Below are 72,089 nucleotides of genomic sequence, written 5' to 3' on the forward strand. Positions count from 1 at the left end.
TTGGAGGTGTGTTTAGGGTCATTGTCCTGTTGTAGGATGAAATTGGCTCCAATCAAGCGCTGTCCACTGGGTATGGCATGGCGTTGCAAAATGGAGTGATAGCCTTCCTTATTCAGAATCCCTTTTACCCTGTACAAATCTCCCACCTTACCAGCACCAAAGCAACCCCAGACCATCACATTACCTCCACCATGCTTAACAGATGGCGTCAGGCATTCTTCCAGCATCTTTTCATTTGTTCTGCGTCTCACAAACGTTCTTCTTTGTGATCCAAACACCTCAAACTTGGATTCATCCGTCCACAACACTTTTTTCCAGTCTTCCTCTGTCCAATGTCTGTGTTCTTTTGCCCATCTTAATCTTTTTCTTTTATTGGTCAGTCTCAGATATGGCTTTTTCTTTGCCACTCTGCCCTGAAGCCCAGAATCCCGCAGCCGCCTCTTCACTGTAGATGTTGACACTGGTGTTTTGCGGGTACTATTTAATGAAGATGCCAGTTGGGGACCTGTGAGGCGTCTGTTTCTCAAACTAGAGACTCTAATGTACTTATCTTCTTGCTCAGTTGTGCAACGCGGCCTCCCACTTCTTTTTCTACTCTGGTTAGAGCCTGTTTGTGCTGTCCTCTGAAGGGAGTAGTACACACCGGTGTAGGAAATCTTCAATTTTTTAGCAATTTCTCGCATGGAATAGCCTTCATTTCTAAGAACAAGAATAGACTGTCGAGTTTCAGATGAAAGTTCTCTTTTTCTGGCCATTTTGAGCGTTTAATTGACCCCACAAATGTGATGCTCCAGAAACTCAATCTGCTCAAAGGAAGGTCAGTTTTGTAGCTTCTGTAACGAGCTAAACTGTTTTCGGATGTGTGAACATGATTGCACAAGGGTTTTCTAATCATCAATTAGCCTTCTGAGCCAATGAGCAAACACATTGTACCATTAGAACACTGGAGTGATAGTTGCTTGAAATGGGCCTCTATACACCTATGTAGATATTGCACCAAAAACCAGACATTTGCAGCTAGAATAGTCATTTACCACATTAGCAATGTATAGAGTGTATTTCTTTAAAGTTAAGACTAGTTTAAAGTTATCTTCATTGAACAGTACAGTGCTTTTCCTTCAAAAATATGGACATTTCAATGTGATCCCAAACTTTTGAACGGTAGTGTATATATATATATATATATAAAACATACAGTTTTATTAACAGAAATATTGTCTGTGTATTTGTGTGCATGCTTGTACATAAAACGGCAAGAGAGGTAGTTTGTTTTTTCCAGTTTGACATTTGGGGTTTATTTTCATTGGAGTCGTAACCGTCTCGGTAGGTAACGGTGCTGGCATTTGGACGGTCTGTCGGTGAGACACATGAGAAACATACATATGTGAATATACACACACATATATATTAATGTAGTCTCCCCTATCCGCCGAGCAGCCCTCCCTATGGGACACGGCTGGTAGCTGGTACCGGAACCAGCCCTCCGGTTCAAGCTCCAGACGTACACACCGACACACTCTCTCACGCGCGCACACAAACACGCGCGCGCGCAATCTTATATGCAAAACATACCTCATTAGCATAATTTGCGCCCTTTTTAATATGATGGCAGCCTTATTGCTTAAACGACAATGTGGCCGCTGTGTTGAGAACCGATTTGTCGTGCAGTAGAGGCTGTGCTCTGCCAACTGAACGCGACACACGTGTGTTCAACGTGGTCTGTTAAACGCTTTGTTAAATGTGTGAATTCGTATTAATTTTAAGCATAGGCTAGTTGATTGGTCTATTCACTGCCATAGAGTACCCTACATCGGAAGCTGCTTCCTAATTCCCTATCAAGCCATATTCAACACTTACAGGGGGCAATCTGAGGATGGGGGGGGCAGAAAGAACCAGACAACACATGGATCCTGACAACAACGTGGAGAAATATGAGTTGCAACAATTCACCAAATTGACCAACCCCACGCCTTCCTGTGTGATTAGAAACCAGTGACCGAGACACTCACATGTCGGTGATATTCTCCATCTCCAGTTCGTTTGGGAGGACGGGGAAAGCGATGATACCTCGGTCCTGGTCCACGCAGGAGATTCTGGTCCCGCTGCAGGAACAAGAGGAAGGGCAGGCGGCCCCGAACCTCCACGACCCACCCGAACCCGCCATCACCCCCATCAGCAGGACCCACCACCACCACCGCCGCCCCCCCGGCGGGGAGACAGCCCTGCTGCTACCTGGTCTCAAGGCGCTCATCTCGGGTGCCGTCTTCAGCTACAGCCCGCTGAACCCCCAGGCCCGGCCCAGGATGGCTCGGAACAGCCCCGATCAAACCAAAGCGAGCGGTCTCCGTGGGGGAAATTTTCTTTTTTTTTTAATTTAACGAAATGTGATAAAAATCCACCGCTGGGAAGGTTACGCAGCTAGATTACCATCGGCCCCGAAAACACTGCGCGACGGAAAACTGCAAAAAGGTGTGAAAATGGGAGAAGAGGGAAAACCCGTGTCCTCTCTCTCTTTCCCTCTCTCTCTCTCTCTCTCTCTCTCTCTCTCTCTCTCTCTCTCTCTCTCTCTCTCTCTCTCGCTCTCGCTCTCGCTCTCGCTCTCTCTCTCTCTCTCTCTCTCTCTCTCTCTCTCTCTCTCTCTCTCTCTCTCTCTCTCTCTCTCTCTCTGTCTCTGTCTCCTGCTTCTTTCCCCCACAGTCCGTGAGTCAGTCAACCAGTCAGTCATTCAGTCTACCAGTCAGTCAAAATCACACTGACACACTGACGGGTGTGTGCCAAGGAGGATACCTCTTTCTCTCTCTCTCTCTCTCTCTCTCTCTCTCTCTCTCTCTCTCTCTCTCTCTCTCTCTCTCTCTCTCTCTCTCTCTCTCTCTCTCTCTCTCTCTCTCTCTCTCTCTCTCTCTCTCTCTCTCTCTCTCTCTCCCCCCTCTCCCCCCCCCCCTCTCTCTCTCTCTCACACACACTCTCTCTCTCTCTCTCTCTCTCTCTCTCTCTCTCTCTCTCTCTCTCTCTCTCTCTCTCTCTCTCTCTCTCTCTCTCTCTCTCTCTCTCTCTCTCTCTCTCTCTCTCTCTCTCTCTCGCTCTCCCCCTCTTCGCGAAGCAGCTGACACACTACCGTGGGCTGGAAAGCTCGATGTAGTGTTTTGTGTCTGTGGACTAATCTCGACAGGGAGACGGGAAAGACGTCCGCCGAGGAGCAGAATAAATGACAGAGAGGATGGGGCTTGTTGCGTTGCTTTATTATCACTGTTAAGAGGAGGCAGTGATGGAGGGGGGCAAATAAAGGCAGAAAAAAAGAGAAGGTGGGACAGGAGAAGGAGATGTTATAAGTGTGTGAGGTGGATGGGTAGCAGCATCGAAGCGGATGCCCCACATGCCGTGGTTGGTATAGCCTGTATGTGAATAGGTCCGACAGGTTTAATCCGGAGAGTGCATCTGTTGTTGTGGTGTGTCAGTGACATTTGATAAGACTGGCCTTGCTGACTTGAATTGCAAGCGAGCTGTGTTTGTCCTTGTCTGACTAAACCGTAGACAGCGGATCTTCCTCTTCCAAGTGGCGCTGAGGAGGAGGTTCACAATGTATTTAGCTGACCTTGGGGGGAAAACTGGACACAGGCCTATTAATAAAGATGTACCCCTTAATTTTAATTGTCTAATCATCATCATTATTAGGGCAGTTATAACTGCCCATTGCAAAACTTATATCTACCATTACTGGCATTCATAAGCAACCCATAAGAGTTAAATTAAATTACGTGAATAGTGAGGTGGTATATAGCCTACTCTATATGTCCACAAAAAGATGAAAATATTTTTAATTTGGCTTCATGTGCCTCAGATGAGAAAGCGGGACTCTAACTTATGCTTGAAAGATGAGACAGTAGGAAGGAAAGGAAGGAAAGGGGAGCAAAAGAGATGGTGGGGCGCAGATTTCTGTCACTGATCATTATACAAGACAAAGCGTTGCCTTATTAAATCATTACACCATATTTCATAGCCATGTGGGGCTTTAAGCCAACCTGAATCCATAATTTCAGTTTAGGCTATACTGTTTTAGGGCCACATGCCAGTTATTCACTTGCTTGCAGCAGGTAGGAAAGATTGCCAGGGACACAACACACAATCTCAACGCCTGCTTCCAGATCCTCTGGCAGGACATGTGACGGTCCCTACGTCCTTCTACGACCCTACGACTACTAAATAAGCACAGACCCCATTGACCCCCCGCTTCCCCTATGCCCCAGAAGACCTGGACCTATTGCTCTAAAACTCCACTTACACCTCCACCCCCCACCCCACCCAGGACCGTCTTGTTCTCATCCTTGCTTTGGTTTTAACCCCAACTTCTTGGTGATGCCTGATGTTTTGCCTGCTGTACACTGTCTGACCTGAACAAAACACGTTTCTCTTGTGGATAAATAAAGACATCTTATCTTATCTTATCTTATCTTATATTATCTTATCTTATCTTAGGTCACCTACCCTTGGATTCATTTCAAACACAAGAATAAATCTTCATTTTTATGCTATACAGTCTCACAGTAACAGAGCCTCTTTTCCCCTCTATCGTTTGCCTTACGTGTAGGAGAGACAAAGAGAGGATGACATTGCATCTGCTTCTAAACAACGCCGGCTCCAACATATTCCTTTAGTGAGGTGTACCCTCCTCTCCTCTTCCTCTCATCTTCCTCTCCTCTCATCTTCTTCTCATCTTCCACTCCTCTCATCTTCCTCTCCTTTCACTCCTCTCCTTTCCTATCCTCTCCCCTCTTCATCTCGTCTCCTCTTCCTCTCCTTTCTCTCCTCTCATCCCCTCTTTATCTTCTTTCCTCTCCTCCCCTCTTTCTCTCTTCTTCTCTCCAATGCCCTCTCCCTCTGTGCGGCTCTGATATGACGTCCGTGGTGACGCACAGGCAGTGCTGCTGAATGGAAGAGTGTAATTATGGAGCTCTGTCTGTGTCTGAACAAATCCGATGGATCCTTCACCAGTCAAACCTTCAGGATGCACGGCCTACACAGAACATTGAGGGTGCACCAAATCGAAATACACTCTCAGAAATAGCGGGATCTCTTCTAAATACAATATCCATCTCTGTCAGCTTTGTCTGATAACATGGATCTGGACAGGGACGGTGGAGGTCAAGAATTGTCTGAGGTCTTTCCATTCACATTGGGAACAATGTGAGCGCGTGGTTTGTGCCCCAACCCATCGTACCATGAGGACAACCGCAGACAATGCATCAGTCTTAAAGCGATGTGTTGTTTTGACCACCTCTGTGAGTGTGAAGAAACTTGTCCTAGGGTTCATTTTTGGGACAATTTAGAGTGGCAGTCTTGTAGATTCTCAAATAAATATCTGTTAAGTTACAATCTTCTGCCGAACGAGGTTGCACAATAACGATTCAGCCCACCGGCTACAAATGAAAGCTGTTGCATTTGCGGTAATAAGGAGAAATACAAATGTACGTCTGTGGCGACATTCGCGCCAAAAATCCCGAGTGTCGCGCAGGTAACCGGTGGTGGTTGGTCCCCCAGAGCGGATAGGCGGAACAAACGCTCTGTGTTCTGGCGAGAAAACTAGTTAACAGTTTCCAAATGACTCCTGGGAAGCGCATTGAAGAAAAAAAGAAGAAAAAGAACGCAAGTAGAATCTTTTTGATCTGTTTAAAGATGAAATCCGTGATAATCCCGATCGTCCCTTCCTTCCGGCGGCGAGAACTACAAACAAGGCGTTAGCAGCCATTATCACTTTTGGGCTGTCAGCTCAGCGGTAAACAGTTCCCATCCTTGTACAGATGGCATGCCCGGACCAAAGCTAACACATGCCATCTAATATCTAACAAATAACATCGGACTATGGGAGAAAACTGTTCTACTGTAACGCTGACCTGTCCAACAGCAGCGTCGCATCCTCATCGTATTTCAGTCCTCTTTCTTGTTCGAAGAGGAACGTGTTTGCTGCTGCACCACTGTTCGCCCTTGTCAGTCACTAAGTTAAGACTAAGCTTTGTTTGTTTTGGGGTTTTTGTTGTTGTTGTTGTTTTTAAAAAAAAAATTTGTCAGTCTGTGTTGATTTTATATACTTTTACATGGTGCCTTTTTTGGGGTCTTTTTTCACATCAAACTGGCCAAAAGGTGCGGATCAATAACTGTCACCTGTCATGTTAAGAGGCGCTGCTATTGAATCGGCCGTGTGTGTCCCTTGATGACTCAGACTGGTCAGTGTCTATCCACTGTATTGTAAAAAAGTCACACAGCTTAAATTAACTCTTCTGCCGTGGCTAAGTGAGCATATCAAAAGTTGACAAATCATAATCACCTTTAATAATCGTGATAACATGTTTATTTTATTAACCATAATCACTTGTTCATAGTAAACAGTTATTAATCAATTTTTTTCTTACCTGCCATGTTGGCACTGTATTGATTCAAAAGTAACAAGCAGGTATTTCTATAATCACCTTATAATTGTTGTCGCTTTCAGTTTAAAGAAGACAAACAATAGATATAAAGTTTTTTTCTATGGCCAAACATTTAGCAAATAAATTCAACATTCATGCATGGGAGGAAATAAAAGTAGATAGGGTCAAGACAAAGTTATAATACATGCTGGGGAGGAGAGAGACAGACAGGCAGAGATAGATCGACAGACAGACAGACAGACACAGAGATAGACAGAGAGACAGGCAGGCAGAGACAGATAGAGACACAGAGACAGACAGGCAGAGATAGACAGAGAGACAGGCAGGTAGATACACACAGAGACAGACAGGCAGAGATAGACAGACAGACAGATAGGCAGATTGACAGAGCGAAACAGACATAGAAACACAGACAGGCAGAGAAAGAGAGACAGAGACAGACAGGCAGAGACAGACAGAGAGACAGATATGCAGAGCTAGACAGGCAGACAGACATAGAAACTCAGATAGAGATAGACAGAGAGAGACAGACAGGCAGACAGGGAGGAGGGGGTGATAAAACAGAAAGCTAACTGTGAGAGCTTTTGGTTTGTGAACTACAGGGGAAAAAACTCCGAAACGACCGTTTTCTACCCTCTCATTTTCACACAGTTTCTTGAGCTCTCTGATGAATGATTCTAACATATGGGTCCAGACTACATTAAAGTGTCCTTACTGGGTCTTGAATGGAGGCTCATTAGTAAGTCTCTACTGTAGTAGAGACTGTAGTATCAGAAAGAATAGTTGGATTTCCAAACTTATGAATTTGATAACAACAGTTACATTTGGGCCTGCATTTGTTTAATTTGACATGTCCACAACATGTGTACGTAGTTTCATTAACTTTGAAGATCATGATCCTCTTTTACCGTATGATAATGTGTAAGTAGTATAAAACTTTGCATCAACTTACGAAACTTCTACCATAAACTTTTGCTCCAACCTGAAGAGAAGCGGGTCTGGAAAACCTTGAAGAATTAAATTGGGATCAATGCAGTACAGAATAACTTCTAACATGGTTAACACTATAGATAAGGATCATAATAAATGTTCAAGCCTTTCCCACTCGAACAAAATCTATTCATTTCTCTATATTTGTTTATGGTGGCACGGTGGTGCAGTGGTTAGCGCAGTCACCTCCCAGTAAGAAGGTCCTGGGTTCGAGCCCAGGGGGTTGGGTCATCCCGGGTCGTTCTCTGCTGTGTGGAGTTTGCATGTTGTCTGGGTTTCCTCCGGGGGGCTCCGGTTTTTGTCCAAAGACATGTAAGTCAGGTGAATCGGCCGTACTAAATTGTCCCTAGGTATGAATGTGTGTGTGTGTGTGTGTGTGTGTGGGCCCTGTGATGGCCTGTCCAGGGTGTCCCCCCCGCCTGCCGGCCAATGACTGCTGGAAATAGGCTCCAGCAACCCTGCGACCCTGAGAGCAAGATAAGTGGTTGAGATAATGGATGGATGGATGGATGGATGGATATTTGTTTATTCAATTGCTTGTTTATTTAGTCATTCATTTTCCATCTATTCATCGGTGTTATCTGTTATTATTATAAGTAGTGGTATTAGTAGAAACGGAGATCATTTCTATTATTGCTTTTGTTATTGTTGTTGTTACTGTTATTGTTGTTGTCGTTTTTTCCCCCAGGATGTTGAAATTTCCGGATCAGCAATTTAAATAAATCACACAATTATTTCTCAGTTCCCGGTAAAGTTTAATCTAAGATGTTTTATTTCTTTAAGTTTTACGCATTAAGTATTGTGATTGTTCTTTTTTTATTTGCCCCCATATGTGAATAGGAATTACATCCCACTGTGTCAGCTGATAAGAAAAAATTATGTTATACTGTCATGTAAGAAGGACAAACTCACTTTTATCTGTTACCCTCTCTTCCTTTGACGCCGTGCAGTCAAGTGACTCGTCTTTTTGTGAAATGATACTCGCACGCCCTCTACTGGCTGCTGTTGACATGTTGCACAACCCTCAACTCCGCTTCCTTGTCCTCATACTTGGCACACTAAAAAGGAAACTGAACACTGAGCAGTAACAATATAGAAAACTGCCAATTTTTCATTAAATGTGGAGCCTATATTGCAGCAAGACAATGCTTTAACACCATACCACCTTCAGTGCTATTAATAATAATCATCATCGTCATCAAAACACATAATAGAAAAAGACAAAGGAGCCAGGAATACAGCCAGGAATAATTTAAGGGTTTCAAGTACAAATGTAAAAAGCAATGAACTAACTGTTGAATAAAATGAACAATACACAATCTATCCACTATAATAACAGCACTAGAGGCATGTTATATTTTGTGAATCTGTACCAAATATATTTAGGTAAATACACAAATATACAAAATAACTGTATAATTACATAGTGTGCACAGCAGTAGAATCGTCTGAGATAGAACTAATTGATGTCATTCTAGGATACTGGGAAACTGGAACACTGAAACAATGGAACACTAGAACAATGCAACACTGGAACACAGAAACACTGGAACACTAGAACACTGAAACACTAGAACATTGGAACACGAGAACATTGGAACACTAGAACACTGGAACACTAGAACACTGAATCAATCACTGGAACACTAGAAAACTGAAAAACTAGAACACGAACACCGGAACACTAGAACACCGAAACACCAGAACAATGAAACACTTGAACATGGAAACACTAAAACACTGGAAAAATAGAACACTGGAACACTTGAATATTAGAACACTAGAACGCTAGAACACTGAAACACTAGAACACTGAATCAATCACCGGAACACTAGAACACTGAAAAGCTAGAACAGTGAAACACTCGAACATTGGAACACTAGAACACTGGAACACTAGAACAGCGTTTCTCAAACTTCTCCTGGCGGACCACTTGTCCTGCATGTTTTAGATCTCTCCCTGCTCCAACACAGCTGATTCAAATGATCTACTCGTTATGAGCTCCCGAAGCTGCCTAATAACAAACCTGATCATTTAAATCAGCTGTGTTGGAGCAGGGAGAGATCTAAAACATGTAGGACAAGTGGCCCGCCAGGAGAGGTTTGAGAAACGCTGCACTAGAACATGAACACTGGAACACTAGAACACTGAAATACTAGAACATGTTGCGCAGAATATGTTAAAGGGATAATATATGTAATATCATAGCTTTCCTGAAGCATAATGCAACCAGTAAATATCAGCAGGGGTTGCTGGGTAGTATGGATTGAAGCATAGTAAATGATTCATGGCTCCCCTCTCTCCAGATTTCTGCAATCAAAAACACAAGCTGGAAAAGCTGAACGCGAAGTAACAATTCTGAGATAAATCATTTCCAAGTGCACCCATCAGTTGTCCTATGTCATCTTACTTTAGGCCAGAGCACCATACTATTTTCCTTGCATGGCTGGTAGACTTCATTGCCTTTCAAGCCCCGAATTCCAGTGCCAGTGCCTACCTCCTCTGTACCAGGTATACTGATATCCTGCTATCTCTGGTTTCTTCCCTGCAGCTGGATTTCACCTGACTTGACTAACCTCTTACAGAATACTGGTCAAAGCAGGGCCTCTGAGGCAGCCCCCCTCCTGATGTATTACAACTTCCCCATCGTATTCCAAGTCCACAACAAGAGCAAAGTTGGAGCTTCCTCCCCTCCATATCTGAGTTCTTTGCTTCTAATGTAGCACTCTCTTTACCCAATGTCAATTTTTTCCAAGGTGTGAAACCATGGATCCTGCCTGTGAGTCTTCTACCACCCCTTCACCCACAGAGTCTAAGGGCATTCCTACTTCCTGTCCCTTCAAGAGCAGAATAAGATAGCGTAGACAGTATTCCAAATTATGGAACATTCCAGTAAAAATATTAAAGAGGTACTTTCATGCTGTTTCTGAGCACATTTTTAACACAGTTGGTTTGAATTACAACCGAAACGTAGGTGTGGTTTTATGATTTCATAGCTATTGGCTACTGAAATTCAGGGTGGTAGTGCGGGTGTGGCTGGCCGGGTGAGCTAAACACTGGGGCTAAACCGCTTGCCACTTGCCATAGAAAAACGAGAAATTCAATGGTGGCAGCTCCCTTCCTGCTCTGTCTTCACTTTAACAAAAAAAAAAGGCGAGCGACGAGACCACCGACAGCAGCTTTGAGGTTGAGGATGTGGAAGACCTCTTTCTCAGTGGAAGTTGACTACTCGCCTCACGAACATGCTACTCAGCCAATACAGTCGTATTCCTTCGAGCCAAAAGGGTGCGTCTCCGGTTTTATAGCGTCCCGCTACGGACACGCCCTCTATGCTAATATCATTCGTGACGCGGCAAGTTACCACATTTTCGCCAACCGGAAATCAGTTACTCGACCGCCGATATCTCTTGTCTGGCCATGAATGTGATTTAGGGCTACCGTTTCTCTCATCGATCACATCCACACACACTCCTTACACAGATTAACAACAGGAAAAGTCGGATTTGATGCAAGTATCTCTTTAAGGTAAATTAAAAAAAAACATACACAAATTGCCACATGCTGCAGTTTGTCAGTGCTGGATAGATAGATTTATTTTACTCAGAGTCCAGGCACGGCTCCAGGATTTCAGTTTTGGGTGGGCCAGGCCCATTATGGATGGGCCTGGAATTCCCTAGAGGGGAAGAAAAATTTTCAATATTGACAATTTAAATATATCAATTTGGTGCATTTTGAGACCAAAATCGAGCTAGATAGAATAACAAATGTAATCACAAAAAACCCTCATAATTCATGCAACATTAACAAAATGAGCCAAAATGTTAAAAATTACTCAGTGCGAAATATATATTGCTTGAACAGCAGCGGTACCATCACTTGCCAACGTTGAAAGCCAGTGAGTGACCATTTTGAACTCTAATTCTATCACTGACCGACCAATAGAGGGCGCAACAGGTCTGTGACCAAGCAACCACAGCCCAATCAAAGGCCCTGTCCCAATACCCACCCTACGCGCTACCTAGAGTGGTGCAGTTTGGTATTACAGCGTTGCGTAGGGCATGTAAAGTCCCCTTTGGGAAGGAGGTTTAAATGAATTGAATTGGGACGCCTGAGTAACGCGAGCAGAGCAGCGAGCCAGTATTCAGAACTCGCTCATAATGTTATCTGTCATGTAAAGACATGCTGCTAGAGTTCATTATCAATCACTATCAATCACAGTCTACAAATCTCTATGATCACAAGACAATGGGCTATGCTAGATGATTTCATTAACATCGGGTTTTTTTCGATTTCATAAAGGCACATAGAGAAGATGCATTAAACAATTTATTGTCGTCACAGATTAGCCATCCTGTAGTAATGAACATCGGCCTTTCTCTTTTACATGGCTCAGCCTCAGACCATCTAGCAACAAAGTCGGCTGCATTGCAAAGGCATTTCAAGGTATGGCAGTTGGAACTAGCCTAGCCTATCCCGCCGGCGTCGAACATCACATCACGTGTCTCATGAACTTGCTTACGCATGAACATCAACATATAAAATTATGTTTATAAAAACTACTTTTAGCACAAAATCATGCGATTATTGACTTATTATTGATTATTGATTTCGAATCATTTATGACTAAATGAAAATTTGTAAAAAATAACATATATTTTTTGGGTAGGAAAATTGTAGGGTGGGCCTGGTGAAAAGTGGGCGGGCCTAGGACCGTCAGGCCCACCCATAACGCCGTGCCTGACTCAGACACAAGTGCACGCATACGCGTTATATATTGTGATTCTACCTGGTCCGTTGCTGCCACGTATGGGCGGACCAGGGTATTGATATTACGGATGACTTGAGGAGCGTCATATGACAGCTGTTGTGAATAAAACTACCGGCTGTCATGACGGCGAATTTCGAATCCGACTCCCGACTGATTTATGTTGTAAACCTAGCAGTATAAGTTGGGCAATACTCAAAGGAAGATACAACAATACGGAGATTAAACACACACACACACACACACACACACACACACACACACACACACACACACACACACACACATTACATTACAGTCATTTAGCCGACACTTTCATCCAAAGCGACTTACAATAAGTGCATTTAACGTAGGAAATCTCAGGAGAACTACTAGTCATCAGAGGTCATAAGTGCATCTAAACAAGCATCTAAGAGCAAAACCAGTGCTAAAGTAAAAGTGCAAGAAAGAGATTTTTTTTTTAATGAGTGAATACAATAAGTGCTAAGAACAAGTAACAGGGTAGTAGTTCTTAAAGAGGTGAGTTTTCAATCTGCGCCGAAAGATGGGCAGCGACTCCGCTGTCCTGACATCAGTGGGGAGTTCATTCCACCACTGTGGGGCCAGGACAGAAAAGAGCCGTGACCAGGTCAATCGGCAGCAAGGGCCTCTGAGCAACGGGGCAACCAGGCATCCCGAGGCAGCAGAGCGAAGTGGTCGGGCGGGGGTGTAGGGCTTGACCATGACCTGGAGATAGGAAGGCGCTGTTCCTTTCACTGCCCTGTAGGCTAGCACCAGAGTCTTAAACTGGATGTGAGCAGCTACTGGGAGCCAGTATAGGGACATGAGAAGGGGAGTTGTGTGGGAGAACTTAGGGCAGTTGAACACCAGACGAGCTGCAGCTTTCTGAACAAGCTCCAGAGGTCTGATGGCCGATGCCGGGGCGCCAGTAAGGAGGAAGTTGCCGTAGTCCAGCCGGGAGATGATCAGAGCCTGGATGAGCACCTGTGCCATCTCGTCGGTGAGGAATGGGCGAATCCTCCTGATGTTATAGAGGAGAAATCTGCAGGAGCGAGCACCCGATGCAACGTTTTCAGCAAAGGACAGTTGGTCGTCCAGGATCACACCCAGATTCCTCAGTCTGATTTGGCATCACCACGGTGTTGTCAATGGTGATGGTCAGGTCTCGGTGTGGGCAACCTTTCCCTGGGAGGAACATCAGCTCTGTCTTGTCCAGATTGAGCTTCAGGTGGTGTGTCGCCATCCACTCCGAGATGTCAGTCAAGCACGCAGCAATGCGTGTCTCTACTTGTGTGTCAGAGCGAGGAAAGGACAAGATCAGCTGGGTGTCATCGGCATAACAATGGTAAGAGAAGTCATGCGAGCGAATAACAGAACCCAGGGATGTTGTGTACAGGGAGGAAAGGAGAGGACCCAGAACCAAACCCTGTGGAATACCTGTAGTCAGTCTGCGAGGCTCCGACACAGATCCCCTCCATGTCACCTGGTAGGAGCAACCCATCAGGTCACACACACACACACACACACACACACACACACACACACACACACACACACACACACACAACTTCAAATGTTGGCAGAGGATCAGAAATAATGATGGATGATATTAAGGTAGCGAGCTCATGTTACATTTAATTCTATTTGTAGTCATTTTCTAAATTTCACACTATAATTTGTAATTAGCAATTCTTAGCAAGCCAGACCAGTACATCTGTCATATTCAGGTGGATGCAACCTGCAATGAGTCCACAACTGAAAACATTAAAAAGTACTGTTTAAGAGTGTTGTTCCTTGCACACGAGTAGAATTTTTCTTCAAGAACATCAAAATTTGATGGGTGTGTGCATGCGCGGATGCCTGTGTGCATGCATGCATGCACATGTTTGTATGGTGTGTGTGTGTGTTTGTGTGTGTGTGTGTGTGTGTGTGTGTGTGTGTGTGTGTGTGTGTGTGTGTGATTTTGCATGGGTCTGGAAAAACCCATTAATGAACATTAACCATTTAACTTGGTGACAGATCAACCAGACTAAAGGCCAGACATCAGAGCAAGACAGGCTTTTTTCCTTTTTATGGTGTTTGTTAGCATGATTTTAAAGTGAAAGAAAAAAGAGGGGGAAAACAAGGCTGAATGGAGTAGAAAGAGATGGTGGTTTGTTTATCTCACACACACACACACACACACACACACACACACACACACACACACACACACACACACACACACACACACACACACACACACACAAACACACACACATTCCTTGGTCCTTGCAAAGATTACCTAGTGCTACAGAGAGCAAAGTAGTAGAAGGAGGAAGGGAGGGAGAGAAAGGGGATGAATTTGGCAGGTATGCCATAATAAGCCTCGGTGTTAACATACCTAGGCACTGGCAGAATGGAGCTCAGTGGAGCAGTCATGGAGGGCCAGAGAAAGGGAAAGGACAACCAGGTCTTTCAGACAGAGGTAGGATAAAAATGTGAACAAAGATGTACTTCCTCAAGCTATGCATTGGAAAAAAACATTTTCTTTAGTGTTTCGATTTGGACTCTGCCTGATATGAGTACTAGTTTCTTTTAGTGGAGCAAATTTGTTTTGACAGGATCACTTATTGTATAACCAGCGTCTCTATCTGCATGAAGTTTGTGCTAAGTAAACCACTTCTGGTAGATACAACAGCTTTACAGTCTCATCCTTTGGACAAAAAAGGTTTTAAGATATCCCTGTGTAAACACTGATGTTTGTCTCACTCAAAGGTGATGACAGTATAGAGCATGTACTCTCTGCTCTCAGCACTGGCACATATTTTCATTACAATCCTAATTTTGGTTTTCAAAACAGTTCAAATGGAGAATGGTCTTTTCTTTGTATTACAGTTTTGTCACAAAGTGATATGCCTTAATTTTGGATAACACCCCTACAGTTTGAATTAGAAACTCTGTGTTACATGAACATGCATTCCTTAAAGATGGTTTAATGGTGGTGACAGTCAAATCTCTATATTATGTTCTATACTGTATGTAAGACGGCATGGGTGGGCACCAGATTATTGTAACTAGGGACACAATCGCACAGCAAGCCACTTGGACAAACTACAATACTGTGGCTGTACACTTGGACAATTGGGTATTTTGCTACTTTTTCTTGGAGACACACATTCACATGTAGTCAAAATTCACTTGCAAGTCTACAGCGAGAAAAATCTCCTTCAAGTGCTTAGTTTACATTTGTTTACTTTTGGATTCTATGTAAACCTGTCATTGTGCAAATAGACTTGTGTTAACATGCCAGTTACTGGTTTTAAAACGGTGTGTGTGTGTGTGTGTGTGTGTGTGTGTGTGTGTGTGTGTGTGTGTGTGTGTGTGTGTGTGTGTGTGTGTGTGTGTGTGTGTTTCTGCTTGAGTTTCTATCTGTGTGGGTGAGTTTATGTATGTGTTTGTGTGTGTGCGTGTGCATGTGTGTGTGTGTGCATGCGTGCATGTGTGTCTGTGCACGAGCATGTTACAGGAGGATCAGGATCAGATATACATTGATTTAGACGTTGCAGAGGACACAAATGAAAAAGAAGCTGAACTGAAGCAATGGTCCGTGAAACCCGAACAAACACCATTAATTGCTGACACACATTCTGCCAGTGTTTTACAAGTCACGCCTTACGTGTTCTCCCTTTGGTCTGAGAGTAATGGCTGCCCTTTCCATGTTGTTCCATTTGTCTCTCTCTCTCTATCTGTCTCCTCCTAGGTATTTACAAAAGAAAATGGAAACGCTTAAAGAGTATCTGGCAGGACACAAAAAAGTGATCAAGTTGGTTACACACCTGGTTTTAGCAGGAGGTATCTAGTCTGTCTTCATTTGTTAAACTGAGGCTGGATAAAATGAGCTGCAAGCCTTTTTTTGACTCCCCCTCGACTGTAACAGGACCAGTATATCTATACATATAGGACCAGTATGTGTGTCTGTGTGTATGTATATATATATATGTGTGTGTGTGTGTGTATGGCGGTTTTTTCCCCCCAAAACCGTCAATGGCGGTGTTATAAGTGCTCAACTAATGAGGAGCAGAATATCAACACAGACACAGGAAAAAAAGTTTTACTGCATTGCAGTATAGGCCTGTTTCGTGCGTCGTGCACTCATCAGCTGCTAATGTGAAAATAACAAATAAGCCTACATCTATACATACACACACACACACACACACACACACACACACACACACACACACACACACACACACATATACAGCCTTGGTGCCAGTCTGATACTATGGATCCTGAAACTGGATTTCGTTTTTGTTTTATTGACACCTGTGGTGATAGTAGGTAGTTGATGTTCTAACGACCGAAATCCCAAATCCCACACAAATGAAAGAGGTGCCCGTGCTGTTGTGTCAGAAACCCTCCCAGCAATGAACAAAAGAGCTATGGTTTCAGCCATGGCATTGTATCATCTGTTGGTAAATGTCTTCTATGGACTCGTTCTGTCATATGTGTGTATTAGCCACAACTTTGATTCTTCTTCAAAATCACCGCTACTTTCCCATTTGTCTTTTACATTTGCTTAAATGTACACACACGCGCACATGCACGCACCGACACATACACACACATACATACACATTCACACACATGCACATTCACACTCATACACATACATACACATTCACACACATACACACGCATACACACACGCACGCACGCGCACACATACATACACACACACACGCATCCCTTTCTTTGACCTACATCTCTTTGACTTATGAAAGCTTTTGCTTGCTCACCATAATACTGAATTGTTTGTAACTTAACAAACCAAAAACGCTGTGATATAAACAGATGATATAACAGGCCATTACCATCAGTTATAATGCCTCGGGTTTTCAAGTTTGGATTTCAGCAATGGATTTTGTCTTTTTTTTTTTATCCTTGTCATAAGCTGATTGTTGGGGCTTACTGACAGGTCTTTTTTTCTTGCAATGAACCTGTTTGGTCTTCGTATTGCATTTAGCACGCGTTAGGTTTCATGGGAGTGGAAAGGCTTTTTTAATCCGCAAATTTATGTATAATATTTTAGGTACCATTTACTTCCAGTTTAGTTATTTTTCTGTACACGATTACTGAACCAAAAGCCTCATGCGTGTCTCAAAACATGACACGTGCCCTTTCTCAAAGATATGTAATCTATGCTTTTTGAAAACAAAGATATTCTTCTCAGGTTTTGTTGCTATGGTGATAGCAGCATGCATTTTGAACTTCCATCGAGCAATCGGGCTGCTGGTCATCACCTTGGTTACCGTGTTCTTTCTGGCCTGGGATTGGTTGATGGAGCGTTATGGCGACTGGGTATGGGAAGAACTTTATCCTATCAGGGACCTCCTCAACAAAAACGAGAAATGGATCAAATGGTGAGAAATGGAGCACTATGTCCAAATTGAGTTACTTACTATTACAATAAAGTGCCAGGCTCCATGATGATACCTGAAACACACACACACACACACACACACACACACACACACACACACACACACACACACACACACACACACACACACACACACACACACGCACATCGGTGTTAACTATAAATACTCAGTTAAAGACAGAAATGATGTGACTCACTGCATTGGTGAACTTTGCCATGCCGTCTACTAAAAGAGCCTACAGGTTAGAATCTACCTCATCAATTTGCTATGCATTTCCCAAACATACAGTTTTCTATCGCCTCGAAACACAGAATTAGATTACTACATCATTTTATGCCGTTTTTATGCCTGATTTATATGTGATTTAAATTTACATGCATTCATACTTCTTCGCACAAATATTTGTACTTCTAAATATGTACAGTATAATTACTGTCCATGATGTGTGTATTATACTTTCGAGTACACTGTATTTTTACTGTAATCCTGTTTTCTCTAGCTGCGTCCTGTATATAGAACAACAATGAGCCGATTTCACATAAGAGACGTGCCCTCCAGTGCAGGTCACATGTCGAGTCCTGGAAATGTTGACCTGTTATTTTGTAATTGTCAGTTTACTCTGTTTCTACTTTTTCCTCTCGGATTCTCCCTCAAGTCAGGTGGGTGACTAGTCTCCTCTCGATGGCGATTTCCTTCAAGTAGTCGTGAATGAATAGGGGAAAGTGGATGAAACACAGCAGAATTCCCTCTTGAAAACAAAAACAAACTCACTCGTAATTTGTACATTTGTAAGGGTCGTCACAGATGCAGGAGCCTATACAAATATACACCTGTACAACCACACTATATATATATATATATATATATATATATATATATATATATATATATATATATATATATATATATATATATATATATATATATACACTACCGTTCAAAAGTTTGGGATCACCCAAACAATTTTGTGTTTTCCATGAAAAGTCACACTTATTCACCACCATATGTTGTGAAATGAATAGAAAATAGAGTCAAGACATTGACAAGGTTAGAAATAATTATTTGTATTTGAAATAAGATTTTTTTTACATCAAACTTTGCTTTCGTCAAAGAATCCTCCATTTGCAGCAATTACAGCATTGCAGACCTTTGGCATTCTAGCTGTTAATTTGTTGAGGTAATCTGGAGAAATTGCACCCCACGCTTCCAGAAGCAGCTCCCACAAGTTGGATTGGTTGGATGGGCACTTCTTTGAGCAGATTGAGTTTCTGGAGCATCACATTTGTGGGGTCAATTAAACGCTCAAAATGGCCAGAAAAAGAGAACTTTCATCTGAAACTCGACAGTCTATTCTTGTTCTTAGAAATGAAGGCTATTCCATGCGAGAAATTGCTAAGAAATTGAAGATATCCTACACCGGTGTGTACTACTCCCTTCAGAGGACAGCACAAACAGGCTCTAACCAGAGTAGAAAAAGAAGTGGGAGGCCGCGTTGCACAACTGAGCAAGAAGATAAGTACATTAGAGTCTCTAGTTTGAGAAACAGACGCCTCACAGGTCCCCAACTGGCATCTTCATTAAATAGTACCTGTTAGAGCCTGTTTGTGCTGTCCTCTGAAGGGAGTAGTACACACCGGTGTAGGAAATCTTCAATTTCTTAGCAATTTCTCGCATGGAATAGCCTTCATTTCTAAGAACAAGAATAGACTGTCGAGTTTCAGATGAAAGTTCTCTTTTTCTGGCCATTTTGAGCGTTTAATTGACCCCACAAATGTGATGCTCCAGAAACTCAATCTGCTCAAAGAAGTGCCCATCCAACCAATCCAACTTGTGGGAGCTGCTTCTGGAAGCGTGGGGTGCAATTTCTCCAGATTACCTCAACAAATTAACAGCTAGAATGCCAAAGGTCTGCAATGCTGTAATTGCTGCAAATGGAGGATTCTTTGACGAAAGCAAAGTTTGATGTAAAAAAAATCTTATTTCAAATACAAATCATTATTTCTAACCTTGTCAATGTCTTGACTCTATTTTCTATTCATTTCACAACATATGGTGGTGAATAAGTGTGACTTTTCATGGAAAACACGAAATTTTTTGGGTGATCCCAAACTTTTGAATGGTAGTGTATATATCCCCATCCATCCATCCATCCATTATCTGAACCGCTTATCCTGCTCTCAGGGTCACGGGGATGCTGGAGCCTATTCCTGCAGTCACTAGGCGGCAGGCGGGGAGACAGCCTGGACAGGCCAGCAGGCCATCACAGCGCCAACACACACACACACACACACACACACACACACACACACACACACACACACACACATTCATAATTTAGTATGGCTGATTCACCTAATTTACATGTCTTTGGGCTGTGGGAGGAAACCGGAGTCCCCGGAGGAAACCCACGCAGACATGGGGAGAACATGCATACCTTACACAGAGGACGACCCGGGATGACCCACCAAGGTTGGACTACCCCGGGGCTCGACCTTCTTGTTGTGAGGTGACTGCGCTAACCACTGTGCTGCCCAATATATATATATATATATATATATATAGGTGCTCTGTCCAGGGGGTGTTCTTGCCTCAACAGTATAGGGAAAGTGCTGAACAAATAAGGCGCAAAATAATCCAGTGAAACAAAAACAAAATATCTGAGTGCACTGGTATTCATGCTATTACACAACTACAGTGTGAGCAGAAACCACCCTTTTAATCCACAGACCCTCATGTAACAAGGACATGTCTGCCATTGAAAGTGGATTCAGTGACAAAATCTTTTCTAAGCTATAAACCGACTGGACACATCAGAATATTTCCTGCGAAAAAAGAAGGGATGCATCTTCATCCTTCATATCCATCTCAGCACTTGTTAAACTCTTCCCTGTGCACAAGAACAGTTTCTTTCCACCAGCTGTCACTCTGATGAACACTTAACATTGTCATAATAAATCTAAGGGCACTATATACTGTATATTGTATGTATACGTGCATATTCTGTCATGTCCACCGACCTCATGTATAAGAGTAACCTGCTAACATTTGTCCAGCACCTTTGCACTCTGCACCATTGCCTTCCTGTTGCAACTGTATATAGTCACTCCTATATATTCCTGCAGATTGTTGTGCTGTTCTATGATTGTACATTGAGAACCACTAAACCAGAGTCAAATTCCATGTATGTGCAAACATACATGGCCAAATAAAGATGATTCTGGGGACGTCTGGGTAGTGTAGTGGACTTTTACATTGCCTACCAACATGGGGATCACCGGTTTGAATCCCTGTGTTACCTCCGGCTTTGTCAGGCATCCCTACAGACACAATAGGCCATGTCTGCGGGTGGGAAGCCGGACATGGGTATGTGTCCTAGTTACTGCACTAGTGCCTCCTCTGGTCGGTCGGGGCGCCTGTTCAGGGGGGACGGGCAACTGGAGGGAATGGTGTGATCCTCCCATGCGCTACATCCCCCTGGTGAAACTCGTCACTGTCAGGTGAAAAGAAGCAGCTGGCAACCCCACATGTATCGGAGGAGGCATGCGGTAGTCTGCAGCTCTCCCCAGATTGGCAGAGGGGGTGGAGCAGCAACTGGGACGGCTCAGGAGTGGGCTGATTGACCAGGTACAATTGCAGAGAAAAAAAAAAAAGGGGGGGTCCAAAAAAAAAAATTAAAAAAAGAGGATTCTGATTCTACTTGTAACAGTTCTCGTTCTCTCTCTCTCTCTCTCTCTCTCTCTCTCTCTCTCTCTCTCTCTCTCTCTCTCTCTCTCTCTCTCTCTCTCTCTCTCTCTCTCTCTCTCTCTCTCTCTCTCTCACTCATGTTTCTTTCACTCTCACTCTCTCCCAACCTCATTTTTTTAACCACCTTTCTTTCTCCCTCTCTCCCTTGCTCTATCCCTCTTGATGTCTCTCTCTCGCTCCCATCCTCTCTTGTCCATCCAGGGATGATATGTGGGTCTTTGGTAGTAGGGGTTGTATGCTGGCTGGTACTGGACACAGCCAGGCAGGGGACCAGACAGCTGGTGTCCTTTGCTGGTCTGATTTTTTTCATCTTCTTAATGCTGCTCTTCTCCAACAACCCATTTAAAGTAAGGCACACACACACACACACACACACACACACACACACACACACACACATTATTGTGTGTGTGTGTGTGTGTGTGTGTGTGTGTGTGTGTGCTGCAGGTTTGTTGGCGTACTGTGCTATGAGGCATTGGACTGCAGTTTGCCTTTGGTCTGCTTATCCTCAGGACCAGGGTTGGCTTCATGGCAGTAGAATGGCTTGGAAAACAAGTAGAGGTACACACTCACATAGACACACACAAATACACAGATGCACACATGCACACTTTAAAAGGATCTGAAACGATTACCAGTCATTATGCAAGTGCTTGTCTTCCCTTATTTGACGATAAGTTTCCAGAATCAAGAATCAAGAACAATTTCATGTCATTCCTATCATGTACTAGAGTGCACAAAAGAAATGAAATGTTGTTTCACCCAGCCCACAGCACAGCAGTGCAACACAAAATAGAAAAACATATCCAGATTTCCAAAAACACCACCAAAAACGGAAAACAAAGAAAAATAAATAAATAACACAAACGGTTAAAAACACAGTCCATTCGGTGCAACACAGTCCCAAAATTCCCTGTTCCAGGCAAGGCCGTGGTTCTTGGAGCTACAAGTTTGTTCACTCTTCAAGAAACTCTTCCTGAAACTAAATCGTTTTAAAGAAAATGCTAGCTTGTACGACCATACGTTCACATTCACTAGATATTAAAAATGTCTAGTGATAGTTTGGATTTACCAGCTGCTTTGGCCTGTGAACAAAATGACCTTCCTACACTGAAAAACACAAGCTGCATTTAAACTTGGTTTAAGTAATTTCATAATTGGATAAGATTTAGTTTTGGGTTAGATATCCCAATTCACTATATGGACTAGATGTTGATGGAATTGGCTCTGGAGGCAGGGGCCTGAGGGTTGGCTTGGGATCATGCCTACGGCCTTCTCCAACCTTCTCCAGGTCAAGAGCCTCCCATCAATACCCCATTTGTAGGGGTAGGTCCAATAACTTGGCTGTTTATCCCGAACCTATAAACAGACACACTCACAGGTTTTTTGGACTCACTGAAACAGATTTTAAAATTCTCTTGTCTTTCTCCATCACATAGACATTTCTGTCTTACACGGACGTCAGGTCTCAGTTTGTTTTTGGTGATAGTTACACAGACCACTTCTTTGCTTTCAAGGTATGTCACAAACCAGTAAATGCACGTGTGCAATTATACTCACACACACGCACGCATGCACACACACACACTTTTGTTGATAAGGACAGTAATGATGACAACAGCAATTATGATAATCATGCTGTTGCTGCTGCTGATTATGATGACAGTGTTGCTCTATTTCCAGGTGCTTCCCGACATGGTTTTTTTCAGCACAGTCATCTCCATACTCTATTGTGTTGGCTTCATGCCTTGGCTCATTCTCAAGGTGTGTGTGTGTGTGTGTGTGTGTGTGTGTGTGTGTGTGTGTGTGTGTGTGTGTGTGTGTGTGTGTGTGTGTGTGTGTGTGTGTGTGTGTGTGTGTGGAATAGAAACAAAAAAAAAGAGTTCTTTAGCCCAAAAAAAAAAATGACAGTACATCATGACAGATTACCCAAGTGTGGTTATGAAATATGAAAAATGTGTGTGTTTGCTATGCTGATGATACCCAGCTCTTCCTATCATTCCCACCTGATGATTTCACAGTATCGGCACAGATATCGTAATGCCTTGCTGATATCGCTGCATGGATGAAAGAATGCCACCTTCAGTTTAACTATCTAAGACTGAGCTCCTTGTCATCCCAGCCAGTCCATCCTTACAACAGATCAACATCCAGCTCTGATCAACCCAACTCATGCCCACAAAGTCTGCCCGGAACCTGGGTGTCATGATTGATGACAACTAGCCTTTAAGGTTCACATGGCCTCGATTGCTCAGTCGTGCCAATTTTCTCTTTACAACAATTAGGAAAATTAGACTGTACCTGTCTGAGCATGCAGCACAACTCCTGGTACAAGCTCTTGTAATATCACACACTGACTACTGCTACTCCTTACTGGCAGGTCTCCCTGCTTGCACTTTCAAACCTCTGCAAATGATCCAGAACGCAGCGGCACACCTGGTCTTCAACCAACCCAAAACAGGACATGTCACTCAGCTGTTTGTATCCCTCCATTGGTTCCCAGTTGCTGTCCGCATCAAATTTGAAACCTTGAAGCTCGTTTACAAAACAGCAACTAAAACGGCTCCTGCCTACCTGAACTCCCTCATACAGGTCTACACTCAGTCCCGCTCACCACGCTCTGCCAGTAAAAGGCGCCTGGCACTTCCACCACAACAGGGCCATAAGTCACTAGCCAGATTCTTCTCTTCTGGAGTTCCCCGGTGGTGGAACGAGCTACCAAACTCCATTTGATCCGCTGAGTCCCTCTCCGTCTTTAAGAAGAAGCTAAAGACCCAGCTCTTTCATGAACACCTCCACACCTGATGATAGTAATAAAAATAATAATAATAAAACGCTTCTATACACCCTATGCATTGCCTTAGCGCACTGTCTGTTGATACCTATGTCCTGTTGGACTTAAACCTAATTTTTTGGCAATTATTTGCGTTGTTGTCCCCTGACTAGATCCTTGCTTGTGTTGTATTAACTCTCAGATGTACGTCGCTATGGGTAAAAGCATCTGCTAAATGAAATTGTAAAATTGTAACATAACTGCAATTTAGAAAATGAAAAATGTTGACTCAGTGAAAACAGCTTGGCAATCGAGAAAAAAAAATCATGCCCCCCTCCCCCCCAAAGACACACTTCTCTTCCGGCTGTGCCAAGAAAACAAAGTGCAAATAAGATTCTCCAACAAATTCAGACAGACACCTTCAACTCCACCATATCAGCAACAAAAATCAAATGCCAACACACCGTTGCACTCCAAAGGCAGGTACACGTTTGACTGCCACACTTTGAAGAACAGATTTACAAACAAACACACATCCTGTGCAATCATCCTGCCATAAAATACACATACACAAACGTATGCACATAAACTCGTATATGCAAACACCCACACAAACACACACACACACGCACACACGCACGCACGCACGCACGCACTAACAAATAAAAGAAAGATAAGGCTAAAAATTGCCATTATTTCAACTTTTTTTAAAAGCCCCATCATTTGTGTACAATTTCCTGACCTAGCATCCGGTTCTCTCTCTCTCTCTCTCTTCCCCTGGCAAACAGAATTAAACTATGATATTCCACATTGCAATTCCTTTTTATATTAGATTCAGATTCAAAAAAACTTCCTTAATCCCAAGGGAAACCGTTTCTGTCAACTTAATTCTGTTGTTTATTTCTCTCGCATCAACCACCCTTTTCACTGTGGTAATTATTTTTGTTTTTGTTGCCTTTGGAAACATGCCAAGGCAATACCATATTGTACTACAGTCATGAGAGAGAGAGAGAGAGAGAGAGAGAGAGAGAGAGAGAGAGAGAGAGAGAGAGAGAGAGAGAGAGAGAGAGAGAGAGAGAGAGAGAGAGAGAGAGATGATGTTGCCTGACACATTTCTTTTCATCCAGATGGGGTACATAATGCAGGTTACCATGGGAACATCTCCAACAGAATCGATGGTGGCTGCAGGAAACATATTTGTGGGACAGGTGTGTGTGTGTGTGTGTGTGTGTGTGTGTGTGTGTGTGTGTGTGTGTGTGTGTGTGTGTGTGTGTGTGTGTGTGTGTACATACACACAGGGTGTTGTGATGCGTCTAGTGCAGCAGTGTGTAGTTGGAGGGAAGGTGCATGTGTTCTTCCAACCCGCTTGTGTCCTTCCTGCCCTTAGCTTGCTGCCGCTGGCTAGCCTTTGTGGCGAATAGGGAAGCATGCTAGCGTGTAACCCTTCCCTTGCCAGTACATAGCCTCTCCTTCACCAAGACTCCTGCCGGGCCTCCCCGTGGCCACACATGGTAACTGGGGTCTTGCGGCCCCAGGCTAACTTGGCAGGGGATCTCGGAGCAGCAGTGGGCCCCAGAGATATGGTGTGCAGGCCCACCCTGGTGGACACGCCCTGGCACCTATCAGCCACTGCCCCGCTGCCTTGTGGGTGAGTCTGGAAGACATAAGGCTAAGGGAGCTCACCCCAACAGAAAAGCAAGCTGTGGCGGCACGCTTCGAGGCGGTTTCCGAAAAACTGGATTTCCGGCAGCCCCCTGCAGTTGTGTGGAGGTGCCGGTCGTCTAGGGATCCCCCTTGCCATCGGAACCATCTCCTCTACAATCAAGTCATGTGGCGTTGGGAGAAGCGCACCCCCCATGCCACTTTAAAAACCATCTCTGCTGCGCAGGTATCTTCTGCTATCTGAGTCCTCAAAGGACCCACAAATAGAAGAAGATGGTCATCATCGGGCACGATGGACAACCAGCAAGCAAGCAAACAAGTGTGTGTGTGTGTGTGTGTGTGTGGCTCTTTATTAGGACTATCTTTAAGGAAAAAAAAGTGACTTGACCAACAACAGTTGTTGACAAACGAAACACTGATTGCTTGAGAGAAAACAACCAAGACAAATCGTGAATGAAACTGCTGCTTTATAGATACTATGCTCACAGATGTTCATCTCCATCCCATTCACCCTGATGGATACGAAACATGTGTTGCTGACCAAGTGCACTCACGGTCTGTTCATCCATCACTCTCAAATCCCAAACCCCCCTCCTCCTCTTCCTCTCTCTCTCTTTCTTCAGACAGAGGCTCCTCTCCTAATTCGTCCTTACATCAGTCAGCTGACCTGGTCTGAGATCCATGCTGTGCAGACAGGAGGCTTTGCCAGCATCTCCAGTACCATCCTGAGAGCCTTCATATCCTTTGGGGTGAGCGGAGGAGGAAAAGGGGCTAGAGAGGATCTGAAGCTCTCCAAGTAAAAAAGACAAACATCTGCCTTTTACAAATGTACAATTCCTTTGGTAATATTGAAAACAGATATGTTAACTTTTTTCCCCATCTCAATTTGGGAGATAAACTAAAGGAAGTGGTTTTGGCCTGAGCCTAACTTCACCCACTGCATAATTTTGAAAAAATGCTAAAAAGGTGAAGAAGGTGGAAGGAGTACTTTGAGGGGCTGATGAATAAAAAAAAAAAAAGAGAGAGCGAGAAGGCTGGATGTTGTGGGGATAGTGAACCAGGAAGTGCGGTGGATTAGCAAGGAGGAAGTGACAGCAGCTATGATGAGGATGAAGAGTGGAAAGGCAGCTGGTCCAGATGACATACCTGTGGAGGCATGGAGATGTTTTTATTTGCATGTTCAAAATGAAAATATTTGAATTTGAATGTTTAGGAGAGATGGCAGTTGAATGTTTTACTAGATTGTTTAACACAATCTTGGAAAGTGATGCCTGAGGAGTGGAGAAGAAGCATACTGGTACCGATTTTCAAGAATAAGGGCCACGTGCAGAACTGTAGTAATTACAGGGTTATAAAGTTGATCAGCTACAACATGAAGACATGAGAAAGAGTAATAGACGCTACGTTAAGAGGAGAGGTGATGAATAGCGAGCAGCAGTATGGTTTCATGCCATGAAAGAGCACAACAGATGCGATGTTTGCTTTGAGAATGTAGATCGAGAAGTATAGAGAAGGTCAGAAGGAGTTATATTGTGTCTTTGTGGATTTAAAGAAAGTATATAACAGGGTGCCGAGAGAGGAAGTGTGGTATTGTATGAGGAAGTCGGGAGTGGCAGAGAAGTATGTAGGAGTGGTGGATATGTACGAGGGCAGTGTGACAGTGGTGAGGTGTGTGGTTGGAATGACAGATGGGTTCAAGGTGGAGGTGGTATTACATCAAGGATCGGTTCTGAGCCCTTTCTTGTTTGCAATGGTGATGGACAGGTTGACAGACGAGATTAGGCAGGAGTCTCCATGGACTATGATGTTTGCGGATGACATTGTGATCTGTAGTGAGAGTAGGGAGCAGGTTGAGGAGAACTTGAAGAGGTGGAGGCATGCATTGGAGAGAAGAGGAATGAAAGTCAGTAGGTGCAAGATGGAATACAGATGCCTGAACAAGAGGGAGGACAGCAGAATAGTGATGATGCAAGGAGTAGAGGTGACAAAGGCATATGAGTTTAAATACTTGGGATCAACGGTTCAAAGTAGTGGGGAGTGCAAAAGAGGGGTGAAGAAGAGAGTGCAGACAGGGTAGAGCGACTGGAGAGGAGTGTCAGGAGTGATTTGCAAGGGTACCAGCAAAAGTGAAAGTTTACAAGGTGGTAGTGAGACCAGCTTTACTATATGGTTTGGAGACAGTGGCACTGGTCAAAAGACAGGAGGTGGAGCTGGAGTTGGCAGAGTTGAAGACACAAAGATTTTCATTGGGAGTGACGAAGAAGGACAGGATTAGGAACGAATATATTAGAGGGACAGCTCAGGTTGGACTGTTTAGAGACAAAGCAAGAGGCAAGATTGAGATGGTTTGGACATGTGCGGAGGAGAAGTACTGGGGGAAGGATGCTGAATTGAAGGCGTGGTCTGTCCTGACTGTGAATGCCTGGCCGTACAGGTAGGGGTGGAAATGTTCTGTGGCCTTCACCACTGCTAACAGTTCACGCCTCGTCACACAGTAATTTTGCTCCGACTGGTTAAAGGCTTGGCTGTAGAATGCCACCACCTGCTCCCCGCCCCCTCAACTATGAGAGTTCTTCTCCCACTCCTTTGTCACTGGCATCCGTATCCAGTATGAAGGGACAGTCTGGTAAGGGGTAGGCTAAGACTGGGGAGGTGACCAAAGCCTCCTTCATTGCCACGAATGCCCAATCACACTCTTCTGTCCACTGGAATGGCTTTGCCGTCTCCGCCCTGTGTAAGGGGCTGGCCATGTCTGCGTAACTCCTCACTCTCAAAACATCAGTAATAGTTCGCCAGGCCCAGGAAGCTCTTCAGCTGGGGTACATTCACTGGCTGAGGCCACTCTGCCACCGCCTTGACTTTCTCTGGGTTGGTGGCTATTCCGGCACCACTGACGATGTGCCCCAGGAATAGTGTTTGGCGCTGGAAAAGCTGACACTTCTGGGGGTGGAGATTTAGGTTTGCCTGCCGCAGTCTACCTTGAATATCTCTCAAGTTTGCAAGTTCCTGTTCAAAGGTGGGTGCGTGGGTCAACAAGTCATCCAAGTAGACTAAGCAGGCAGATGCAGATAGACCCTCAAGTATCATCTCCATCAACCTCTCGAAGGTGGCGGGGATTATTACAGAGGCCGAAGGCCATTACTATAAATTCCCAGAGGCCCTGTCCCAATGAGAAGGCTGTTTTCTCCCTCAATTCGTTGTCTAGCTGTACCTGCCAGTACCCGCTTCTCAGGTCAAGTGTAGAGAACCAACACGACCCGGCCAGGTTATCCAGGGCATCATCCACATGGGGTATGGGTTGTGCCTCCTTTATGGTGACCTCGTTGAGTTTGCGATGGTCCACACAGAACCAGGTCGACCCATCTTTCTTTGGGACAAGAATGGCTGGCGATGCCCACGGGGCTCTTGGATGGTACGATGATACCAGCCTCTCTCATCCTCTGCCGCTCCTGTTCCGCCTGTTTTTTTGTGGATGGGCAGGCGATACGGGGCTTGGCCACGAGCAACATGGCGCTGCTCCAATAGTCGTAGCTCTGCCCTGTCAACCGGGAAACACTTTCTTAAATGGCCCGTGTCTACGTAACACAGAACGTCAACCGATTATGGTGAATTATGCCCATACAGTCTGCTACAATCCAGACTTTTGTATAAAATACATTATCCAGTGAGTTATTATGCTTTTTTGTGCACTTGACTACCTAAGAGCAGAAAAGCCTTGCGCACCCTCTGTGATCTTTGGCGCCCCCCACCCCCAGAGCAGACAAAGCCCCCCCCCCGGGTTCCCAACCCCCCCTCCCCTCCAAGGAGGGTGCGGACCCCAGGGTGGGAACGACTGCTCTATGGGATACCCGCGATAGCGCAGCTGGAGCGGTTAACATTTTCCCGTTCAGCCCAGTACACCGTTTCTACCTCCATAGTGAGGGTGAGTGCCTCTCTCGTTGTCGCGGGACGTCTGAGTCTCAGTTCACTGTCGTTTAACCCATCAATAAATTGTTCAGTCATCATCTGTTGTTGCAGCTCATAGTTAGCCATCAGCCATTTGGTTTAATTCCTGAAAGATCAACACAGAGGTAATGACAGATGTTTTCATTGAAAGCAGTTTTACACAGTATAGGTGTATGCACATATGCACTCTACCAGGTGTGTGCAGAAGCAGAAAATGACCATCAGCTGTAACTCATCATAGAAAAAAATTACAATAAAATGTAATTCCTGCAATTTACTCACATTCCATCACCTCATCCGTCCTCCCTTCGCTCCCTTCATCACTTCATTCCTCTGTCTGTGAGACCTGACACCACTGGACATATTTACTCAATTTTTCATTTACAATGGACACCACTGACATTTACTGTCTGCTGCTGGTACCCCGTAATAATCTCTTTGTTGTGCATGTTCATGTTAATGTATTCCCTTAAAATGTAAATACTGTACAGTGGAGACCCAAAATCTATAGATTTTTTTACCATGCAGATGATCTGTTTTGCAATTTTTCTAGTGTTAGTATTTTGACTTTGCACTTAAAAATATAATAATTGTATAAATCCCTTTTTCTATCACTCACTTGAAATCTCTAGATACACAAATACTCTTTGGCCAGATACGCTTGTCTACATATTCCTTTAAACCTATGCATTTCATATGTTGTACTACATCTCTTGATGTTTTCTTTTAGAGCAACATATCAAGTCAAATTCCTTGGAAAAGGTACTTGTAGGTCAATAGAACTTGAATTTGAATCACCGATCCCTCCATCCCTTAATGTCTCATCCATCCGTCCATCTCAACAGCCATCATTAAATCACCTTCTCTAGCCCATTCTACCTCATTGTCTTCCACCTAACCCTTCCTCCATTCATACCTTAGTCCTTCTCTTCATCCCCTCATTTCTTTGTCTGTATCTGAATGCAGACTGCAGCTCAGCGCAGATTTTTCAGTGACCAGACTCAAAATGTAAAAAAAAAAAGAGTTTCATTGTAAATACTTTAATCAAAGTTTGCTATATGCAATCTCACAAACGGAGACTATGCTGTTGTGAGCATTTGTATTTAAAGGTGTCTTCTTAAGAGGAGGAAAAATTTGCTGCACTAGACCATATTTTGTTTGAACTTGCCCCGATAACAAAAATACACTGAAAGCATCTAACAGAAAGAGTCTTGTCTTTGCCGTTTCTCCAGCCACACAATGTGATGATGATGACGCAATGTCAAAAAGTTGGGGTAGGGATATCACACTACCTCTTATCGAATACTGTTAAGAAGATCAAATGTGATATGACTGTTCATGCTTGGCCTCCGTATCTCTCCAGAGACTGTAAAAACCTGTTGGAAGCAGCATCCCAAGGAGCGACTGCTGCTGTGTCTCTCGTGGCCAACATTGCTGTCAATCTCATTGCCTTCCTTGCTTTGTTGGCCTTCATCAACGCTGGCCTCTCCTGGTTGGGAGGGATGTTTGACTACCCACAGCTCAGCTTCTCGGTGTTGACACACACACATACACATACACACACACACACACGCACACACTTACAATTTGTTCTTTCCCTCTCCATTAGGTCATTTGCTTTTACCTGTTCATGCCTTTATCCTTCCTGATGGGTGTGGCATGGGAAGACAGCTTTATTGTTGCTGAGTTAATTGGCTTGAAGACATTTTTCAATGAATTTGTGGCCTATCAGAAGTTGTCAGAGTTCATCAAGAAGCGGAAGGCAGGGGGTCCAGAATATGTGGACACTGTGAAGCAGTACATTTCAGTGAGTCTCATTCGCTGCACCTCATTTTTTCTTTTTTCTATTTTGTTCTCATTGTTCTCATTATTCTATTCCCCTTTCATTTTCTCTCCCTGTTTCTGTTTTTCAAAGACTTCTCTCTTTCAGTGACCGAAACATAGTTACAAGCAAGTTGATCGCATAGCCCAACCACAGCTTCTCATGGGCTGTTGGATCAGTGGGTTATAAAACTGGCTGTACATACTGTAAGGCAGGGGTGCCCAAACTTTTCCCCTCGGAGGGCCAAAACTGAAACTTAATCGTGGGCCGTGGGCCAAAAGCAAACATTTATTGCATTGTATCATTAACATGCATGTTAAGATCCAAGTTCCCTTAATTTAACATTCTTTTAGGTTTTACATAAATAAAATAGGTTAAATAACAACATAACATTACATGTTTGAGTCACAATAAAAATATTTTTTGTAGGGTGCTTTCATTACATCACATTTAAAATTTTAATTACATTTTAATTTAATTCAATTGCAGGCAACTCAATTTCAAACAGTCAGAACCAGAAGTAAACATAACATAATTTGGTGCTTAACTTCAGTCATCCAGTGCATGACCAACTGCAATATCAGAGCGCACCACTAGGTGCGATACATGCAGCTGGTCCTTGCCTTTTACAAGTCGGGCAATGTTAGGCTAAAGCTGACTCACTGACAGGGTGAGGATACTCTGCAAGTGAGTGTCAGTAATTGAACTTCTGGCCTAGTCTTGTTCAAGTTCATGAGACTGAACGTCTGTTCACAGATGTAGGTGCTACCAAAAAGGGAGAGCATCACCTGGGCATGTTTCCTTATCTTTGGATACCCGTCTGCTGGGACACATTTATAGAAGTCCTGCAGATGGAGAGAGATGAACTTCTTTTTGAGCTCCGAGTCACACTGAAAATCAGTTCCATCTGAAGTTAATCACTGACTGAGTCCACACTGATGGTGAAGTGTTAGGAAAACAGCTCCAAGTCAACTGCACTGTCCCTGAAGTCCTCAAAGCATCTGTCAAACTCCTGGGCTAGGTTGCTGAGAAGTGTAGTATACTCAGACAGACTCTCTTCAACCATGTCTACCTCTCTGAGGCTGGGAAAGTGTGCCAAATTCCCTGAGAGAGAGAGAGAGCGAGAGACGTAAATAGGTAGAGAGTAGAGATGTAACGGTATGAAAATTTCATATCATGATTATAGTGACCAAAATTATCACGGTTATCAGTATTATCGCGGTATTGTTAAAATGTAATGAAAAGGTTCAAAAAGTACTGATACACACACGGAAATCATTTCACCAAGTTTTATTTTGAAAACCACAAATAAAATTAGCACTATGCACTTTTTGTTTGCATAAACATTAAAATAATATAAATAAATAAAATAATAACATCCCTTATGTAAACATGTGAAAAAAACCATACAAATGTGCATTAAAGATGTCACCATGTGACCGTGAGATAACTGCACTTTTGCACATTGCAAATAAGAAAACAGCAACCAAAAAGACATTTCTTCACATTTTAACAAGCTTTGGATATAATCTGCATTAGGAATGCTGTTTTGGTATAGACAAGCATATGAAACAGTTTTATTTAGCTCAGTGCTCATGTTGAACATTAGCGCTACTGTCACTTTAAGAAGATCGCAAATTTCTGTGTACGTGAAACAGGAAGCGTCTAGATTTGTGAGTGCGGAGTTGGCGGTGATTTTGAAGACTGAAGCTATAGTTTTTTACCGTAGCAATAACGTGGCAGTAATAGCCAGCCTTAGTTGTAGTTTAGGAAATTATTTGATTCCTGCTGTATGAAGATTTCGCTGTGGAACCGGAATAAATGTTCTTTTTATTATCTTTTTACACCGGAGTCCTTTAGCCAGTGGGATGGACCGTCGGCCCTCACAAAGAGTAGCGTTTGGTAACATGAAAGCTCAAGTTTACATTACTGACAAGCTATTAGCAAGTTAGACCTGCAAACCATGACATTTTCCCCCATTCCGACGTCCCCACATCAGGCATTCAGCTAAAAGTTAACTTATCTTGCATTCGCTGTAAAGTTGTGGATGGTGGTCACGGAGATGATTCATAAGATTAGAGGTGTTGCCCCCTTTCGCAGCGATTTTCTTTCTGCATGTTCTGCAGACAGGGTAACCATCTTCAATCAGTTTTCCCTCAGCACTCTTATAAAAACCAAAATACGACCACACTTCAGACTTAGTCCTCTTGGTAGGCGAAAAAATCTCCCGTGCGCCGTCACTGCCTGTGCCTTCCATGTTTCATTGTGGCAAAACAAACCCACGTTGCCTGCTGCGCCTGCGTCTGAGAGACTATGCTGGACAGTATTTACCGTGAGTTTTTCAAAGCGCGGTAATCAAACACGGTTTTAACGATAATTAAAATTTTAAACGGTAATACTGTTATGCTCGCGCACCACAACCTGACCCGTGTGGCGAAACCCAAGACAGACAGACACGAGATGACTTCAAAAATCTACAAAGGGAGGTTTTATTGTGGGAGGGAAATGTATGGTGAAAAAAAGGCGTTCTGTTAGTGGGATGTGTGAATAAACTATGTGTGGTGTCCCGTGGTTTGCGTGTATAACTATGTGTGAGTGTTTTTAGCCAATGTGTGGTGCGGTATGTAAATGACCAGGAGGTGTTGAAAAAATGTGCGTACACCTGGCGAGAAAGTCCAGTCCGTAATCCAAGAGGGGTTGTCCGAGAAAGTCCAGGTCCGAGATCCGGGAAGTCGAGTCCGAAAGGAGGGGTCCAGATAGAGGGACAAGGGGGGAGATCGCAGGAGAGGTCCGGGGAGAAACGTGAAGGTCGCTGGGGACGAGGGAGACGCGGGGAGCCGTGGAAATCGCGGAGGGAGAGTCTTGGGAGGAAACAGAGACACGAAGATAAGACACTGGGGAATAAACAGAATGCAAGGAACGCTGGAGGGCTTGTCAGAACTTTACCGCAGGGTTCAGTACGCCGAAGCACTGAGAGACGTTCTGGCAGGCTTCTTGTAGAAGGCTGCCTGATTGCCACAGGTGTGCCTGATGGGTGATGGCAGACACCTGGTGCAGTGCAGCGCTCGTCTCCTCAGAGCGCGAGCCGAGCGCTCGGATGTTTCCGGCACGTCCGAGCTGGGGGAGTGGCTTGAACGTGCCGGGGAGGCAGCTCGGGGCGGTGTAACCACAACAAATACTAACCGTCGGGAATTTTACCGCGGTTAATCATTAAACCGGTAACCGTTACACCCCTAGTAGAGAGATGTAGGTAGGTAAAGAGAGAGAGAGAGGTAGGTAGGTAGGTAGGTAAAAAGAGGGGTAGGTAGAGAGAGGAGTAGGTAGGAAAAGAGGGGGCATAAAGAGGGAAAAAAATTAAAAGGAAGGGACAATTTAATTAATGCATCTAAATAAGACATTTTCAAATAAATAATATTGCTCTGCAAACCTCTGCCATTCTCTGCTGCTAAAGCATGGGCTGTTGTCACTCACCACGGTGTGTGGAATGCCATGCCTGACAAAGATTGATCTTACATGTGTTATGACACAGGTTGACAACGTATTTGCTAATAATGCCATTTCAGGAAAGTTTGAATAGTAGTCAATTACCACTTTGTGCCATGGTACTGTTGGCACATCAGCTACCACCATGGGCTTTTTGCTCTGCTTGTTTCTGTTTCTGGCATGTGTCACATTTGCTTACCATTGTTTCAGTATCTTTGTTAATTCCAGGCCAGAAGACTGACTCTCTCGCCCTCCTTTTGCACTTTTCAATGCCGAGGTGGCCTTCATTTATCCTGTGTAGTATGTCCATTCTCAAAGCTTGTGGGATGACAATCCTGCCCTTTTTTAGCAACTTTCCTTCCACCATACAAAGTTCACTTCTGACATGGTAAAACTGTGGACATGAAACCACTGGCCATCCCACATCCATGTTTCGAATTACACGCTGCAGCTCTGTGTACTTTGCTGTTGCCTCCACTATTTGCCTTGACTTTGTGTCTGACACAGGCAGTGCAGCAGACACCATGTTCACATGGCATTGAATATCCTCATCTGTTGTACTCACACCGTTGCCTGTAGGCGCTCTGGAGAGGGCATCAGCGAGGACCAGGTGCTTTCCTGGAGTGTAAACTAGTTCGAAATCGTACCTCTGCAACTTCATCATCAAGCGACGAATCCGTGAAGACATCTCATTTAGATTCTTCTTGATGATAGCGACCAGCAGCCGATGATCTGTCTCTACGGTGAAAGATGGCAGTCCATATACATAGTTGTGAAACCGCTCTAAGCCATAAGTCAGTCCCAGGCATTCTTTTTCGATCTGGGCGTATCGGCATTCAGATTTTGTCATGGCTCTGGATGCATAAGCCACTGGCTTCCAGTGCTCGCCCTCAGCCTGTAGGAGAACTGCACCAATACCATCAGTCAACACTTTTAACCTCTTTGTGTGGTCATAAAATGTCAACACTGGTGCTGGTCAGTGTGTTTCCTGGCTTTTGCTACTCATGCTCATGTTTGTCTGTCCATTTAAACTCACCATACTTGTGTAAGAGCTCACGGATGCATGATGTTTTCCTCCTTATCTGTGGCTTATTTTTCATTTCTTTGATATCCGATGTGCTTATGAGATTTGCCATTGCCCCAGTGTCTAATCTCATAGTGACTACAGTCCCATTTATCAGCATGCGGCTATCCGTTTATCTTTAGTGACGTTTTTTTTCTGGCTTATTTCTTTGGTTCATTGACACAATTCACAACGCCAACAAAAAAAAAACCAAAACGTGTCACTGAGGTCAGGATCCGCCACTAAGTTTACAGATCTTCCTTTCTTCCCCTCTTTCCTTTTAGAGAAGCGCTGTTTAGCAAAGTGGTTCATCCCTTGGCAATTTGAGCAATGCTCACCAAAGGCTGGGCACTGTCTTGGCTTGTGCCGCGAGCCGCAGCGCTTGCCGTCGACCATCACATCCTCCGTCCGCTGTGCAGGCCGGGTGTGCGAACGCCGTCTCCTCTGACACGACACCGCACCAACCGCCGCTGCACTGTCGCCAACGTGCGCAGTGCCTGCCGCCATCTCGCTGAACGTTTTCACTCGCTTTTGGGACAGCTCACTCGCCTGGCAGATCTTGATGGCTGCCTCCAGCGTCAGCTCCGATTCCCGTAGTAGCCTTTCTCTGACCTTTTTGTCCTCCACGCCAAAAACGATCTGGTCTCTGATTATGGAGTCTCTCAGCGTCGCGAAGTTGCGTGACTGCGCTTTCAGCCGCAAGCCCGTTAGAAAGCTATCAAAGGGCTCATGCTAACGCTGCGTACCAGACCGAAACACATATCTCTCGTATGTCTCGTTCTTCTTTGGAGAACAGTGAGCGTCTAATTTACCAAGCACTACATCCAGCTTCTCACTATCACCCGGGTTGTAAAACACGAACGTGTTAAATACTTCTATGGCCTGTGGCCCCGCTATTGTTAGCAGTACCGCTACCTTCCTAGCATCCGGCTTCGTCTCCAGTCCCATGGCCGCGACGTACAGGTTGAACTGCTGTTTGAAGGTTCGCCACTTCTCAAACTTTCCGGTGGTTTCAAACCCATGTCGTCTTGCTCAGTTTACTCCTGGTACCATGTTACGTTCGGGTTTTGAAGGATGAGGCTTGTTTTATTCCACTCTTAACTCATTTATTAAACAACTCATTCAGTTACATCCATGTGCATTCTTAGTGTGTCTTCTTCGTCTACTCCTATGTACTTCACCTAGATCTCTCCGGTAAGTACTAACAGCTAGTACGCCCTAGTGGGCAGAACGTGTAACCACAGCCAGTCATCACATCCCCCTCTCTTTGAGGCAAAATGCAAATCACTAGTGTCAGTTATCGCAACCATTTCTAATTTAACATAACCTCAAAGCACAAGTGTAATAACATCCAATCATCATAGGATCCAACATATTAAACATATATTTACCTATTTACCTCATAAAATAAGATTAGATTATGAATCTAAACACACTTTCTGTAACTTCTATTGTACATTGGCAGTACTTGTCAAGCCATGTAACATTTATTTGTATAGCCCCAAATCACAGTTACATTCTCGGGACTTTCTTGCATTCACAAAATAAGAAATGAGTAGATACAGCAGAGATGACAATGGACAACACCCTCTATCCTTAGTACCTCGATCCTGATGGTGAAAACTCAGTTCAACTCAAATTTATTTGTATACCACTTTACATACAACGCAGCTGATCCAAAGTGCTTTACAGCACACACAGAGAAAAACAAAAAAAAACAGAAACAAACACAAGAATAATATCAGAGTGATGATAGTAATAATAATAATAATAATAATAATAATAATAATAATAATAAAGGCCCATGGACACAGAGCCCATAATGACAACACAGGTCTACAGAGATTTCAGGGGAAATACCTGAGCTGGTTAAGTTAGGCACAGTTAAAAGCTAATGAGTAAAAGTGAGTTTTAAAGATGACTCTTGAAAATGTCAATAGTGGGGGAGAATGTGACAGTGGGAGGAAGACAATTCCATAGTTTTGGGGCAGCAACAGAGAAGGCCCCATCCCCATAACACTTTTTTTTAATTGAATACAAGGAAATATACAAAACAATATAGGGAGAAAATGTACAAAAAGAAACAAAGTTCAGACAATGGTAAAATGGTGGCAACAATGTCACATCAAATTCAAACACAAAAAAAATAAAAAATAAACAATTAGGTAAACAGATGGAGAGCACAAAGGAGCAGGTTAAGAGAAATTAGAAAAAAGCAAGGACCGCGATATAGAACCAATTTTTTTTGCCGTTTCTATTAGTTTTTTTTCAAACATTTCAATGATTTGATGTAATTTGCAAATGTACATAAAACATGGTAAAAGAGGGAGGGCTGCCTTTCCACTTACAAGTATGTAAATGATATTTATCCAAAAGAATCACAAGATTAATAGTATCTGAGATGTTTGCATCTAGATTGTCCATGAAGTAGATTATAACAATGTATGTAAATGAAGGTAAGTTTACTAATTTTAAAGACAACCAATTATGGATCTCAGACCAAAACAGATTGGGATAAGAACAATTAAAAAATAAATGGTCAATGGTTTCAGCCTCAGAAGATGCAAGGATCCACTTCAAATTTAAATCTCTTATGTAGAAAATCATTAACAGGGTATATCGCTGATATTATTTTAAAATGGATTTCTTTGACTTTAGGAGAACCAGGACATGACAGATAAAAAGAAAAGGACTCCCTCCTAAGGGGGACATCTACATTATCACATACAGAGCATGAGTTGAAGTCCCCAAAATGTCTCTGTTTAAAAACCAGACTGTTTTGTTATTACATTTTTTTATCCATCAAATTTACATCACCAACTGTTAGAGAAGGCAAAGAAGGTGAAATCAAATAAAACTGCATACTGTGTTGTATCAATCAAAGTAAGGGAATGAGAATTGCTTTGCAGATTTTCTCGTAACCTTTACTTGTAATAGTAATTTTATACTTTCTGGTAAATTCTTCAAAAGATAACAAGTGACCATTAGGAGTCTATAAATCATAAACAAACAATAAACCTTTGTCATACCAATCAACCTTAAACATGGATTTTCTATTAATGATAATAACCGTGTTGTTGCACAAAAGAGTGTGGTGAAAAATTGTGGGTAAATAACATTTTCCCAAAAAGTAGTGCTTGCGTAAACACATCTATTGTACGCTGTCTGCTTGGGAGAGATATCCCTCCTCTGTTGCTCTCCCTGAGGTTTCTTCCTATTTTTTCTCCCTGTTAAAGGTTGTTTTTTTTGGGGGGGGGTTGTTCCTTATCCGATGAGAGGGTCTAAGGACAGGATGTTGTGTAGTTGTTAAGCCTACTGAGGCAAATTTGTAATTTATGAGATTGGGCTATACAAATAAAATTAATTTAATAATAACAATAATAATAATCATTGCATTTATATAGTGCTTTTCTAGACACCCAAAGCGCTTCACATTGACAAAATTATCTATTCTACACACAGGCCCAGTTTGAGTTTATGCAAATCCTTCCCGCAGTGTAAACTCTACATCTTTTCCAGATATGTCCACAACATTCAGTTTGATTTGATTTAATCAGACACCCCTGTCTAAATCCCCGTTTAATAGGGAACCTTGCTGAAAAACCATGGCTGAGAGATGCACTACTGTTTATATCATTGTAGAGCATTTGAATACCACTGCAAAAGTTAGTACCAAACCCAAACATTTCCAAGGCTTTAAATAAGGGGTGTTCCACAGTATCAAAAGCTTTAAAAAAATCTAAGAATAAAATTAAACTATCATGTGGGATCAATGAATTGTAGTCAAGCAAATCTAAAACTAATCTAGTATGATTGGGACTATATCTACCTTTGATAAATGCGGACTGTGTTTCATCAATTAACTTACTTAGACCTTTTTAAGTCTATTGGCGTAAACATGTGCTAAAAGCTTGTAATCTCCGCAAAGTTTAATAGGCCTCCAAATGTCCAAAGATAACCTTTTTTTGTTTGGTTCTGGTATAAGCGTAATTATACATTGTTTCATAGTTGGTGACAAAATAGAATTATCTATACACTCATTGAAAGCATCATGAATCAGTCCTCTAATTTCAGATCAAAAGAGTTGGTAAAATTCTGTTGTGAGGCCATCTGGGCCCTCAGACGTTCCAGTAGGCATCTGTGAAATGGCAGTGTCCAATTCTGTTATAGACATTTCAGCTTCTGTTAGACCTTTAAAATCCTCATCTATTTTAGGAATCCAGTCTTTTAGCAAACCCAGGAAAAAATCAGCCTCAAGTACTTAGAACTATAAAGGGTCTTATGAAATATAAATACACGATCATCAGTCGTATCCTGATTGACACACAAATAATTATTCCCATAGAGTTTGTTTATAGCTTTTTTAGCCTGTCTGTTTTTCCAAATTAAAAAAATATGCTGAATTCTTTTCACCATCCTCAATCCATCTTGAATGCACCTTTTGCCTTTTCCGTGTTCAACTGCAATTGAAGGAGTTTAAGATTATTCTCATCATTCAGATGAGTTAGGCTACACAGGTGATTAATTTCAGATATAATGTCTAATTGTTGATTCCTTCTTAAATAGGCCAATTTTTTTACCTTCCTGAATACCAACTTTCCGAACATTGTATTTGAACCACTCCCATTTATTCATAGGGGATACGTCACCCTGTAATTTGACCCCACTGATCAAGGATAAGATCCTGTTACAAAAAGAATTGCTTTTCAGTAAATTGCTGTTGAATTTCCAGTGGAACATCTTAGGTTGTGGTGAACTGTCATTGGTCGAAACAGAGAGAGTGATAACACAATGGTCAGTAAGGGGAAAAGGACAGATATCACAGTCAGAGGAGAGTTTGACTAAATTGATGGTTATTAATAAAAAATCTAATCAAGAGCATTGAGTCTTGTCCTGTGTTGTTACTCCATGTGTATTGTTTTTTCCTGGATTAAATTTGTGCCATATATCAACAAGATCAAGTGATTTGGAAAAATCAGATATCAAGGGATTAAAAGAGTGAGTGCTGAATTGAGTAGGAACTCTGTCTTGCCATTCGTCTGGGACCACATTAAAGTCACCTGTGACAATAGCTTTGCTGAGAATACATTCTTCCAATCATTAATCATGGTACCTAAAATATAAACCAACCTCTTATTTTTGGCCCGATTATTAAAACCATATACACTACCGTTCAAAAGTTTGGGATCACCCAAACAATTTTGTGTTTTCCATGAAAAGTCACACTTATTCACCACCATATGTTGTGAAATGAATAGAAAATAGAGTCAAGACATTGACAAGGTTAGAAATAATGATTTGTATTTGAAATAAGATTTTTTTTACATCAAACTTTGCTTTCGTCAAAGAATCCTCCATTTGCAGCAATTACAGCATTGCAGACCTTTGGCACTCTAGCTGTTAATTTGTTGAGGTAATCTGGAGAAATTGCACCCCACGCTTCCAGAAGCAGCTCCCACAAGTTGGATTGGTTGGATGGGCACTTCTTGCGTACCATACGGTCAAGCTGCTCCCACAACAGCTCAATGGGGTTCAGATCTGGTGACTGCGCTGGCCACTCCATAACCGATAGAATACCAGCTGCCTGCTTCTGCTCTAAATAGTTCTTGCACAATTTGGAGGTGTGTTTAGGGTCATTGTCCTGTTGTAGGATGAAATTGGCTCCAATCAAGCGCTGTCCACTGGGTATGGCATGGCATTGCAAAATGGAGTGATAGCCTTCCTTATTCAGAATCCCTTTTACCCTGTACAAATCTCCCACCTTACCAGCACCAAAGCAACCCTAGACCATCACATTACCTCCACCATGCTTAACAGATGGCGTCAGGCATTCTTCCAGCATCTTTTCATTTGTTCTGCGTCTCACAAACGTTCTTCTTTGTGATCCAAACACCTCAAACTTGGATTCATCCGTCCACAACACTTTTTTCCAGTCTTCCTCTGTCCAATGTCTGTGTTCTTTTGCCCATCTTAATCTTTTTCTTTTATTGGTCAGTCTCAGATATGGCTTTTTCTTTGCCACTCTGCCCTGAAGCCCAGAATCCCGCAGCCGCCTCTTCACTGTAGATGTTGACACTGGTGTTTTGCGGGTACTATTTAATGAAGATGCCAGTTGGGGACCTGTGAGGCGTCTGTTTCTCAAACTAGAGACTCTAATGTACTTATCTTCTTGCTCAGTTGTGCAACGCGGCCTCCCACTTCTTTTTCTACTCTGGTTAGAGCCTGTTTGTGCTGTCCTCTGAAGGGAGTAGTACACACCGGTGTAGGAAATCTTCAGTTTCTTAGCAATTTCTCGCATGGAATAGCCTTCATTTCTAAGAACAAGAATAGACTGTCGAGTTTCAGATGAAAGTTCTCTTTTTCTGGCCATTTTGAGCGTTTAATTGACCCCACAAATGTGATGCTCCAGAAACTCAATCTGCTCAAAGGAAGGTCAGTTTTGTAGCTTCTGTAACGAGCTAAACTGTTTTCAGATGTGTGAACATGATTGCAAAGGGTTTTCTAATCATCAATTAGCCTTCTGAGCCAATGAGCAAACACATTGTACCATTAGAACACTGGAGTGATAGTTGCTTGAAATGGGCCTCTATACACCTATGTAGATATTGCACCAAAAACCAGACATTTGCAGCTAGAATAGTCATTTACCACATTAGCAATGTATAGATACATAACCATAAGCCAGTGGCCTTCAATATTGCTCTTATGATCTACAACCTTGCCGTCCAGACGATTCAGCAAAATAGCCACACCTGCTGAATGTGAAGTACTGTGGGAGAGAAATATGTCACCGCAGCCCCATTGGGATTTACAAAAACTGACATCAGTATCAGTAGTGTGTTTCTTGTAGGAAATACAAGTATAACTTGAATGTGTTTGCTAACTCAATGCAGGATAAAAATAAACAATAACTTTACAGAATCTTGGTAGAATCAACCAACAGCCAAACACTATTTGAGCCCCATAGTAGGCTATAGAAAAAAAACGAAAAAAAAACAGGCTTGAGACGAGCCAGTCCGTTGTGAATAGAGAGAAAAAAAGGGTAACGTACACTTAGCGTAAAAAAGCCATTCATATTAGTCCCCCTTGTCATGTAAACTTGGCAACATAAGCTACATTATTTATTTAACAGACACAGCACACCTCCAACAGTGGGTGACAAGGAGAGAAAAAACAATGCACTTTGTCAGCCGACCACACAGCGACCGTCGATGACAGCATGACCATCCTGCAGATAAGCTTTAAAGCCCCTTTTCCTCGCCTCTTCCACCTTTGGCCAAAGACAAGCATGAGCTTCTCGGTCCTCTTTGCAGAAGTCCACCCTGAAGCGGATTTTCCTCTCGTATCACATCGTGGCATTTTTGAACATTTTCCAAACTTGATCGCAGACAGCCCTCATGGAAAACTGTATGATGATCTGCCTGGGCCTGTCGGTTTTCATCTTCTGCCCCAGTCTGTGCACAGTATCCACCGTGCTATGCAGTTGCTCGGCTGAGAGGGGGACAACCTGGGTCAGGATCTTAATCACTTCTTCTCTGATGCTCTCTCCCTCTCTCAGGGATGCCGTTAAGCCGTAATGACCATCTCCACTTGAACCTTGCATGCTCCACACACAATTCATGTAGTGCTGCATTCTCTTTCTGTCAGGAAACCACCTGTTTCTTCAGCTTGTTCCTGTCTTCAGTTACACCTTTCAAAGCTTTCGTATTCGTGTCAACAAATTCTTTGATTTTGATGACCTCCTCAGTATTCTCCTTCAACTGCTGCTCAAAGGTTTGGAAATGTTTACTTTGGTTGTCAAATTTACGAGTGAGGTTCTGAATGGCGTTGAAAAGGAAACTGTTGGAGATTTCTTCCTCCTGAACAGAAGATTGCTTCATTTTCTTCGGTTTCAGGCTTTTCAGCAGGGTATGTTGTCTATGAAGTTGTGTCTCTTGTTCCAGCAGAGTGATGTCCACATCGTCACACTTTAACTGAAGAGCGGCCAACGAGTAGCCGTGATCTTTGCTAGCTCCGGCCATATCGTTCAATTTAGGAATTTAAGATAAGTTGAAACTTGATACAGAGATTTAGTGCATGATGCCAACTGTATTTTTTATCGTTTGACTGTAGGTTTTAGACGATTTGAAGGTCTTTAAAGGAATTGGGTCTCAGAGCCTGCATAATGTTCGACCGCTCACTCCGCCGTCTTGGAATGCCCCCGCCCCCATAACACTTAGTCCTGGATCTTGGGACAGACACAAGTCTTTGGACATATGATCTCAGTTCTCTCACAGTGTGACACGGAGACAGCAGTTCTGTAATGTAAGAGGGGGCGAGACCATTAACCACTTTGTAGACAATAATCAGGATTTTAAAAACAATCCTGTAGCTAACAGTCGGCCAGTGTAGGGAGACAAGAATGGAAGTAACGTGCTCCCTCTTTTTTGACCTTGTTAAAACTCATGCTGCTGCATTCTGAACTAGTTGAAGGCGGGATAAACAAAACTTGAGTGATACTAAATTATAACGAGTTGCACTAATGATATGAAGGCATGGATGACTTTCTCCAGGTCAGAATTACAAAGAATCGGTCCGAGTTTGGAGAAGGAGCAGGGCTGCATGAAGCTTAATTTTACTACCTGATTCATTTGTCAAACTTTAATCCTGAATTGAATACGACTCCGACGTTTTTTACATGTGATTTAACAGAGGGCACCAGTGAGCCAAGTTGAGGAGGAATAATGTTGGTCAAATGCTGTGGTCCAAATAAAATAACTTCAATTTTATCCTCATTGAGCTGAAAAAAGTTCACAGCCATCCAGGATTTGATGTCTTGAACACAGTTATTGAGGTCAGTTTTGTATTTATTAGGCTCTAGGTAGATCTGTGTGTCATCTGCATAACCGTGAAAAGATATGTTATGTTTTTTAATAATGTGGCCTAGCGAAAGCAAATAGATGGAGAAGAGGATTGGGCCAAGTATGGAACCTTAGGGGATACCATGGGAGATGGGAGCCGAGGAAGTAGATGAGTTACATAGAGATACTGAAAGATCTGTTGGATAAATGTGAAGAAAACCAGTTTAAGGCAGAACCAGAGACCCCCACCCATTAGTTTAATTTGTGAATGAGAATAGAATGATCTACTGTGTCAAAGGTTACAGTTAGATCTAGGAGGAAGAGGACGGAGCAGTTACCTGAGTCAGCAGCTATAAGGAGGTCATTACTTATTATCAGTAATGTAGATTCAGCACTGTGAAGAGCGCTGAAACCAGATTGGAATTTTTCAAAAATGCAGTTTTGAGCCAGGGGGGACAACAATTGGTTAAACATTACTTTTTCAAGGATTTTGGGAAAAAAAGGCGAGTTTGGAGATTGGTCTGTAATTATTGAAGACTAAAGGATCTATATCCTGTTTTATTAAAAGTGGCTGGACAACTGTATGTTTGAAAGATTGGGGAACACAACTTATTTCCAGGGAGCTATTGACAATTGAAAGGATGTTGGGGCCAATGGTGCCAACTTCTTTGAAGAGTTTAGTTGGAATAATGTCGAGAGAACAGGTGAAGGTCTTCATAGATATGATATGACATGATGGAAGTTCTGGTAAAGCAATGGAGTTAAGGGAATTTAGAACTGCAGTGTTCTCAGAGGAGATGGATAGACTTTATGGATGGAATAATAGTAGGAGGAAAAAACTCAGAGAAAACCTTTCAAAAAAATAAATAATGCAGCACCAACATCTGGATGTCATAGAGCCCTGGGTAAAAAAACAACAACAACATAAAACTAGAGATTAGACAGTGGGTATGGTAAAGAGCTTATCACATCAAATTAGTACATAGGCGTCAAATACCTCAGAGATAACAGTAGCCAAAATAACTACTATACCAGCCAAGCATCAATGCTCCCCCTTACCTAGTGGTAGGGGGGAGCTCTTGAATTCAGGCAGGGCAGTGTTGTATAAGTCACATTTCTTTTTAACCAGGATTTGTCCTATGAGAAATCCTGGTTTAAAAAGACCCCACTGTGGGTGGATCCGTGAGAGAGAATGTGTTGCCCTGTCTATGAGAGCGGAGCTTGGTGGAAACATTTATGCATATCATTTCACATTGTCAAAGGATAATACTATGTACACTTTCACAGTGCCAAAGGATAATATGTACACTTTGCAGTTCTTAGGTTGAAATCATCATTCTGTGAACCTTTAGGTGTGCTGTACATCCCAGATCTTCAGTGCCAGAATTTCCTCAACACATTTTTCAACAATACTATAGCCAATGGCACAGAACTTGTAACCTGCTGCACACAACTATATAATAGGTTTGTGTGAATGTACTTTCTGTGTGTGTGTGTGTGTGTGTGTGTGTGTGTGTGTGTGTGTGTGTGTGTGTGCGCGCGCACATGCATACACACACCCACGTGTGGGATTTTGGTGTATGTCCAGTGTATTTTTACTCAACATTTGATACTGCTCTGAAGGATATTTTCTGATTACTTTCAAATCATTTTCTAATTCTCGTAAATATGTTCTGTTTTGTTGGATTACCATAGCTGATGTTGACTGTTTTCTTTCTAGTGTGGCCCATGATTCATGGGGCGTGACAGTTGAGGGAGGATTCAGTCAGAGCAGTCTGCAGGGATGCTGCATGGTTGTACCCACCATATACTTCAACTGTAGCCTGTTGCTTTAAACCAGGGCTGTTTCTGAACATTTTTGGGCCCTAAGCGACATCTTACAGTCCCCCCCCCAAACCCAAACCACTGTCATTTTAATATCCCTGAACGAAAATGAATGACTAGGCATACTTTATCAATAAAGCTTTTAATTAACAAATAAATCACAGTATGAAAACAATAAATAACTATGTACAAGAATTTTTTTTTGAAAATGAAATTGCAAAAATATTTGTAATAACACAATTCATAACACAAATCCTTTCAGTGTAGCTTGGATATACAAAGTACTGTTTCCTTTGTGAATGGGATAGCCGTGCGAAGGAGTCACATTACATTAAAAAGAACTGGCCACTCCGTAAGCATTTCATTCCAGGGCAGAAAGGTGTGGTGCATAAACCACTTGTCGGCCCAACAAAGATATTTCTGTGTCCTCTTCATATAAAACTCGGATTGATGAAACATTTTGTGAACGCAATAAACAAAGAAGGTGAAGGATTTCACTACTTGAGACAGATGTTTCCAAGAATAACTGATGCCAAGATTAAGGAAGGCATTTTTGTTGGTCCACCAATCAGGCAGGTCATCAATGGCAGGGAGTTAGAAGATCTGCTAGTGGGGCCAGAGAAAATAGCATGGAAGGCATTTTGTTAGGGTTTGCACCCGACCCCAAGAGCACAAACACAGAAGGCACAATATAGCGGGACCAACAGGCTAATTTATTGAAGCGAAAACTCAGGAAGTCCACTTTCACCAGGAAACGCGAAGTCCACCTTTAAACCGGGAACCGTGGAGTCGCCCTTTAATCCGGGAACAGTGGAGTCGGCCCTTAATCCAGGCAGGAGGGGGGGGGGTAAACAGGAGGATACCAAAGGAGAACGGAAAATCACAGCAACGCTGGAGTGAAGAAATCCTCTTCGTAAACGGAAAGCAGCGCACAGGGGAAGGGGAGCAACGAGGAAGGTCCAACAGAGAAATCTCCAGGGAAGATCCAGGTAAGTAAACAAACTTCGATGAGCAGGACAAGCACAAGTACTCTCCCAGGGAACGGCACGAACTGGCAACAAGCTGAGAGTGACACAGCCAGATATAGGGAGGTGATTGCCAACAGGTGAGTGGAGGGGTAACGAGGAAACAGGCATCAGGTGGAGTTGGCAGAGCTCCGGGTACGCTTACACTGCAGAGCGGGTGTGGAGCGGGGAGACGTTGAGCCTTGGCCAAGGTTACACTGCAGAGCGGGTGTGGAGCGGCGAGACGTAACAGTACCCCCCCCCCCTCTACGGGAGCCACCTGGCGACTGACCTGGCGCCCCCGGGTGGGCACGGTAGAAGTCGGCGAGGAGAGAGGGATCCATAATGAGCTTCCGCGAAATCCAGCTGCGCTCCTCAGGTCCATAACCTGCCCAGTCCGCGAGATACTGGAACCCGCGGCCGCAGCGCCGGACTTTAAGCAGCCGGCGGACCTTCCATTGAGGATGACCATCTACAAATTCCGGAGGCGGAGGCTCAGGAACCGGGGGCATAAGAGGACTGCTGGAGACGGGCTTAACTCGAGAGACGTGGAAGACAGGATGAATGTGCATGGAGGAAGGCAGCTTCAGCCGAACAGCTGCCGGGCTCAGGACTTTCTGGACTTCAAAAGGACCAATGAAGCGGTCGAGAGTTTCTTGTCGGTTGTCTGGAGGGGAACGTCCTTCGTGGACAGCCAGACCCTCTGTCCCTTCTTGTACTCCGGCGCAGGGGTACGTCGCCGGTCAGCCCCTCTGCGAGCGCGCTCCCCAGCCTTGAGCAGTGCTGTCCGGATGGTCCTCCAGACACGCTGACAGCGTCGCAAGTGGAGCTGTACGGAGGGAACGGCCACTTCATCCTGCTGTGGGTCGAACAGGGGAGGTTGATACCCCAGGGATGCCTCGAATGGAGAAAGTCCAGATGCAGAGCTGACCAGGGAATTGGTGGCGTACTCTACCCACGGTAGGTAGTCACTCCAGGTGGAGGGCTTGCTGTTACATACACAACGCAACGCTGTCTCCATGCTCTGGTTTGCCCTCTCGGTCTGACCATTTGTTTGGGGGTGGTAGCCCGAAGACAGACTTACTGTGGCTCCGATGCCTTTACAAAATGCACGCCACACTTGTGAGGTGAACTGAGGACCTCTATCGGAGACTACATCTGATGGCAGGCCATGAAGCCGGAAGACATGTTGCATCAAGAGGTCCGCGGTCTCAGCAGCCGAAGGAAGTTTGGGAAGGGCTATCAGATGGACGCCCTTGCTGAAACGGTCTATGACGGTGAGAACCAGTGTTTCCCCGAGAAGGTGGTAGTCCGGAAACGAAATCCAAAGCCACGTGAGACCAGGGGCGGCTAGGAATAGGGAGTGGCTGCAACAGACCGGATGGCGCCTGGTGAGAGGCCTTGCTGCGGGCGCAAACAGTGCAGGCCGCTACAAAGCTCTTGACATCCTCCCGCATAGTTGGCCACCAGAAGCGCCGAGCGATGAACGACTGGGTACGACTAACTCCTGGGTGACAGGAGAAACGACTGCTATGACCCCACTGAAGAACTCGAGACCGAACAGCATCTGGGACGAAGAGGCGACGGGGTGGCACGTTACTCGGAGCGGGTTGAGCACGTTGGGCAGTGCGAACAGCCGACTCAAGACCAAAAGTGACCACACCGACCACTCTAGCCGCAGGGAGGATGGGTTCAGGCTCTTCAAACGCGCCTTCCTTCGGGTGTAGCCGAGACAGGATGTCAGCCTTTACGTTGCGTGTCCCAGGACGGTAAGTCAGAACATAGTTGAAACGACTAAGGAAGCCAGCCCACCGAGCCTGACGACTGTTGAGACGTTTGGCTGCCCTCAGGTGAGTCAAGTTCTTGTGGTCCGTCCAGATGAGAAACGGGTGCTCAGCGCCCTCGAGCCAGTGGCGCCATTCCTCCAGAGCAGCCACTACAGCCAGTAACTCCCGGTTTCCAACGTCATAATTCTGCTCGGCCGGCAGAAAAAGGCGCAAGGATGGAGTTTCTGGTCCTCAGCCGACCGCTGGGAGAGCACCCCCCCTACGCCTGAATCCGAGGCATCAACCTCTACCACGAATTGTCTCTTGGGGTCAGGATGGAGCAGCACTGGGGCCGAGGTGAACCTTGTCTTGAGGACTTGGAAAGCAGAGCTGACAGCAGGAGACCAGATGAAGGGTTTGGCTGGGGAGGTCAACGCAGTAAGCGGTTCTGCCAGCTGGCTGTAGTTGCGAATGAATCTCCGGTAGAAATTTGCGAACCCTAGAAAACTCTGCAGCTCCTTACGGTTGGTAGGTTCCGGCCAGTCCACCACTGTCTGGACCTTGCGGGGATCTGCTCTGGTCCGTCCCTTCTCTACGATGAATCCCAAGTAATCCACAGAGGGGGAGTGAAACAGGCACTTCTCCGCCTTGACGTAGAGTTGGTTCTGGAGGAGGCGCTCCAGTACCCTGCGAACATGCTGGACGTGTTCCTCAAGAGACTGGGAGAAAATGAGGATGTCGTCCAGGTAAACGACGACAAACACATCCAACATGTCACGGAGTACGTCGTTCATAAACGCCTGAAACACTGCTGGTGCGTTTGTGAGTCCGAACGGCATCACCAAGTACTCATAGTGGCCTCGGGGTGTTTTGAAGGCGGTCTTCCACTCATCGCCTTCCCTGATTCGCACGAGGTGGTAAGCGCTCCTCAGGTCTAGCTTGGTGAAGATGGTCGCCTGTGAGAGAGGCTCAAAAGTCGAACTCATAAGTGGAAGCGGGTACTTGTTCTTAATGGTGATTGCGTTCAGTTGCCGGTAGTCAATACAAGGTCGAAGTCCCCCGTCCTTCTTCTTCACAAAAAAGAACCCTGCAGCAACAGAGGAAGACGAGGGCTTGATGAGACCTGCAGCAAGGGACTCGGTGATGTACTCATCCATGGTCACCTTCTCAGGGAGTGACAAGTTGTAGAGGCGGCTACTGGGAAGAGTAGCCCCAGGACGGAGATCAATGGCGCAATCATACGGGCGGTGAGGCGGGAGTGACTTAGCACGGGTCTTGCTAAATACCTCACCAAGGTCATGATACACAGGGGGCACGGAGGAGAGATCAGGAGGCAGGGGAGTAGGCGAGCTCAAAGGCGTAGCACTAGGAGCTGCACGAAGGCATTGGGCATGGCAAGTAGAGCCCCATCCAAGGACTGTGCCTGTGGACCAAGAGATGTGGGGTTCATGGTGTCTGAGCCAGGGGCGTCCCAAGATAACTGGATTAAGCGGGGAACGTATGATGTAAAATTGCATTGTCTCTGTGTGGTTACCTGCAACGGTGAGAGTAACGGGGACGGTCCGCTGTGTGATACAGGCTAATCTCCGGTCATCCAAGGCAAACGCATCAATGGGGGTCCCAAGAGACTCAAGGGGAATGTCTGCCTGCGAGGCAAAGTCAAGGTCCATAAAACTATCATCTGCTCCGGAATCAATCAGGGCTCCAAGGGAAAGTCTCTGGCCCGCCCAGACTAAGGCAATAGGAACAAGATGGCCGCGAGATTCGGACCCACGGGAGAAGGAAAGGCGGCTTACTAGGATCTCCCTTGGTCCTGGTAAGCCTAATCTTTTGGCCGTGAGGGACAGTCGCGGAGTCGGTGCCCCTTAAGACCACAGTACAGGCAAAGACCTGCCTTGAATCGGCTCTCCCGTTCAGCAGGAGTAAGTCTAGCACGTCCTACCTCCATCCGCTCTTCTACATCCCCAGGTGGCGTTGTCGCGAAAGAGTCAGAGGAGGGATTGGCCGGGGAAACGGGAACAGCGGTTCGGTCTGACGCAGAGGTAGTTCTGGGATTGAAGGAAGTTCCACGCAAGGCCTTCTCACGCTTTCTCTCCCGGATACGTCCATCAATGCGGATAGCGAGAGCAATGAGGTCATCCAGAGATGAGGGTTCTTCTCGGGTAGCAAGTTGATCCTTCACCGCCTCGCTCAATCCTCTACGAAAAGTGGCACGCAGGGCCTGGTCATTCCATCCGCTCTCAGCGGCTGCCGACGGAGTAATCTGTGACGCTGGCGCCGCCCTGCTGGATGTTATTCAGTCGTGAGTCAGAATCCCGACCGCTTACCGGATGGTGGAAAACCTTACGTAGCTCTGCGACAAAGTCTCTATAAGAGTTACAGTAGCTGGCCCCCATGGACCAAGAAGACGTAGCCCACTGCGCTGCTCGACCACTGAGCAGGTTGGTCACGTAAGCGATCTTAACAGCATCACTGGAGAACACGGTGGGCTGGTGTGTGAAAACAAGCTCACACTGCATAATGAAGGTAGAGCAAGTTTCAAAGTTACCGTCAAATGGGCGTGGGCTGGTAATGATGGTTCCACGGGGTAAATAAACAGGAACCGGAGGCTCTACTGGAGCGGCGGCCACAGGGGGCGCACTTGCTGGCGGTACAGGCTGGTTCAGCTGCTGGTTGGCAAGAGCTGCTGAAATGGTCTGCAGTTGTTGCATGATCTCTGCCTGCTGACTCGCCATCGCCGCCTGCTGGACAGCTAAAGCTTCCACAGAAGCTTGCAGGGGTTGAACTTGAGACTGGAGACCCTGCACAGCAACCGAAGCCTCTTGTAATTGCTGGGAATGGGCGTTGGTAATCTGAATTTGTTTTACTAGGGCTGCTTGCACCGGGTTGGCTGTGGGTGTGCCGTCTGTGCTGGCTGGGGTCGTCATGGCCAGTTCGTACTGTTAGGGTTTGCACCCGACCCCAAGAGCACAAACACAGAAGGCACAATATAGCGGGACCAACAGGCTAATTTATTGAAGAGAAAACTCAGGAAGTCCACTTTCACCAGGAAACGCGAAGTCCACCTTTAAACCGGGAACCGTGGAGTCGCCCTTTAATCCGGGAACAGTGGAGTCGGCCCTTAATCCAGGCAGGAGGGGGGGGGTAAACAGGAGGATACCAAAGGAGAACGGAAAATCACAGCAACGCTGGAGTGAAGAAATCCTCTTCGTAAACGGAAAGCAGCGCACAGGGGAAGGGGAGCAACGAGGAAGGTCCAACAGAGAAATCTCCAGGGAAGATCCAGGTAAGTAAACAAACTTCGATGAGCAGGACAAGCACAAGTACTCTCCCAGGGAACGGCACGAACTGGCAACAAGCTGAGAGTGACACAGCCAGATATAGGGAGGTGATTGCCAACAGGTGAGTGGAGGGGTAACGAGGAAACAGGCATCAGGTGGAGTTGGCAGAGCTCCGGGTACGCTTACACTGCAGAGCGGGTGTGGAGCGGGGAGACGTTGAGCCTTGGCCAAGGTTACACTGCAGAGCGGGTGTGGAGCGGCGAGACGTAACACATTTAAGGATGTTGTTGAGAATTTTCTTGGCAACTACAGAGCACCAAACTACATTGAGCTGCTTGACAACACACGTAAAGCATACAAAACCATGAAGTGCAACATGTCATTGAAAATTCATTTTCTGCATTCAAACTTGGACTTCTTCCCTGCTGATCTTGGTTCAGTCAGTGATGAACATGGTGAATGGTGTATCCAGGACATTGCGACCATGGAAAATAGGTACCAGGGCAACTGGAATCCATGATTGCTGGCCAACTATTGTTGGACACTGACACGGGAGGTACCAGATGCTGAGTACAAATGAAAATCAGCTGCAAAACATTTTAAGCTCAGTTGAACTAACACAATGTGTTAGCATCATTATGCAATTCAACATGTTAAATTCAATATTTATTTTAATGTTTCTCCCAATTCCTACGTGATACAGCAAATCTAAAATTATTTTTGTGTCCAGCTTGACATTGTCTATCATAATCTCTTAATTTTTTTAAGGAAGCAAAACGTTTGAAAAAAAATGTTGTTCAGTGAGTCAGAAGGTGTGGCTTCTGTTAATGGAATTCCATTATCTCTAACAAAAAAGAAACCCAGCTTATTGGAGGAAATAATTTAATGGATATAAAGGATTTATTTGATAAAGACCTCATTCAGTTGGGCAACCCTGATTGGGGTTTGAAGAGGTAACAAATGTGGGTCTAACCATATTGGAATAATTTTTGCATGCTACATTGCAGTAGCTTTTATGTGGTCTATGTGTAATTAAAACTAGTATGGTAAAAAGTAGTGCTGCATTATTAATCACATTTTATCAAAAATATGAATTAACGTTAGAATTTGATTAGATATTCATATTATTTCTTATTTTCCAGTAAATTGTGAACATAGTTCAACAACCATTAACCTCATGTTTCTTATTATCATCAAAATATTAAAAAAAACTTATCAAATAACGGTTGAACTCAGCGTGACAGGATTGAAAATGATAACGGATAAATGGATGTCTATTGATCTTTTAATGGGATAAACTATGGTATCAGCGCTTTGAGTGGCTGTTGCAGCTAGAAAAGCGCTATATAAAATGCAATTTGGTTGATTGATCGATTGATTAATCTCAATCGCGATGTCAGCCTGTGCAATTACATTACGGCAAAAGGTTGCGAGTTCACCCATCCATTATCCAAGCCATTTATCCCAATCAGGGTGGAGGGACGCTGGAGCCTATCTCAGCAGTCATTGGGTGGCAGGCGGGAGACACCCTGAACATACCGCCAGGCCATCACAGGGCCGGACATGAACATAACCCGGACATGGAACTCTAAAAAATTAAATAATAAAAAGTGTGTGTGTGTGTGAGTGTGTGTGTGTGTGTGTGTGTGTGTGTGTGTGTGTGTGTGTGTGTGTGTATTTGAACGTCTGTTTGTGTGCAGTCTAGTGAGGAGTTGAACTTGGTCAGACATGTCGATGAAATCAAGGAGAGCTCACCTGCAAGCAAAGAAGAGCTGGTGAGGCAGTATCCAGAGGTGTTCCAGGGGTTTGGGGAGTTCCCTGGTGAGCATCATATTCACATTGACCCAGAAGTGACCCCCTCCCGTGACCCATGGCTGCAGAAAAATCCCATTTGCCATCATGGACAAACTGAAAAAGACACTGAATCAGCTGGAAAAAGCTGATGTCATCACTCCAGTAACAGAACCGACACAATGGATGAACAGCTTGGTAATAACTGAACAGAAAAATGGCTCACTCAGACTTTGCCTTGATCCTTGAGAGCTGAACAAAGCCATTAGACGACAGCACTACATACTGACACCCACAAATGTCCAAAGCAGACTGTCTGGCAATTTTTTTTTTACAATACTCAAGAAAAAAGACGGTTATGGCAAATTAAGCTCAACAGAGCATCGTCACTGTTAAGCACCTTCAACACACCATTGGGGCATTACAGGTTCAAGCATCTCCCATTCAATATAAAATCAGCCAGCGAAGTCTTCCAACAGAAGAACAGTGAAACATTTGGTGACATTGACGGTGTACAGGTGATAGCCGACGGTATGATCCTCGCTGCAGCTGATGAGAAGGAACATGCTGAGTTACTCTACAAGGTAATACAGAGAGCCAAAGAGATGAATGTCAAGTTCAATGCAAACAAAGTGCAGTACAAAATGTAGTACAAAGTGCAGTACAAAGTGACGGAGGTGAAGTACATGGGACACGTGATAAACTCTGAGGGAGTACAGCCAGACAGTGACAAGGTGAATGCTATTGTACACATGCCAGCACCAGAAGATAGAAAGGGTCTACAAAGGCTACTAGGTATGACTAAGTACCTGTCCCAATACATACCTAATGAAGCAGTAGTGACAGCACCTTTACGGCAACTACTGAGGAAAGCTATGCAGCGGCTGTGGTCACATGAACACGATGCTTCCCTGAACAAACTCAAGACAGCACTAACTGAGGCTCCAGTGCTGAAATTCTTCGACCCAAAACAGCAGATAGTCCTCCAAGCTGATGCATCGAAAGATGGGCTAGGTGTGTGCCTGCTACAGTGAGGACAGCCAGTGGCATATGCAGAGTAAAACAGGTCGAGCGCAACTATGTGCAGATTGAAAAAGAACAGCTTGCGGTCTTGTTTGCGACACGAAAATTCCACCAGTACATGTTTGATGCACATGTGGTGGTGCAGTCAGACCACAAGCCTCTGGAGGCTATATTCACAAAGCCATTAGGACAGGCACCTGCCAGACTACAATTAATGCTGCTACAGCTTCAGCATTACGATCTCCACATCAAGTACACGCCTGGAAAGGAAATGCTAATAGCAAACACTTTATCCAGAGCGTTTGGTGCTGTGGAAACACAAGAGGAGTCCATGACTACAGATGAAAAGGTAGCCTATGCCATGGAAGCAACTGAGGCTCTGGGAAGAGAGATGCACGAGAGGCTTAAGATGGCCACCAGAGAGGGTGGCCAAAGCACAAAACACAGATAGATGTTGAGCTTAAGGTCTATTGGCCAATCAGAGACACAATCACAGTAAATGGAGGGGCGGGGGGGTCCTGATGACAGGATACAGATTCATTATCCCTAAAAAGTTGAGATCAGACATGCTACAGAAACTGCACATAGCTCACCAAGGAGTACAGCGGACCAAAGAACAGGCACACAAGTATCTACAGTGCATCCAGAAAGTATTCACACCCCTTCACTTTCCCCACATTTTGTTATGTTACAGCCTTATTCCAAAATGGATTAAATTCCTTTTTTTTTCTTCAATCTACATACAATACCCCATAATAACGAAGTGAAAAAGGTTTTGTAGAAATTTTTTGCAAATTTATTAAAAATACAAAAGTGAAATATTGCATGTACGTAAGTATTCACACCCTTTGCTCAGTACTTGGTTGAGGCATCCTTGGCAGCGATTACAGCCTCAAATCTTCTTGGGTATGAAGCTACAAGCTTGGCACACCTATATTTGGGGTATTTCTTCCATTTTTCTCTGCAGATCCTCTCGAGCTCTGTAAGGTTAGATGGGGAGCGTCGCTGCACAGCTATTTTCAGGTCTTTCCAGAGATGTTCAATGGGGTTCAAGTCTGGGTTCTGGCTGGGCCACTCAAGGACATTCACAGACTTGTCCCGAAGCCACTTCTTCATTGTATTGGCTGTGTGCTTAGCGTCGTTGTCGTGTTGAAAGCTAAACCTTTGCCCCAGTCTGAGGTCCTGAGTGCTCTGGAGCAGGTTTTCATCAAGGATCTCTCTGTACTTTGCTCCATTCATCTTTCCCTCGATCCTGACTAGTCTCCCAGTTCCTGCCGCTGAAAAACATCCCCACAGCATGATGCTTCCACCACCATGCTTCACTGTAGGGATGGTATTAGCAAGGTGATGAGAGGTGCCTGGTTTCCTCCAGACGTGGCGTTTGGCATTCAGGCCAAAGAGTTCAATCTTGGTTTCATCAGACCAGATAATCTTGTTTCTCATGGTCTGAGGGTCCTTTAGGTGCCTTCTGGCAAACTCCAAGCGGGTTGTCATGTGCCTTTTACTGAGCAGAGGCTTCCGTCTGGCCACTCTACCATAAAGGCCTGATTGGTGGCGTGCTGCAGAGATGGTTGTCCTTCTGGGAGGTTCTCCCATCTCCACAGAGGAACGCTGGAGCTCTGTCAGAGTGACCATCGGGTTCTTGGTCACCTCCCTGACCAAGGCCCTTCTCCCCCGATTGCTCAGTTTGGCTGGGCAGCCAGCTCTAGGAGGGGTCCTGGTGGATCCAAACTTCCTCCATTTACGAATGATGGAGACCACTGTGCTCTTCGGGACCTTCAAAGCTATAGACATTTTTTTTGTACCCTTCCCCAGATCTGTGCCTTGATACAATCCTGTTTCGGAGGTCCACAGACAATTCCTTTTGACTTCATGGCTTGGTTTCTGCTCTGACATGCACTGTCAACAGTGGGACCTTATATAGACAGGGGTGTGCCTTTCCAAATCATGTCCGATCAATTGAATTTACTACAGGTGTACTCCAGTCAAGATGTAGAAACATCTCAAGGATGATCAGTGGAAACAGGATGAACCTGAGCTCAATTTTGAGTGTCATAGCAAAGGGTGTGAATACTTATGTACATGCAATATTTCAGTTTTTTATTTTTAATAAATTTGCAAACATTTCTACAAAACCTTTTTCACTTTGTCATTATGGGGTATTGTGTGTAGATTGATGAGAAAAAAAAGGAATTTAATCCATTTTGGAATAAGGCTGTAACATAACAAAATGTGGGAAAAGTGAAGGGGTGTGAATACTTTCCGGATGCACTATATTGGCCAGGCATATCGGCTGATATAGAGCAAATGGTTGCCCCACCTGTCCCACCTGTCAACAACACCTAACGAAGAATCAGAAGGAGCCACTAAAATGCCATGAGCTGCCAGAGCTACCATGGTACAAAGTAGGTGTGGACATTTTTGAGCTACAAGGCAAATCTTTCCTCCTCACAGTAGATTATCTCTCAAAATATCCTGAAGTCCAACAAATGCATGACAAAACAGCACGCACAGTAATAGCAAAGCTGAAGGCTGTGTTTTCCAGACACTAAGACAGACCCCCATCTGGCTCTGTTGACTTTAAGGAACACTCCTGTGACTGGCCTTAGACTCTCTCCTCCAGAAATGCTGATGGGTCAGGTCCTAAGAAGCACATTGCCAGTAGCCAGTGCTGTGCTCAAACCGAGGCATCCAAAAAGAGTCAAGCAGAGGGTACTTAAACTGCAACAAAGTCAAGGAGAGTACTACAACCAACATGCAAGACCTCTCTCTGTGCTTGAACCAGGAATGGCTGTCAGTGTAGAGACTCCACAAGGCTGGAAACCTGCCATGGTAGAACAGAAGAGACAGGAGCTGAGGTCATATAATGTTGTGATGGCTGCAGGACAAAGGTACAGGAGGAATAGGAAGCACTTGCGAACAGTTCGGAATGACACACATACTGAAATAGAGGATGGTAATGTCAGTGTCACTGAGCAGCCACCTCCAAGCGAGCCTGCAGAACCACATGTACATGAAGGGACAAGAAATGTGGAACAACCAGTCAACTGTTCAGACACACAGGTCCAACACACCAGAAGTGGTGGACTGGTAAAGCAGCCTACCAAATTCAGTGATTTTCAAATGGGCTAACAATAAAAGTTATGTTCCTATGGAGGGTCATGTGCTAGAAACCTCTGACCCCGATGACAGTGTACAAAGACTGGGTACAAGAGTGTACAGAGTTCTAAAACAAACAAAAAATGTAATGAATGTATAGTATGAACAATGAATGTATGAAGCATGTAACACTGTACTGATGTCAAGAATAGATATGGTAAACATTCAAAGCCAGACCATTAAACAGTTCATAGTGGTCTTGTGGACAGTGTTACATCTCCATTTTAAAGTTTAAGATAAAGACGAACAAAGGCATTTATGTTTCTTAATGCAGTAAGTTCAAACTGATAGATAGTGAAACAAACAAGTCTATAATGTGATTGTTTTGGGGTTTTTTTGTTCTGTGGAAAAAGAGGGATGTAATATATGGGTTTGAACATATACACGGAGTAATACAGCGGTGAGCCTATGCTATGGGTAATACGACGAGAGGCCAGTAGGTGCACTCTCAGGCAGATGTACGTATGTAGAACTGAAGATGGTTAGGACATGCATGCACAAGTGGTGTTCTTTGTTCCTGAATAAAGTTCATAAAAAGGACTACCCGCCAGTCTCCTCGTCAGTATAAACGACAATAGATAGCGTCTCTGCTAAAAAATACTCTCTTCCAAAAAAGATTAAAATTTTTGGTAAAGACCAGACTGTATGATGAGCAAGCTGATTGTAACCATGTATGAAGAGAGTGCAGTCGACTAAAACATCCTATACCTTGGCCCAGGGTGGGGATTGGACCAGAGATGAAGACAGACTTTCCACAGTTCTTAAGTACATTAAAAAGGCGGTTAAAATCATGTTTTAAAACTTCAGAATGCTGTTTGGTTGTGTTGTTGATGCCAACATGGACAATAACATTTTGCACATATGGATGCTTACTGAGAAGACACGGGATCTGCTACAAAATGTTTTCAATTTTGGCACCTGGGAAGCAATGGATTACCGCAGACTTTGATTTAATACTTCTTATAATTGAGTCACTGACGATCAGGGCTGTAGGGGGGTGGGGTGAAGGCTTATGGGATGAGGAAGTGGCCATAGCCTGGGGAGAGTCATGACCTCCTGTCGGTACCATGGAAGGTAGAGTGGTCAGATTTTCCAAAACTTGAAATTTATTCCCAAGCTGGAGAGCCTCCAGTGAGAGCGGGTTGAGGTGATGTTTATCCTCGCAAGGCTTACTGTTCTTAACCTGGACCCAAGTCTCTGGCATGGATGGAGTCGAGCAAACTTGGGTCTTGGGTTTTGCTCCAAGTTTTTCAGTAAATTACCAGTGTTTGTCCAGGCAGAGAGGCCTTCTTTTGTTAGTTTTACGTCTTTTGGGGAATTTTTTTTGTAACAAAAGCAGGGGGTTGTGTTATTCTTTCTGGAGTAAATAATCCGGCTTCGTTTGATCTCCTCTCCATTTACTATCTTCCTGTACATGAAATGGGTGTGGAAGCTCCTGCCAAATCTGGGTTGATTTGAAACGGCCCTCTGGATATAATTTCCATTCTGTCAGCATCTGTGAGGACAGATGGTGGTATACTGGATGGAGGATGAGTAGTTTGTGCAGGAGTACCTGAGGTGTTTTGTAGCTGTTGAGTTGGAATTTCTTTATCTTCTGTTGGGCAAACTGTTGGTGTACTGGATGGATGATGAGTTTGTTGTGGTTCCGAAGTAACTGAGGTGGTTTCAGGCTGTTGATGTGATGTACCAGGGGAATCTGAATCTGGATCATCCATCCATCCATCCATTATCTGAACTGCATATCCTGCTCTCAGGGTCATGGGGATGCTGGAGCCTATCTGGATCAGTTGTAATAAAAAGAAATTTAAAAAAAATTATCATTAAATCACTGTATAATGTCAATTACTGTATGATACTAATATGCATACTGTAGGAGCCATTTAACCTGTTTTGGTTCATTTTATTTTTCTGTCTGGCGTCTTTGCGGAAGTGATAAACATTGTCACTGGAATATTAATGTTGATATTAGCAGCAATAACAACATGATAACACAACAATATTATTCATCATCAACAAACTTGTTACTCATTGCAACATCATAACGAGCAGTAGTGCTCATATCCCATTATAGTGAGCAAGCAAACTAAGCATGTTGTTTAAACAGTAGCAGCAAGGTGGTTGCAACCTACCTGATGGTTGACTGTGCAGTTGTCTCCTCTTGTACTTGTACAGCTTCACTAAAATCTACTACTACTTTCGGCTGCTCCCATTGGGGGTCGCCACAGCGGATCATCCATTTCCATCTCTTCCTCTCTGCATCTTTTTCTGTCACACCAGCCACCTGCATGTCCTTTCTCACCACATCCATAAACCTCCTCTTTGGCCTTCCTCTTGTCCTATTCCCTGGCAGCTCCATATTCAGCATCCCTCTCCCAATATACCCAGCATCTCTCCTCCACACATGTCCAAACCATCTCAATCTTGTCTCTCTAGCTTTGTCTCCTAACCGTCCAACCTGAGCTGTCCCTCTAATATATTTGTTCCTAATCCTGTCCTTCTTCGTCACTCCCAATGAAAATCTTAGCATCTTCAACTCTGCCACCTCCAACTTCGCCTCCTGCCTTTGTGTCTTTGCCACTGTCTCCAAACCATATAACATAGCTGGTCTGACAACCATCTTGTAAACCTTCCCTTTAACTCTTGCTGGTACGCTTCTATCGCAAATCACTCCTGACACTCTTCTCCACCCACTCCACCCTGCCTGCACTCTCTTCTTCACCTCTCTTCTGCACTCCCCATTACTTTGTACAGTTGACCCCAAGTATTTAAACTCATACGCCTTCATCACCTCTACTCCTTGTATCCTCGCCATTCCACTGTTCTCCTTCTCATTCACGCAGCTTCACTAAAATGCATCTGAATATCACATAAACACTCACAAAGAGCCAAATTTAACAAAACAAAAAAATCATGTCAGGGCTAGGGGTAGCTCTACATTATGTTCCTTTATTATGCAATAAGCTAACGCTCAACATCTTTACCCAACAGCCATCAATCCACATAAGTTGATATTTATATTATTACTTGAGATTCTATCATCCATTTTTAGATTTCAGGAGACAATTAGATATTAATAAACAAGGTGGACTAAGTAAATAAGAAAGTTTCAACATGAATTGCAACTAAGTGCTCCTGCATATGAGCCGAAATTAAGCTGATGCTGTTAGCTATGTGTAGCTGATCGTGTTGTGGGAATTTAACAGTACTGCTGCCTATGTTAAAATTACGCTAATTTGTGGCTCTGGCTAGTTAACTGACATTATTAACATACAGTACAGCAATGCAACATTACCCAAAAGTAATTAGCTACCTTTAGGCTAGCTAGCTTATAACATTATTCCAAAGCACGAAGACTGCTGCTTAAATTTTAGGGAAAGGGTGTAGACTCCCTCTGTCTTTCCAAAACACACACACACACACACACACACACACACACACACACACACACACACACACACACACACACACACACACACACTACTACTACTACTACTACTACTACTGCTACTTTCGGCTGCTCCCGTTAGGGGTCGCCACAGCGGATCATCCGTTTCCATTTCTTCCTGTCCTCTGCATCTTCCTCTGTCACACCATCCAGCTACTGAGGATGCACAAGCCAGTGCATTCTTAGTGCCGTCCCAAGCCCAGATAAATTGGGAAGGTTGCGTCAGGAAGGGCATCCGGCATAAAATCTTTGCCAAATCAAATATGTGGATCATAAATAAGATCCCCCCCCACACACACACACACACGCACAAATAAAGACCAAATGGATTGATTAACACTAATCGACTAGGTTAGAATTTGCCTCAAAAAAGGAGGGCTTAAACTTGCATAATGTAATTAATATTTTTGTATATCTTTCGTAATCATTTTTGAGATAACTGAAAATGAACATTTGATATAAGAAAGCTGGGATTGTGATTTCGTTTCATTCTCTGGTACTTTTCAGTGTCATAAACATTATTCTCTATGAACTGTTTCTCCGCGCCTTTACGATTTCACAGATACCGAGCGTCCGCAGTTTTTGTGTCAGAGTGTTCTCCATTTCATCAGGGAGGAAAAATCCGCAGAAAAAAAAATGTCAACAAATCACACTTCTTCCAGTTCTGCCTGAAGTACCCCATTGACAACTAGAAGCATTACATATTTTTGCCACTCGGTGTCGCTGTTGTCCTTTTATTCTGAGTCGGAAACCCACCACCCCCACCCACACTGTGATTAATACTGACAAAATGACTGACACTAACAGCCCGAGGATTAGAGAGAATACTCTCAAAACATCTGAATATGTGAAACATAGAAAGATGGAGCAGACAGAGAGGAGATGACAGCTCTTCATTAAATCAGCTGCACAGAAAAGGTCACATAGCTCCCATCTCGGAGGGCACAGGCGACACAATTCAAATGTGTGAATTTCACACGGAACATTGGACTCGGTAATCACACACGAAGGGCATTTTTAGGCATGGTGTTGACGTGAGTTGGACTTGGGGCAGGGGTGGGGGGTAAGCTTGAGCACATACCACAGGTCTCTGATGACCCAGTTGTACCAGATAATGATCATGATATATAATACACGTGATCTGTCGCTGTCCCTCTCTTATGTAGGCAGAAATGTCAAAAATGCAGCTCTTTCGTGTTATCGTTCAAGTCTGCAAAAACAAAGACGATCATTGTGTTTAGATGACCTGGACCTCGTTGGTTTGTGTGCATAGGGTTTTTATTTTTAAAATGCCCTCTCCAATCCACATTCTTAAATTAAGATTTCCTTTTAACACACACAAGATGTCTTCAGATGAACTTTTGTTTTCGTGATGCTGTTGACTACTTTCATAGGAATACGCAGTGATTTACTGTAGCAAAAAAATAATTTGGCAGAATACTGAGGTGACATTTGCAATTCAGACAAACATGACATTTGCGATGCATTAAATATGCAAACTTTCTGATTTTCACGGTGTCACACTCACATTGAAACAGCTTTCATTTACATGATAACAACATCAAAAAAGATCATGTCGCACTGAGCTTGACTGTGGTGTGGGAAATTGCAATGAGGCACAGAAGGCAGGAGGCGCCCTTTCAAATGATTCGAGTTTTGTGACTCATTCATTGTAATTGTTCAGGGTCAAGTGACATGACCTGAATCAAGTGCAGACCAGCACCCAGTTGTAAAAATGTCCATAATGATTAGAGTCGCATCTTTGTTTAAGTAACTTTAAACCAAATTTAGCCTGGCCGTTTTATCTCGTTTCACTACCTCATTCGTGGTCTGATTGTGTGGCTTGTAACGTAGCGGTTAACAACCCGCCTCTTCCGCTCGCAGCTGAGAACCCCCGAGTTAACAGAAGCAGGCGATAACCAGCTTCATGGTACCGGTTATCCAGGAGTACCGGTGTTAGTTCGGGTGGAGCAGGTAACCCAAAGAAAGACGGAGACCTCAGGACGACTGCTAGCGAGATGGAGGTTGGCTGCTGGTAGGGTTACCAACCGTTCCTTAAAATAAGGAATCGTTCCTTATTATATATATATACATATATATATATATATATATATATATATATATATATATATATATATATATATATGCGCCGCCCCGTCCATCCAACCCCCGTCCCTGTGCCCTGTTCCTTATTTCCATTTCCAGGAGTTGGCAGCCCCAGCTGCTGGCCAAGATCTACAAACTTTTCCGTCTCGCCCGGACAGTGAACTTCAATACAACACGCGACATGCTGCCAACAATGTTGTTATGCAAGTGTTGTGTGAGTAATTCCATGTCTTGGTGCTCACCTCGAACCCGCATCTTAACAGTGCGCTCTCTGCCTCTGTTGCCTCTTTTCACCACGGCATGTCCGCGCGCATATACACGCGCGTGCGCGTGCGGGGTAGCTTGTTTCTTTTGGGGTTCGCCACTAGGCACACTTAGACTCAATTCTGCCTCCACCCGACTGAGTGTAATTAAACAGAAAAGTAACTGCAGTTTCATGAGCTTGAACCTGTATCGATGGATGACTTCTTTTTTGGGGGGTGGGGTCAAGTTTCTCTCTTTCGTACATTGGGGGGGGCGTATCGCCTGGTATTTACGCACTTGTACCTGCCATACATCTCTCCAGAGAGATGGTAGGGGTGAAGAACGGAGTAGAATGATGTTAAATGAGGGAGGAATGCTAAGAGATAAGTCACTACGTTGAGAGACAGGGCCAGTTGAGAGTTGACAGGAAAGTTGGGAAACTAATCTACCAAAAAAATTGTTTTGTTTTTTTTAAATCTCAGAAGAAAGGGAGAGTGAGTATCAGGTCAGGAGCTGTGGATACAGGATTGTCACCAAGCAGCTCTTCACCAGAAGCAGAGGTGGATAAAGACAAGCGAAAATGTGAGAGATTGAGACTGAGTTTTCATCTCAAACGAGCATAGAACAGGAGAAGCCCTTAAAGGAGGCAGGGCTGAAAAGAAAGACAGAGGAGATGGAGGTTGGGGGAAATGAAGAAATACGTAGAGTGTGTGTGTGTGTGTGTGTGTGTGTGTGTGTGTGTGTGTGTGTGTGTGTGTGTGTGTGTGTGTGTGTGTGTGTGTGTGTGTGTGTGTGTGTGTGTGTGTGTGTGTGTGTGACGAACCACTCCCCCGGTGGATTGGTTGTTCTGTTCACCTCTGCTGTGTTTCAGGTTGAGAAATGGTTCGTCAGACCTGAGAGGATACACCTGGGCCCGGGCGTGTCCTTCAGCATAAAGCTGCAGACAGCTTTCAGTCTGTGCGCTGGCTCTGGAGTGGACCCGGATTGGTGGCGGCAGTGTGGTACGGCAGCGGTCTTTCAAACGTTACACGTAGCTGTCAGTGGTAAGTTTACGTGAGTAGAAATAAGGACTCGTTTGATGGATCTGAGAAGAAACGGAGGTTGACATCGGGAAATCGGAAAAGAGGGATTTCTCTGATAAACATGGGAAGACCTGACAGAACAGCGAAAACTACGCACATCTATGCTGTGAATGGGCCAGAATGGGGAGGACAGTATGGAAGTTAGCCTGGAATCTGAGAGATCAAGAGAAAAGCGAGGAAATAGCTGCCGAAGTTGGTGCAAAAAAATTTAGGAAAGTGACTACTAGCGCTGAGGGAAGAAGTGGTGAAACGGGGGATGAGGGAAATGAAATCCAGGTGATACTCCGGGTCAGCGAAGGGAATGGCGTTCAATCTATGAGCCCAATAAAGTTAACTACGATATTAAAAAAAAATCAGGTTGATGAGGTTAAACTGGCTAAAGTGTTGAGAAACGGGAATCTGTTGATTGTGTGTAGAGCAGAGAGAAAGCTTATAGGATGAAGGGGTAGGAAAGTATAAAGTGATAAGTGCTGGCCGCGTTGAGAAGGGAAACAGATGGAATAAGGGAGTGATATGGGGAATAGTTGAAGTCACAATGGATGAAATAAAATCGAAATTGAAAGGCGAGAGGCTGAAGGAAGCACTGAGGTTGCATGTGTTCAGGGAAGGGGTGAGGACAGATGATGAAGGCGTACTGCTGAAGTTTGATGAAGAAATCCTCCCACAGAAAGTGGTGCTAGGATACATGACCTACTCTGTCAGGGAATATGTGCCAAAACCTGCAAGATGTTTTAATTGTCAGAGATTTGGACATACTGCTATGACATGTAAAGGAAGAAGGTCTTCTAGATGTGGGGAGCATCATGAGTATGGACAATGTGGGAGGGGAAAACAACCAAAATGTTGTAATTGCGGAAGCAATCATAGTGTGGCATATGGAGGAAGTGAAGTCATGAAAAAGGAGGTAGCAATTCAACAGGCCAGAGTGCAAAACAAGACCACATATGCAGAAGCGGTCAAGATGGTGAATCAGAGAAAAGGGAGGGAGACAGGAGACACAAATGGTAGCCAACATAACAAACTGCAGGAAGAACCAAAATAGGGTAAAGTGTGGGTTGATCTAAAGGAATTGGTCACTTTCATTGCAGGAGTGATAAATGCTATAATGGAAACAAAATCAAAAACAGAAAGAATACAAATAATAGTAAAAGCTGCAGCAAACCATCTGAATATTAGTGAAGTTGACATAGGAGGAGGTGAGAAATGATCTCAGTGCTCATCAGTCAGCATGGGTTGGTTAAAACAAGTATGATTCTTTCATTACAGTGGAATGCAAGAAGCTTGGTGGCAAACGAACAAGAATTTCAAAACTTTATTTAACAGTTGCCAAGGACACCAGAAATAGTTTGTGTACAAGAGACATGGTTAAAACCAAATCTTGATTTTAGAATTTTCAGCTATACTGCTGTGAGGTGTGATAGGGAAAAGGGGGACAGGTAGTGTAGGAATTATATTTCCTTCTCAAACAGCAAAGACCACAAAAACCGGATTATAAAACGAAGCTTCTTTATATGAAAATGGTTGCAGACATACATTCGACAAAGCTAATGGTAACGTTTTTCTTGCTAATCTCTGAACGCGCTGCTCTCGCACGAGTCTCGACCGTCAACCGAATCAACTTTCTGTTTCCTTGTCGCTAAGCCTGCTGGGAGTTTGACTTTTACATTACGAAATACAGTAGTCTTTTCTAATATGAACTGTGCGATCTGAACTTCGATCTATTCTTTTTAACATCACAAATATTTCTGTAATCATGTATCACATATAGTAATCAATCATATCTCTAATCATGTATTCAATAGAATAATCAATCAAATAAACAATATAATTCACTTGTTTTCATGAACTAATTATTGAACTACTATTCAACTCAATCATGTGACCAAATAAGTCACAACATTCTCCCCCCCGATGAACTACTAAGTTCATCTAAATCTCCAGACTATACAGTAACTGGATAGGTCTCCTCCACAAAGTCCCTGAAGTAGTGCATACCATGCACGACCTGACCAGACCATCACGGCCTGGAAACAGTTCCTCGATTCTCCCCAGTTTCCAGGTTTGTCTGGGGGTGTTGTCTTCTCCAATCAGCACAACGACACCCACTGTCAGAGGGGTGGGCGGCGGTGTGTCACAGCGGTGTGCGGACTTCAGATCTAGTAGGTAGTCCCTCCGCCAGCTGTTCCAGAAGCTGGTAGTGAGTCTTTGTCGGTACTTCCATCTTCGAGTGATCTCCTCCCTCTTCGCATTAGGATGCTGTGTGTCGGCGGTGAATGGTTTGGGGTCTTTGATTTTACTGTCCTTGTGGAGGTCTTTTCCTTCTTTCAGTAGTTCGATCTCCTGATTGAAGCTCTGTTCTTGTGTTACTTTAATCCAGTATTTTTCTGCCTCGAAGAGCTCATCAGCAGTCAGTCCTCCTTGTGTCTTTGTTCTTGTATGAGCATTGGCTATAAACCTCTTCATCCAGGCGGTCACTCTGAATACTCTTCTCAGGTTGCTGTATTTTTCCAGCTCCAGCACGGGTTCAGTGAGCGCTGTGTCGTTTGCTGTGAGCTGTACGGTGACCTGCTGACTGGACTTGAGTTCTGTGTTCACCTCTTCTGGAACCTGGCCCTCGTCAGTCTCCTGTAGCTGACCAGGTGACGTCAGAAAACCAGGCCCGCTCCACCATAGCTGGCTCTGTGTCAGGTTTCGAACAGTCTGTCCGCGGGTCGGGAGGTCGGCTGGATTCATCTTCCCTGCGACGTGTGACCATGACTCTGGGTTGGTCAAGGACTGGATCTCGGTCACTTTGTTTGCGACAAACTGTTTCCACTTCTGAGCTGAGCTGCAGATCCAGTGCAGTGTTATCATGGAATCTGTCCACATTCTGACCTGTTTCTGTTCCATGTTCAGTGTGGTCATCAGGTGGCAGGCTAGTCTTGCTCCAATCACAGCTCCCATGAGCTCCAGGCGTGGCAGCGTCATCTTCTTGAGAGGGGCTACCCTGGATTTGGATGCGACCAAGCTCGAGGTAAGTTCTCCGTCTTTTGTTGTACCTTGCAGGTAAGCTACAGCGCTGTAAGCCTTTTCACTGGCGTCACAGAACACATGTAGTTTCACGATCTCGCTGTTCTGCGGCTGCATGTCTATTCTGTACCACCGTAGAATGGTGAGCAGATGAAGCTGAGGTAGCTCTGAACACCACTGCTGCCATTCTCGAGTCAGGTCCGGCGGTAGCTCCTCGTCCCAGGAGAGTCCTCTTTCCCACATTTCTTGAAAGATGCACTTGACTCTGACTGTGAAGGGAGTCAGGAACCCTAGCGGGTCATAGATGCGAGCAGACGACTGCAGAACACTCCTCTTCGTATTCTCTTTTCGTTTCAGAATGTCCACCAGAGGCTGTGGGTCGAACGTGAAGTCATCAGTCTCTGGTCTCCATACCAAGCCCAACACCTTCAGCACGGCTGCGTGCTCCTCTGGCGCCATCGTGTGGCCAGTTTCGTTCTCCTCCCATTTCCTTTTCAGCTCAGGAGAATTGGTCATCCACTTGCAGAGTTCCATGCCTGCTGTGGACAGCATTTGCTTGGCGGTTGTTGTCACAGAGTAGGCCTCACCAACATTGTGTGAACTTACAATAAAATCGTCTACATAAAGTGACTCACTCAATGTCTCTGCAACTTGGGGATGTTCCGTTTCATATTGTTTCAGGTGCTTCCTGATTGTGGCGGCGAGTAAGAATGGGCTCGGGGAAGCTCCGAACACCACTCGGGTCATCCTCAGCACTCGCGGCTCCGCATCCTCTTCTCCTTTTGGTGGCCCGGTGAGCCACAGGAATCTCACAGCGTCTCTGTCCTTCTCTGCTATGGAGATCTGTAGGAAAGCCTTCTTTATGTCAGCCATGTAGGCAATCCCATGTTGTCTGAACTTAATCAGGACGTCGAAGATGTCTGGGTTCAGATTGGGTCCGGTGAGTACACAGTCATTTAGAGACGGACTGCCATCTTCATGGGAGGAAGCGTCAAACACTACTCGCAGTTTCGTCGTCGCCTTGTCCTCTCGGAGTACTGCATGGTGAGGTAAGTAGTATTTCACATTGTGTGTTGTGTCGTCCTTTGGCACGTCCTCCGCCATGTCCTGTTGTAAGTAGTCCTCCACTACTTCGTTGTACCTGCTGTACAATGTCACGTCCTTCTTTAGTCTTTTCTTCATTCTGTAGAAGATTCTGTAGTTGTCCTGGAGTTCTGTGCTTTCTTGTTTCCATGGCAACTCCACCTGGTATCGCCCCTGTTTGAAGGTTGTTCTCTCGAACATCTGTAGAGCCTCTTCTTCTTCTGGGTTCTGTTGTTTCTCGCTTGTGATACCCAGAGACTCCATTTCCCAGAATGCCTTCAGCTGCGTGGAGACAAGTGTGTCTTCATCTGTGTGGATGAACATGGATGTTGCCTCGGAGATGCTCGACATCGACACTGGTCCCTGGACAGACCATCCAAAGGTGCTCACCATAGCAACCAAAGTCTCCGTCAGTCTCTCCACTCGTCCCGATACTATTTGCCAGTAGTAATCTGCTCCTAATGAGGATGGAGAGCTCAGGACCATCTTCATTTTCTGGGAAGTCTGCTAGTTTCAGTCCCTTTCTCTCCAGTTCCTGTTGGACATGATCTCCCGGAACCTTCATCACTACTGAACACACCTGGGGTGTTTCGATGGCCTCAATTTTCTGCTGGCTGTCCCAGACGTCCCTCAAGATGACTTTCACTGTGTTGCGTTGTGACACGGTTGGGGCAGAGGAGCCAAATGTGTGAAGGGTTAGTGCCTCTTGTCTGATTACTGGTAACTTCAGGCTCTTCACCAGTGTCTCATGTATGAAGCTTCTCTGACTGCCCCCGTCTAGTAAGCAACGAGCTATCTTCTTGCCCCCTGGGCCTTCCACCCATGCTTTAGCTGTTTGCAGAAGCACAGTGTTCTGTCCATCTGGTTTCATCTTCACTGACTGAGGAATGACTGAGCAGGCAGAGGCTAGAGTGCCTCCAGAGGTAGCGGTGGGCTGCACCACTGCCCCCACATCATCTTTCTTGCCCAGGCATACAGCAATGTGATGTCTTCTCCCACACGTTGCACATGACACATCCTTCTCCTTACAGTCCTTAACGATTGTGTTTCTGTCCCAAGCATACAAAGCATCTTCCCATTTTCTTGATCTTTTCTTTTCTTTCCGCAACGTTGTGGTCTGGGCACTGTTCTGATCTATGTTCTGCACTGTCACAGAATATACAGTTGTGTGTCTTCTGACTGGCTGTGTGCAGAGCAGCGGCGGACTGCATGCTGGGTCTCTTCACTTTGGCCTCGCTGGATGAGCATGCTTGCTTCCATGACTTGCTCTCTGATTTCTGTGGGCTGGGCGTCATTGACTTTGTCATCTGTAGTGCTCGTTCTCTGCTCTGAACCTCCTTCTGTAGGAATGTCACTATTTCAGAGACCTTCCATTCATCATCCACTCCCCTCTGACGACTATATTCAAGAGCTACGTCATCTGGAATCATCTGTAGCAGGATTGGGCATAGCAGGCTTCCGTAGGTCTCTGACACTACACCCAGTGACTCCAAGCTCCTTATTTGAATGTTACATTCATCATATAGCTCCCTCAGTGCATTCACGTCGGAGGATTTCTTCACAGGAGTTAGATTCAGGAGCTTTGACATGTGAGCGCTGATCACTAGATCTCTTCTTCCAAATCTGCTTTGTAGCAAGGTGACTGCGGCATCATAATTGTCATTTGTTAAAGTCAGTCCTGCTATTGCCTTTGCAACCGGTTCTGTGAGGTAAGTTTTCAGGTAGGTAAACTTCTCTTGTTTGCAAAGTGCATCATTGTTGTGAATAGCAGTCTCATACTGGCTCCAGAACTCTTGCCACATGCTAACATCTCCATTGTATCTTTCAATGACCAGCCTCGGTAGTTTTATTGATTGTCTCTGTGAGGATCTGGCTGAGTCATTTGAGTTAGCATCACTCACCCGCTGTGGTCTTGCTGCTTGGTTCTGTTCATTTTTTCTTATCATCCGTTACGCGCGGCTTCTTGTCATGACCACGCGCTCCCTGTACTGCTCCGCAGTTTCAATCTCAGCCTCCAAGTCGTCCATCTTTGTTAGCTGTTCTATTCCTCTGTCCAGTTCGAACAAACTGTCTTCTTTAACGCCCATAGCATCGAATAAAGTTGTCAAGCGATCAATGTCTGGGTCTTCTTTTACCATTTCCATGTCAATCTGGTTCAGAATTCTTGTAGCACCACCTCGTATGGTACCGTGCTTTCGTTTCATTCTTCCCATATCGCTCCGGAGTTCTTGGTCTGCCATTTCAGCAGCCTGAGCTGCGTTCTCGTCGGGGTTCTCAATGTCCATATCTCCCGGGTTTCGGCACCAAAAAATGTAGGAATTATATTCCCTTCTCAAA

General features: G+C 44.3%; 2 protein-coding genes across 2 annotated transcripts in view; one reads left to right on the plus strand and one right to left on the minus strand.

The window, feature by feature from the left end:
- Positions 1 to 2,251, minus strand: part of ntrk2a (neurotrophic tyrosine kinase, receptor, type 2a) — a 146,890-nt gene extending 144,639 nt beyond the window's left edge. Inside the window, exon 1 of the mRNA XM_056279236.1 lies at positions 2,010 to 2,251. Coding sequence (XP_056135211.1) covers positions 2,010 to 2,251 — 242 coding nt within the window. The remainder of the gene's footprint in view (positions 1 to 2,009) is intronic.
- Positions 2,252 to 15,677: 13,426 nt separating this feature from the next.
- Positions 15,678 to 46,771, plus strand: LOC130111941 (solute carrier family 28 member 3-like). Its single transcript, XM_056279246.1, is given in 15 exon segments — positions 15,678 to 15,763; positions 15,921 to 16,012; positions 17,394 to 17,582; positions 21,550 to 21,695; positions 21,796 to 21,909; positions 22,788 to 22,865; positions 23,032 to 23,112; positions 25,249 to 25,329; positions 26,407 to 26,579; positions 31,092 to 31,260; positions 31,338 to 31,535; positions 36,653 to 36,802; positions 37,000 to 37,078; positions 46,289 to 46,400; positions 46,657 to 46,771. Coding segments are annotated over 15 exon segments (1,863 nt in total).
- Positions 46,772 to 72,089: the final 25,318 nt, after the last annotated feature.

Source organism: Lampris incognitus, chromosome 1 (genome assembly GCF_029633865.1).
Source record: "Lampris incognitus isolate fLamInc1 chromosome 1, fLamInc1.hap2, whole genome shotgun sequence".
Taxonomy (NCBI): Eukaryota; Metazoa; Chordata; class Actinopteri; order Lampriformes; family Lampridae; genus Lampris; species Lampris incognitus.